Below are 72,089 nucleotides of genomic sequence, written 5' to 3'. Positions count from 1 at the left end.
TCTCCACCCCCAGCTTGTCCTCCCCCTGGTGCAGAATGAATCACTGTTCACAACTGATCATGCCCTGTGTATGAGAATTGTACATTACACCTTTTGCCTGTGATTTTGTGGTTCTTCTCATTAAAGGTGGAACGTATTTCCTCATTGCATTGGTCTGTTGCTCAAGCACATGACTGGACTTGGCTAATGGAGAGAAAGAAGCGTGTGTATGTGTATGTGAGATCTACAGTGAGACCTCAAGAAATACTGTATATTTCTGTTCATGCTTTTATACTCAGTTGATCTGGCATGAGAATGACGCAATCTAGATAGTGACTGGCCTGAGAAGAATGAGAAAGCACAACTAACTTGAACCCTCTTGCAAAGTGAAGCCAAGCTCAGCTGACCCCAATCAGCACAGAAGAACCAAAGCAGGCCTATAGATACACAAGGGAAAAATAAATGCTTGCTGTTTTAAGATGCTAAGTTTTGGGAAGGTTTGTTACACAGCATTATTGTGGCAGTTGCTGACAGATACACTTGCCACCTAAGTTATCTTTCCAAAACCGCCATTGGATTATATTAGCCACTTGATTTACGGCTTCTTGCTGCTTACGGGGCAAGTCCAAACTCTGAGTTGTGTCATTCAAGGTTCCCAGCAATCCTGCTCTAGTTTAAGTGTCAGTTTCTCTGCAAATCCTTCCCCAACTGAATTGGTTTCCCCTCCTCTGGGTTTCCAGAGCCCTCCAGTGATCTGCTGCAACAGTACTTATCATGCTGAGTATCGCTAGTATTATATCCATCTTCCTCAAAAGACCATGAACTCCAAAGTCAAGAGTCAACCAATTCATCTTTGTAGCCTCAGCAGGAACCTATGGTAAACAAACTGAATTTACTTAGCAACGATTACAGCCTGCTTGATTTTGATAGGAAACATTGATAGATCATTTGACTACAAAAGACTCAAATATTTTCTGAACACTTTCAGAAAAGTAACTTCAACTCCATCACCCCTTCCTCTAATTTTCTAGTTCAGGCGTTCAGTTTCTCGAACAATGGTCTGGGTTTCAGCAGGAGACAGATCGGGGTGCAAATATCCCCGAAGGTCATAAAGACATGTTCCAAAAGCAAGGCCCTGGTCCACTTAAATTCTCCGCCTGGGATTTCAGCCTGATCCTTGCTCTAATGTTGACCCACGGCCATTGCCCAAATAGAGGGAGCGGAAAACAGGCTGGAGTTTGATTTTCCCAATTGATGTGGTCACAGTTTTGCCCGCAATAATGTTGCTGGCTTCCCTGGGCTGTGACTGTTGCAGATGAGTCAGACGGAGCAGGGCTGCAGTAGCCCTTAGATGGATCGATGGTATCGATCCTCAAGCTCCATGTCATTTCCAGGGGATTTGCTAAAGAAGCTACTTATGTTCCTTTTTCATTTTCACCAACTCATTACCAGCTGCTGCAGCCTTCGTACGTCTCAGCAACACCTGGAGAAGTGGAACATGACCGTCCGATTTGAGTTCAGACACCTTCCTTTGAAATTCAACACAAGGCAACATGCAACCCACCAAAATCTGAGTCAAATAAGGAAGTCAGGTCACACTGGCCCACAGGGGTTTGGTACTTTTTGTTTTGTTTTAAAAAGGGCAGCCTGGCCCTACACTAAGCAATTGATCCCCTGGCTTAACTTTTAAATTAAGACCATTGTAAATTTGGGAACTTGAGAAGACATAGAGAGGACACCCATAATACTTTGCAAATGTCAAGTGCCTCTCGATGTTGGTTACTTTTCAAAGGTAGCTAGGTTACAATGTACCCTGGTAATGAAAAAACCCTGTCAGGCCCACTCCACGGGGTTTCAGTCAATATACATAATATTATTGGGCTTTGCAAGGATTAAAGGTTGTTTCTCTCACAGCCTCACAATAGGGCTATTTATTTTTTTTTCTACCCAAGGCACAAAAGAAGCCTCCCTGTTTACAGAGGAGCCCAGGACATTTTGGGGCCCCAAGGCAGTCCAGACTTCTCTTTGCATGCTTCCCCCTGCTGGTGGCTTTGTAGTTAACCTAAAAAATTCAACTCTTTTAACCTATAGACACCAGGACTGAAAAACGCCGAAACTAAACAATATTTATTAGGGATTGATATCGTCTATAAGTCATTTCTAGAGTATAAACGTTCTGGTGTTCCGCAGTTTTATTCTGAGAGTAAAAGCTTTTTGTCACTCCACCCTCTCCTCCAACCCTAATGGGCCTTTAGCAATTCCGTATGTAGTGTAGCGTGGAAGCACCCATCCTGCAGAGTGTGGTTCCCAGAATGGAGCCTAGTACAATGGAGCCTTACCGATATTTAATGACATTAGGAGGCTAGAGATAGCACATCAGAAAAATGTTGTGGTGTGTCATGACCATGCCTAAATAAGAAAAAGGAAACTCGTTTTTCATTCAGGTTCTGCTTAGCGTAATGATTAAAAGAAATTCCAGTCTTAAAAACTCATAACAAAGATGCAATGATTAGTCTGTCCAATGAAATTGTTTGAATGAGAGAAGACAGGATTATGGAGACTAATGCTGAGCTGGTTGCAGGGATGACCCAACTAACTCTTTTAAGCATCTCAACAGTGCCAGAGCTTTCTTAGAATTAGTTTGACTTACAGGCCAGAAGTGGTGGCTCACGCCTGTAATCCCATCATTTTGGGAGACCAAGGCAGCTGGATCATTTGAGGTCAGGAGTTGGAGACCAGCCTGGGCAATATGGCGAAACCCTGTGTCTACTAAAAATACAAAAATTGGCTAATCAGCTGGGTGTGGTGGCATGTGCCTGTAGTTCCAGCTACTTAGAAGGCTGAGGCAGTAGAATTGCTTAAACCTGGGAGATGGAGGTTGCAGTGAGCTGAGATTGTGCCACTGCACTCTGGCCTGGGTGACAGAGCAAGATCTTGTCTTAAAAAAATTAAAGATAAAAATAAACACATACAACATAACATTTCTCATTATAATCATTTTAAGTGTATATTTCAGTGTCATTACATATATTCACAATGCTGTACAACCATTACCATCTAATTCCAGAATGTTTTCATCACCCCAGGTGGAAACCTCATACCTATCAGCAGTCATTCTCCCACCTCCTCTTCCCCCCAGCTTCTGGCCACCACAAATCTACTCTCTGAATCTATGGATTTGTCCACTCTAGATATTTCACATAAATGGAATCCTACAATATGGAGCTCTTTGTGTCTGGCTTTTGAATTAACCCAATGTCTTCAAGGTTCATTCAAATTGAAGCACGTATCAGAACTTCATTTTTTAAATGGCTGAATAATATTCCAGTGTATGGATATATCACATTTTGTTTGTCCATTCATCTGCTGATGGACATTTAGGTTCTTAGATGTGGTTTTTGCTTCTCCTTATGGTAACCAAAATTCATAGCAACAGAATACACACCTATGCTGTTGTGGTTGTTTTTAACATGCCATGTTATTAACAGATTGTACTGTCAATCATCATTAATAAGTACCAGCATGATAGGCACTCAACCCATGCTGCTTGAGAGTTCACTTTCTTGCCTCTAGAGCTCTGGTTGGGCAGACCAGAAATAAAGAAAGGATTACATGAAATATTAAGGAATGGCGCAGGCAGGATATGAATATGTCATACTACAGAGACTCCCTACAACTGGGGCTGGGTAATACCGAGGCATGCCCAGTTGCCACTCGAATCCCTGTTGCATCTATGAGACCCTGCTGTCTGAGGGGTATTGCAATTTCCTGTCAGTATTTTGACAAATGGTTGCTGATAAGATATTCTGAAATCAAGGACTGGCTCACAAGGCAGTGAGTAGAGAGTACCGCTATGGCTACTTCTGGACTGGCCCTATCTTGCAATCAGGTTGGTGAGAGTTGAAGGCTGTCTTCTCCAGTCAGTAGGGTCCTAGGAAACTGGGCAAGATTTCTTTTGAAAAATATGTTTGGAGGCTGGATGCAGTAGCTCATACCTGTAATCTCAGCACTTTGGGAGGATGAGGCGGGTGGATCACCTGAGGTCAGGAGTTTGAGACCAGCCTGGCCAACATGGTGAAACCCCATATCTACTAAAAATACAAAATTAGCCAGGTGTGGTGGCACATGCCTGTAATCCCAGCTACTCGGGAGCCTGAGGCAGGAGAATTGCTTGATCTTGGGAGGTGGAGGTTCTAGTGAGCTGAGATCGTGCCATTGCACTCCAGCCTGGGCAACAAGTGTGAAACTCCATCTCAAAAAACAAACAAAAAACAAACAGAAAAATATGTTTGGGCATCGGGTATACACAGACATAAAGATGGCAACAACAGACATTGGGGACTACTAGAGAGGACAGGGAGGGAGTGGGGGAAGGGATTGAAAAACTAACTTTTGGGTCCTGTGCTTACTACCTGGGTGACGGATCCATTGTATCCCAAACCTCCACATCTCACAATATTTTCATGTAACAAATCTGCACATGTTCCCCTGAATCCAAAATAAAAGTTGAAATTATAAAACAATAAAATGACATTTTGACATTTAAAAAAAGAAAATATGGGGGAAAGCTAGGTGAAATATACGCCAATAAAAAAAAATAAAACAAAGAGTGTCAAGACAAGTCAAAACTATGTCAAAGGACGTTCAGTAGGTTGCAGTTTGCAGGCCTTCTCAGAGGCATTAACATTTCAATGTGCGTCCTAAAGCTCCAGTAGGCCAGACACAGAGTGCAGTATTTTCTAAAATTCTTTGACTATGGAATCCTTTCATGCTGCCGTGTTAATTGTGCAGTTTTTGTGCTATACAAAGGCATCTGGTGAAGGGGGCTAGTGGGAGCTGAAATGTATGTACCCTGCACTTTGCTTGCCAAGGCAAGGGTCTGTAGGTCTGTGTTCACCCAGAGGGGTTGCGTTCTTTGTGTGTGTGTGTGCGTGTGTGTGTGTGTGTGTGTTTAAAGTTTGTCTTCCAATAATGTCCTTCATTTTCTAATTTTCATAAGGATGCTCTATAGGATAGTGAAGTCCCTGAATCCTTTTTGGTGGAGCATGGGGGATGGATGTTTTTGGGTATGGGAGGAAAGTGTACTCAGGGACAACAGCGGTCCAGGGAATTTCTGGGCTTATCCTATATGGGGCAAGCCCTAGAGCTGGGGAGGAACACTGTTATCAATGGCAAAGGAAGCCAAAGATTGATCTCTGGGGGCATTGCACCGTGGAATTCATTAGGAATGAAGACTCTTGGGAAGCATAGCATAACCCTATTGTTATAATCAAGTCATTATATTTGAACTTGGCTTGCTGCTGACCTCCGTAGAAGACTGAACTTGAGAATGTGCTTTTCTATATATCATATTTTTTCTGCTTACAAAAGATACGTGTGCCCATTGTACAAAATTTGTAAACTGTAAAAAAATACAAAGTAGAAAATAAAAATCACTGTTAATACCTCTATTCATGGTTATAATTTTGGTGTATTTTATACATCTTCATATATAAAAATATATTTTATTGTTATAGATTATTTACACATGAGTATACATTTTATTTTTAAAAGTTGCATATCTTTTTATAGATTTTGAAACAAAATTGTGAACTCCTATCTAATCTGCAACCTCTTTAAAAAATCACATATCACATTGGGTACAGTGTACACAACTTGGGTGATGGGTACACCAAAATCTCAGAAATCACTGCTAAAAAAGTTATTCATGTAACCCAAAATGACCTGTTCCCCAAAAACTATTGAAAAAAAAGATGTATGAGAACCCCCATCCTCTCCGAATCGTATGTGAAATTGTGTTTGCATATGTACATAACATACAGTTCCTTTTTTCTGAAAATAAGATCTGTAGTTTTCATCACTTTCTCAAATGGATCATGTCCTAACTTTTGGTAGCACTGATTTGTAAACTATAAAGTACTATTCAAATAAAAAGACCCTCTATTGTACTCATTCTTTAAAAAAAATGAAAAAAATCACATATCAATATATTATATACTTTCCATATCTTTAAGTATCACTTTACAACACGGCTACGCAGTGTATTACTGTATAGACATACCATATTTTATTTAATAAAGTTAAATATTTAATTGTATTTCATTTTGTAAACTGTTGGACTTCAAGTTTATTTTAAAATTTTCCCTGTTATACATAACTCAACAATGAACTCTTTTTTCACATCTCTGTTTCTCAGAGCTTCTTACATCTTTTCTTCATACTCCTATAATACTGCTAATCCTGATGTAGTTACTTCTGGTTATAATTATTTCCCAAAGATGAGTAAGATACTAAGTGTGAATAATCTCTCCTGATATGAGCGTTATACACTAAGACAGGCAATGCAAAATTGTGAATTTAAAGTACTTAGCTTTAAAGTATTATTACTTTCCCTTATATCATAAGATTTTTTCACAGATGATATTGTCCATGTAGGAAATCTGAAAAAAATCAACAAAAAACTCCTGGAACTAATAAGTGATTATAGCAAGGTTGCAGGACACAAGCTTAATATACAACACTCAATCAGTTTCTTATATACGAGCAATGAACAACTGGAATTTGAAATTAAAAACACAATACTATTTAAATTAGCATTCCTCAAAATGAAATACCTAGGTATAAAGTTAACAAAATATGTATAGGATCTAGGTGAGGAAAACCAGAAAACTTTGATAAAAGATCAAAGAAGATCCTAATAAATGGATAGATATTTCATGTTCAGGGATACAAAGACTCAATATTGTTGAGATGTCAGCTCTTCCCAACATGATTTATAGATTCAATGTAATCTCAATCAAAATCCTAGCAGGTTATTTTGTGTGTATTGACAAACTGATTCAAAAGTTTCTATGGAGATGCCAAAGACTAAGAATAGCCAACATAATATTGAAAGAGAAGAAAAGCATTGGAGGACTGGCACTAGCCAACTTCAAGACTTACTATAAAGCTACAGCAATTAAGACAGTAAAGTATTGGCAAAAAGACAGACAAACAGATCAATGGAACAGAATAGAAAGTCCAGAAATACACCTGCATAAAAAAGTCAACTGATCTTTGAAAAAGAAGGAAAGGCCATATGATAGAGGAAAGATAGTCTTTTAAACAAATGTTGGTGGGACAAATAGATATCCAATATAAAAATGAATCTAGACATAAACCTCCTTATGCCTATCACAAAAATTAACTCAAAATGGATCACAGACCTAAATGTAAAACATAAAACTATGAAACTCCTAGATAACAACATAGGATAAAATATAGATAACCTTGGGTTTCGTGACTTTGTAGCTATAACCACAAAAACATGGTCCATGAATGAAAGAACTGACAAACTAGACTTCATAAAAATTAAAATTTTCAGCTGTGTCAAAGACATGATCAAGAGAATTAAAAGACAAGCCACAGACTAGGGGAAAATATTTGAAAACAAAATACCTGATAAAGGACTATTATCTACAATATACAAAGAACTCTTACAACTCAACAAGAATTTTAATTAGACAACAGTTTAATTAAAAAACGGGCCAAAGACCTTAACAGATACCTCACTGAAGAAGATATATACATGGTAAACAAGCATATGAGAAGATGCTCCATGTCACATGTCATCAAGAAGGTGCAAATTACACATTCATTAGAATGGCCAACATCCAAAATAATGACAACAGCAAATGAAACACTCATGAGGATATGGAGCAACAGGAACTCTCATTTACTGCTGGTGGGAATGTAAAATCGTGTAGCCTCTTTGGAAGACAGTTTAACTGTTTCTTACAAAATTAAACATACTCTTCCACGTGATCCAGCAACTACTCTCCATAGTATTGATCCAAATGAGTTGAAAAGTTATGTCTACTCAAAAACCTGCACACAGATGTTTATTGCAGGTCTATTCATAATTGCCAAAACTTGAGAGCAACCAAGATGTCCCTCAGTAGGTGAACGGCTAAATAAACTGTGGTACACCCAGACAATGGGACATTATTCAGTGCTAAAAAGAAACATACTATCAAGCCATGGTAAGACATAGGGGTAACATAAATCTATATTACTAAGTGAAAAAAGCCAGTCTGAAAAAGACTACATATTGCATGATTCTAATTACATGTCATTCTGTAAAATGCAGAACTTTGGAGACAGTAAAATGATCAGTGGTTGCTAGGGGCTAGGGAGTGGGGAGGGATGAGTAGGCAGAGCATGCATGATTTTTTGGGCAGTGAAAGTTCTCTGTATGGTACTATAATGATAGATACAAATCATTACTAATTTGTCCAAACCCATAGAATATACAACACCGAGAGCGGACCCTAAACTATGGACTTTGGGTGATACTGATGTGTCTATGTAGATTTACCAATTTTAAGAAATGTGTCATTCTGATGGGGGATTTTTTTTTGCACCCCCCATGCATTTATTAAATAGATTTTCCACAACGGTAACAAAGTACTTCAGTGGAGAAAAGGCAGACTTTTTAACAAATGGAACTGAAACAACTTCATACTGAAAAAAAGAAGAATCAAATAGATGCAATAAAAAACGATAAAGGGGATATCACCACTGATTCCACAGAAATATGAACTACCATCAGAGCATACTATAAACACCTCTATGCAAATAAAGCAGAAAAACTAGACGAAATGGATAAATTCCTGGACACGTACACCCTCTCAAGACTAAACCAGGAAGAAGCTGAATCCCTGAATAGACCAATAACAAGGTCTGAAATTGAGGCAGCAATTAATAGCCTACCAACCAAAAAAAGTCCAGGACTAGACAGGTTCACAGCCGAATTCTACCAGAGGTACAAAGAGGAACTGGTACTATTCCTTCCGGAACTATTTTCAGAAAAGGGGATTTTAATAATGGGGACACTATGCATGTGTGGAGGCACAGAGTAAATGAGAAATATTTGTACCTGCTCCTCAATTTTGCTGTGAGCCTACACTGCTCTAAAGGGTATTATGAAAAGTTGATGTAGCATCACAATGTGTGTGTAAAATAGTTGGAAATTTTTCTTTTTCAAACCAGCTATCATATTATGTGGTTATATTTCTTTGCTTGACATGGAGTTTTCCAAGGACAAGTCATGAAAAGCAGATGAGCCTCACCTGATCAAGACAAGTCAAGGAACACAAGCAAGAATTTCTCAAAGGCTGTTTCTAAGAAAGCTCCTGGCACCGTATTTCTAGAGGTTTGCAGAAACACGGCCAAAAGAGTCTGATTTATAGGAAAAAGGATTCCATTGTTTCCTGACTGATGAAATGCTGTAGTAACCATGTAAAACTCTGTTAAAAAGATGCCTCTTGGCCTGGCGTGGTGGCTCATGCGTAATCCCAGCACTTTGGGAGGCTGAGGTGGATGGATCACCTGAGGTCAGGAGTTCGAGATCAGCCTGACCAACACAGTGAAACCCATCTCTACTAAAACTACAAAATTAGCCAGGTGTGGTGGCCCATGCCTGTAATCCCAGCTACTCGGGAGGCTGAGGCAGGAGAATTGCTTGAACCCGGGAGGCGGAGGCTGCAGTGAGCCAAGATTGTGCCATTGCACTCCAGCCTGGATGACAAAAGCAAAACTCTGTCTCAAAAAGAAAAAAAAAAAAGATGCCTCTCATGTGTCTATTTCAAACACAGGTTCATGTATGGAAACCTGCATGTTTCAACCAAATGGACAAAGATAATGAGGGCATAACAGGAACTGGCACAAGGTCAAAAAGGAAAGTTGCTTGACGTAAACACAGATTACCCTCCAGGATCTTCTGCTTGGAAAAGCTGAACGGTGGAGGTGGTTCAATTGCAGAATGCTCTGATTTACAGATATCTCTTAAAGCTTAAGCTGGTTTTCCTAAACTTCAGTCACTTGACTGTCACCTTCATGATTTTGCCCTATTTCTGTACCACCTTCACTGTAATTATTTTTCTTGCAATGGACTCACAATTTTATTTAAATAGATTCAGCCTTATCCTAAGAGATAATGTCTATGAAATCATAAGATTATGTACTGGCTATATATTTTTATATATGCATAAATGTTAAAATTAAAAAAATTATTGGTGTACTGCCAAGTATTCTCTTTCCCATCAGCCTGGACGTGCACTACACACTTGGAGAAGTGCTAGTTTAAGAAATACTTTTTTGGGACAAATATGGAAAATATGACTGTCTACAGTAGAGAGTAAACATCTGAAGTTTATTTTTCTGAACAGCCTTGTAGGCCATAAATCAAGCCAGGTTTAAAAAGATTTGAGGGCCCAGTGTGGTGGCTCACACTTGTAACCCCAGCACTCTGTGAGGCCAAGGTGAGAGGACTGCTTGAGCCCAGGAATTTGGGACTGGCCTGGGCAACACAGGGAGACCCTGCAGGTATGGTGGCGGACACCTGTGGTCCCAGGTACTCCGGAAGTTAAAGTGGGAGGGTCACTTGAGCCTGGGAGGTTGAGGCTGCAGTGAGCTGTGATCACACCACTGCCTTCCAGCTTGGGTGATGGAGCAAGACCCTGTCTCAAGATAAAAAAAATATAGGCTGGGTGCCGTGGCTCACACCTGTAATCCCAGCACTTTGGGCAGCTGAGGTGGGTGGATCACAATGTCAAGAGATCAAGACCATCCTGGCCAACATGGTGAAACCCCATCTCTACTAAAAAATATAAAAACATTTAAAAAATAATAAATAAAAGAATTGAAAATATTTGAATACATGTCCAGAGGTCATATCCACTGCAAGCTGTTCAGGGAGGGGTACTGAAGATACCAACTTGGCCCTCTGATGTCATGACCCGTGAACACTGTGTCCTGCATAGCATCATCTGCACACAGGCCGAATATTGGCCCATGTGGATTTTTGTTCCCACCCAACGTCGCATTGCTTGTCTCTGGGTTCCTTAAGCAACGTCCATGTCACTGACTCACTGAACTGACAGCCACCGTCCATTCCCTTTGGAAGCCCTATTGACCAATGCCTACCGTAGTCCACGCAGTCCCAGGTAACACCCTACACTCTCGAGCACCTGAGCAGTCCTGGCCCCAGAAGCTCAGATGTGTCCTTCCTAGGAGTCAAATGTGTTTGCCCCCAAGCCTCTTTAAGGATGTTCATAAAATACATGACGTAATGAAATAAAATATAAACTGGGGACATAGGGTTACAAAAAGAGTTGCTTCTATGACAGCTAAACCAGCTCTGTGAACACACTCAGGTCAGTCACTGTAAATTGCCTTGTGGACAGGACAACTGTCACTGAAGGATCCTGCACTCATGGCCTCCCAAGTGCCTCAAAGTCTCCCTTCCTACCAAAGAAATGGAAACTGGGAACGGTAGAGAAGCAAGAGAGAGCCGGTTCCTGCAATAAGACAGGGTGAAACTCTAAGTGGACACTCATACAAACAACTTCGTCCTACATCTAAGAATTTGTGAGTGAACGTACACATGTTGTTCTAAGCTGAAATGTTTAGAGTATATGCTATTTTAAAAAGTGTGTTCCTGCTTTAGACAACATTTAAAATTAATTGGCCAACTGCGGGCTCATGAGAGGCTTCCTACGTGCTCATAGGAAAGCTGTTTTCACTGCTGGGCCTGAAATGTTAGGCGTATGCGTCTTGGCCTTGGTCTGTCTCATGAGATGGGAGCTTCCCAAAGACAGAGCCCATATTGTAGCCACCTTTGCTGAGGTGGGAGGACTGCCTGAGCCTGGGAGGTCAAGGCTGCAGTGAGTTACGACTGCACCACTGTACTCCAGCATGGGTGACAGAGGGATGGAGCCCCTGTCTCAAAAAACAAAACTAAATGAAAACCACTTTCAAGGGCCCTTAAACGTGTTGTGGGCCTGAGGCACTGAGTTACTGTACCTCATGGAGAAGTCAGCTTGGTTACATCACAGATAAAGCCAAGACTAAAGCCTGGGATTATGTGGTCTCATTTCTGATGACAATGGAATCCAGAAAACTATGGCGACAGATTAAGTGTAAATAACAGGAGAAAAGGAATCAGAAGGTTTCTTTCTCCCTTGTGTTTTTGGAAGACATCATGGCTTGGGTCCCTGCCTGTTTTCTTAGCACTACAACTCCAGAACTGATGTGGTCTCTATGGACTTGACCTCAATAGACTTCTCTTCAGGATTCTTAGCTGATAATCCTGCCTACAGATAATGAAATATTAGAGATGGTCAGTATTGGCGGAGACAACAGATCTGCTGCTCACTTAGGATTCTGCACAGAGAATATGGCCTTGTAGTCATGGATCAGTGTTCTTAGACTTGAACTCCGGTGTCTTTGTTTGCATATATTTGAATTCTTCCATGTTGACTGTACTTCCCACCTTAATCTTAAGTACTTTTATCTTATTGCCAATTAAATCAGTGTGTTTGGGATAAGGACATGCATTTGATTGAACTGTTTATTTGGCTGGGATTGGCTAGTCAGGGCGAAGCAGAGGAGGGGTCTTCTAGTAGCCTTGGCGTGACTGAGGTATGGTTTGGCCAATTAAGTATTTCATACTAGAACATTCCAAGAATGCTATAGGATAGTGAAGTAATTCATCACATATATTTAAAGTTGAATTTACCGATATTTTATGGTATTAGATATTATTTCTATTAACATTTTATGCTGAAATTACAGAATGATTCGTGAGTACTGAATTTTTGATTGCTTTTACACTTGCTGGGACACTATTAAACGTGATTTACGTTAATAGCACTGTAAGAAGATATTAACAATGAATTTCCAAAAGCACTTAGCATCTCATAATTGGAGTTAAATGACAAAAAAAATGAGGAGATAATAAAGTAAAGAGAGAAAAGGAGAGAGAAAGTTTTGACAATATTCTTTTTAACCTGTGGTTCTTAATAAGATTTTTGCAGGATTGTTTTAGGTCAGGAAAGAATCAAATCTCCTATCAGGAGAGACGACGCTGACTTATTAAAGGAGTTTTATAATACAGAATGAAGAACTGGCTCCAGGTAGAGTGCAGAACTTTCTACTTACAGAAGAGAAAATTTTCTGATTTTCAGAGTAGGGAGGAAACTTCAATTACCACCTTTTTCTTCCTTCCATGGTGACTAGAAGATAATCTAATCTTTTCAGGAAAACGAATTGATTTGGTCATAGCTGCTGGATTACAGAGAGGTAGGCTTTTAAAGGCAAAAACACTGAAGCTAGGCTGGGCGCAGTGGCTCACGTTTATAATCCCAGCACTTTGGGAGGTGGAGGCAGGCCGATTGCTTGAGCTCACAAGTTCGAGACCAGACTGGGTAACATGGCAAAACCACATATCTACTAAAAATCCCCAAATTAGCCAGGTGTGGTGGTGTGTGCCTGTAATCCCAGCTACTGGGGAGGCTGAGATTTGTTAGAACCAGGAAGGCTTAGATTGCAGTAGCTGAGACTGCACGATTGCACTCCAGCCTGAGCAACAGAGCAAGATTCTGTCTCAAAAAAAAAAAAAAGAAAAAAAAAGACATAAATGCCAAAGCTGAAGCAATACAACAATTATTATAACAAATTTTATTTAGCCTCCATTATGTATAGACTCTATACTAACCAGCTGATACATATAACTTCATTTAATCTTCACAACATCCCTATGTATTAGGTATTAATATTATCTCCATTTTAAAGCTAAGGAGAGTGAGAACCAGAGAAGACAAATGACTTTAGCAAGCAGTGCCATCAGGATTTGAAGCCAGGTAGTCTGCCTCCTATACAGCTACTCAGCCATCATGCTTTTTGGATTAACAATTAAGTTATTGGTAATCTGGTTAACATCAGAGCCACATTACCCATGGCTTTCGCAGACTGTGTGTGCTTTTACCTACAAAGGCACCCTCCCTTCGAAAAATTATTAAACTATATTTTATGACTGCCTTGGTATAGAGATAAATATTAAAATTAAAAACAATATTGATATTATGTGCTAGAACATTTTCTTCGAACTAAACGTTTACTTTTTTTTTTTTTTTTGAGATGGAGTCTCACTCTATTACCCAGGCTGGAGGGCAGTGGCGAATCTCGGCTCACTGCAACCTCCATCTCCTGGGTTCAAGGAGTTCTCTTGCTTCAGCGTCCTGAGTAGCTGGAATAACAGGCGCATGCCACCACATCCAGCTAACTTTTTGTATTTTTAGTAGAGATAGGGTTTCACCATGTTGGCCAGGATGGTCTAGATTTCCTGATCTAGTGATCCGCCTGCCTTGGCCTCCCAAAGTGCTAAAATTACAAGCGTGAGCCACTGTGCCCAGCCTAAAAGTTTACTTTTTAAATGACTTTAAAAGAAACTAAGGCCAGGCATGGTGGCTCATGCCTATAATCTCAGCACTTTGGGAGGCCTAGGTGGGCAGATCATTTGAGGTCAGGAGTTCCAGACCACCCTAGGCAACATGGTTGAAACCCCATCTCTACAAAAAAATACAAACATTAGCCAGGTGTAGTGACATGTGACTGTAGTCCCAGCTACTTGGGAGGCTGAGGTGGGAGGACTGCCTGAGCCTGGGAGGTCAAGGCTGCAGTGAGTTATGACTGCACCACTGTACTCCAGCATGGGTGACAGAGGGAGCCCCTGTCTCAAAAAACAAAACCAAGTGAAAACCACTTTCAAGGGCCCCTAAATGTTTTGTGGGCCTGAGGCACTGAGTTACTGTACCTCATGGAGAAGTCAGCCTTCGTTATATCACTGATAAAGCCAAGACCAAAGCCTGGGATTATGTGGTCTCATTTCTGATGACAATGGAATCCAGAAAACTATGGCGACAGATTAAGTGTAAATAACAGGAGAAAAGGAATCAGCAGGTTTTCTTTGCCCTTGTGTTTTCGGAAGATATCATGGCTCAGGTCCCTGCCTGCTTTTTTAGATCTACAACTCCAAACTGATGTCGTCTCTATAGATTTTACCTCAATATACTTCTCTTCAGGATTCTTAACTGATAATCTTACCTACAAGTAACAGAATATTAAAGATGGTCAGTATTGTCAGAGATAACAAGATCTGCTGCTCATCTAGAATTCTGACTTGGCCTACTGTTTGGGAAGTGATTCTCTGGAAACACAGAGAAAGCCCAACCAAGCTCCCCAGCCCTCCCTGCTCACAGCAACAAAGTGGGCTTTCTGTCTTAGACAGAAATGTGATTTATCTATTAGAATCTCCCCAATGCAGTGATGCTTTGCTTGAGCCACTGTCATTGGAGCTAAAGGACTAGAGGTCACGCTCAGAAGGTGTTGAATCTTAAGGTTTGGTCCAGACTTGAATATATTTTGAATAAAAGTCATCGGGGGGAAAATATCTACTTTTAGATTCCAAATTGCTCCTCAACTCCAACATGGATATAGGAGAAAGTCAAACGTGTAAGTATATTATAGTTTTAGGGTTAATATCTGTTTTGATATATGATAAAAGTAATCTTAATTAAGCTCTGCTTGAATTGGGTTACTTTCATGAAAGTCTTCACGGTGGCAGATACAACAGATGGAATGAGATTTATAGGTAGATGTTATCTGAAATTCCCCTCTTTTAAGGGCAGCATGGTTTAAAAGGGACTAGATATGCATACTTTTATTCAGTAAGGAAAATACTACAGAAATCCAGGATAAAATAGTTTCCTTGTAATTTTTAATTCATTTGAAATCATGTGATTCTAGTGACTTAGTTCATAAGGCTCTTTGAAGGAGGACAGAGAACCAAGTATGTAGAGTTCATTTGGAAATTGGGCATTATTTACCTTAAAAAATGATTGAGAATGTGAATCTAGGATTCTGTTAAGATTACAGCTAACAAAAGGCACAAAGTAAAGTAAAAAGGGATTCGTAACTGATAAGCAAGTGATAGATGATTGAGTGGATAGATACATGAATGGATTAATGAATAGACAGAAAAGCAGGTAGATGGATAATACAGACGAATGAATTAATAGAGACATAAATGGATAGACAAGGAGATGACAGATAATAGAAAGACATTCATAGATCAATACATGGTTAGAAAATGAGTAGCAGGATGCACACGGATGAATAGATGACTTAGAAGCAGAATAAATAGTTGATATATAAATGAATATCACTAGATGAATGGATAGATGCTAGAGATTGATGAATGCAAGGGTGAGTTTGGAATGAAATTGTAGATAGATGCAAGGGTATGACAATATTATGATTACGCCCAACTGGAATGGAATACCAATGAAGATAATGACGTTTCTCTTCACGGAACTATTTAAAATAGTTTAACTGTTTTGGGAATGTATGGACTGGAGGCAGAAAATCAGTCAGTCTCGAAGAGCCTGGAAGTTTCATAAGAAGTGTCTCAATGATATAAAAAACATGAGTGTGCCATGCTTGGCCACTTCTGAATCCTCCCTAGTGCCCCATTCTGGCCCATTTGGCCTCTTTAGAACAACGTGCAAATGGGGGACAAAAGTGACTTCAGCCTTTATGCAACCTTGGTGATACACAAAAGTCATCCTTTTTTGCCTCTTCTTAACCCTGATATTCACATGCACCTGCATCAGTAGACCTACTTGGGAAGGCCTGGTGCTGTAATTAATCCATGTCACAGGCAGATGTAAGATTGGCAGAATTTATAAGTGGGTTTGAGCTGCTGTGATGAGTAGGGGCACCTCAGCCCGTGTGATATAAATTCCTCTGCTAATTGGATTGCTAGAGCTAATCAGAAGCCAGAAAAGGAATAAAAAAATCAGTGTTCCTGCTGCCGCTGCTGCTGCTGGCTGATAAAGCAGACAGCTCTTTTCAGGACCGGAGGGCGGGGGGCGCTGGAATTGAATCCTCATGCGGAGGTCTCACTCTAGATGACTATCTCAAAGGCGACACAGCTCTTCTGTCGCCAGGCCGGGAGGAGACAGATGGGGAAATGGGAGAAAGGGTGACATGAGCCCAGAGAGATTTTATTACCAAATTGCAAAAATGGAGTGAGTGGGGAGACATGAAAGGAGCTGAGACCAAGACTGGGAGCAGGGACCACCATCCAATGACCTGAGAGAGCTGGAAGGCTTTTCTGAAATGAGGTACCACTGCCCGGGACACAGGTGCATGCCCAGCATCATGGTGGGATATGACTTCAGGAGTCTGAGGCCTCATTCCCAAAGCCAAGAGGTGCTTGCAGGAGAGAGCCATCTATATCTTGCCATTCAGCTTAACACACTCTTATGTTCACTTTCCTGAAGACGAGAGAACTGAGGGGACGATGCAAATCCCATTCAATACTAGGGCAAGTGCAATTCAGGAAGCTCACCTGAACTGCTCCAGGTGTAGGGCAAGTGAGGGAAAAAGACCAGATTTAAAACCTCTCACCTGCTGGGAAACCATCAGCGCCTAGCAGCGGAGAGGGAGCGCTCTATCTGTGTTCACTCTTTCTACGTTTTGGAAGCGGTGAGGAGGTGGTGAGGCAAGTTTGTGTGCATTGTCCTGCATATCTTTTCCACCAGGGATCAATAGTTCATTCCAGCTGAGAGCGTGAAATGTGTCTAACAGGGACCTGGGTTAGATCCTGGTGGTCCTTATCTCTACTTTGCTTGTCTAAGTCTACGCCACTTCTCCAAGAAGCAAATGTATCCCTAATATTGGGTTTCACCACGCCGAGTGCCCTTCAGTTCTCGTTAAATTCTATTCTTTGTCCCCTGTATTCTTTTCTCTCTGTGATTACCACTTCTTTGCGTATTTCTTCTGGAGCTCTCTACATAGGCTCTGCCTTGGAGGTAAATTCTTAGCCTCGATGAGTAGGCAGCAAGCCCCTCTTGCACACAACAAAGACTTCTATTTTTTTTCCTCTATCTTTTGGGCGACACGATAAAAAATAACCCTGTATTTATGCAAATTGCAAAGTAGCGTGTGATAATGAAAACAAAACAGTGCTGGCCCGCAGCCAAGACATGGCGCTGACGGGAGCTCCCCGACCATTTGGCTCTTGATTCTTCGGGGAAAGCAGCTGTAGAGAAATGAGAATACAGGACCCCCTCCTCACACGCGCACACCCTGGTTCGCACGCATTCCGGTACCCGTCACCTCGGAGCCAGCGAGACCTGGGATCCAGACACGGTTCTGCCTCCTCTGGCCGTGGAGCACTGCAGTGTCGTCCTCCACGAGCCTCCCTGCCCCTGCTCCTGATTCCCTTTCAGGAATTTACAAACATTTTCCCCAGATCAATATCCGTATTGATTATTCATTGTGAGTGAGTCGTGTGTCTTTGGTGATCCAGCTTGCAGAGGTAGCAGCCAAAGCCTGCTGCAGGGGGAAAAAAAATAACAGAAGGCGAGAGGGACCCAGCTCTTGCTGGGTCTGCGGCTGTCGGCATCACAGAAGGGAAGAGAAAAAGAGAAAAGCGCCTCAAAACCAAGCAATGGACACGGGTGGAAGAGAAAGAGGGAGCAACAGCAAGAAAAAAGCCATCGATGACCGGACGTCTGGTCCCAGGGAATCTCGATGGCTTGGAGGAAACCCCCATCTTGGGTCTGCTGTTACGTGCAGGACGCAGTGGACTTTCTCTGCTCTGGGAGCGAAAAGTGACTCACAGTTTTGGTATCTCCTACGTAAGAGCTTTGGGGGGATTCCTTGGCTTGCTGACAGGCAAGGAAGACAGCAGCAGCAGTGAGGTAAAACACGATTACTTCCAACTGCCTTGCGGAGGATGTGCAGTCGTTTGGTTTGACTTGAACAGCTTGCTGCTCTCTGATGGCACGCGGAGGGAGAATAATTAAAAAGGCCAGCATCACTTACTAAGTGAGTAAACACAGAGCCGTTGCAATCGTGCTCTCCGGCTAATGAGAAGCTGTAATTTCTTATACTTCAAGGGAAGAGGAGACAGTGATGGGTTCAGTGGAGGGTGTGTTTGCGTGGTTATCGGGGTGGGGGGCAGTGGTGGTGGTAGAGATAGATCGACTAATTGTTGGCAATGTTTAAGAAAGGGATTACTGGAAAAGACAGTGAAATGATGACAGGAAAACATCTTGGACCAGAGCCAAAAAAAAAAAAAAAAAAAAAAAAAATTCGAGGCAAATCAAGTCTGCAGCTCGGAGAAAACACCCGTCGCTCTGGTGGGAAGCTCCGACAGGAATTGCCGGATGTTCCTTAGCCAAATACGGAATATTATGTGGGCACAAGGGGACAAAATTAGGAGCCACCAGAGTCCAGAGGAAAGAACTACAGCATGCCAGGGTACACAGTGATGTCATACATTGAGAGAGAGAGAAAAAAGAAAATCCCAAAACCAGACCAGACCAAACCAAAACAATAAAAACCAACCTGTGTCCTTTCCTTTTTATGGGAGGCTTCTGCTTCAGTTTATTAAAAGCAACCCCAAATGTGCCTTCTGATAGTAGGAGCTGCTGATTCTCTGTTTGTCTCCAGAAGCTGCTGCAAGGTTACGGAAATACATCGGAAGAAGGAGGTTGAGGAAATTCAGTTTTCCATTGGTTGGGTTTCTGGCAAATGTGCCAGGCGATCGTCTGCCATTTGGACGGCCATGGGGGTGCCCGTTTGGGATTCCTCTTCTGTTGTCACCTAGCTGTGGCTTGGTGAGTCCCAAACCACCCATAAATAGAACCCTTTTAATACAGTGTTCCAAACACATGACAAAGTAGGGACCCAAAGTCATAAAATGAGCTGGGTTTTCTTTCTTTCTGGGTGTTCAGTGAACTGAGCTAAATGGTTCTCCTTCCCATGAATGGAACTGAGGCTCTTTAAGGATTTCTGGGACTGGAAGGTCACTCTTTTGAGATACCCTCCTCCTTTTCTGATGGAGGTTTTAATTTCATATTGCTTCCTTATTTAGGACTCCTCAATAGCATTCCAAGTTTCCTGAGCAAGGAGAACTAGATCTTGCAGAAGAGAGCTGCAGAGACCCAAATGAGGAGGAAATGAGCCAATTGTGGATGACTTGGGCACCTTTCCATTGCATATGTCTGGCATTCACAGAGACCCGTGTCTGCAGTGTGTGTGTGTGTGTGTGTGTGTGACAGCATCATGGGGAATGTATGCTCGCATGAGTGTGGCTCCGGGTCTATGTGTCTCTCAGAGAGGGAGGGAAAGGGAGCAACGTTGGATCAGGCGGAATGTTTGGGTATTTATGTAATTCACACAGAGAATGTTCAATGCTGCAAGGCAGACAGCCACCCATCCCTGGACTCTGTGGCTGTGGAGGGCCTGTACAGACCTGATCTGAATGTTAAATGCAGGAGATGAAATTAGCATACTAACCAAGGATGTCAACCCCTCCTCACAATCAGTAAATGGCCGTCTCCTCTCTCTAAAGCCAGCACAGCCATGCGTGCCTGCCACTTAACTGTGTCCTCTGTCAGATCCTTTTTTGTGTTTGTTTTTTTGTTTTTGTTTTTTGATGAAAGACTGGAAATTCATTAATGAGGAGGGAAGGAAGAGCTTCAAGGGGCTGTAATGAAAACAAATGATCCTCTTTAAATCTCATGACGGCCAAAGCCAGGCGGGCGGGGATTGCTTTCTGCTCTGGGGCTGGAGAATAGGAAATTCCACAGACAGCAGACCACTTGACGAGAGCCAAAGAATGCACTGCTTTGGGAATATTCCTTCTGTGTGGCACAGCCCGGCCACGACCAGTGTGTCTGTGTTAACAATGCCGAGAATGAAATTTATCTTCCTAACTGTAAAAGAGAAGTGTGGTCTACCAGATGTCTCTCCACTGGGCTCAAGGTTATCAAAGTTTCTTGACCTTGTGGGAGAAGGAAGTATCTTCTGGACTTTGTTGGCCAATTGCCTCAGCTTTTGAAGTGATATAAATTTTTTTGGGGGGCTGTGCATTAGGCCTTCCCCAAAGATAGTACTTGCTTTTATTTTAATTTCTATTTCTTTGTGTTTCTACAAAGAGTCACACAGAGAAAAAGATTTGATGTCCACTTATAGAGAATCCCATCCTAAAGCAGATGATGCTGTCTAAGAGCTGAAAATCAGGCATCCTGGCCCCAGTACTGAAGCTGGGAAATGTTTACCTACGTTTTCTTTATTTTCACCATTCTATCCTCAGAAACAAGCTTTTCTCTTTGCACTGTACTTCACTGATTCGGCTTTAAACCAGGGGCCATACACTCCAAAATCTCCAGGGCCCTGTGCACACCATACTGAAGAGGTGATGAGTAGGAGTAAAGCTTGGGACAAAATGGACCGGAGAGCCACTCAGCTCTGGTCACCTGACATTTGGGGGAACAAAAGCCCTGCCACGTGTTGCTTGATCTTCCACTGTTCCAAGAGGTGGTAGAGATTGGTATGTGTAAATACCAAATATATCAATTTTTTTTTTTTTTGAGATAGCATGTTATTCTGTTGCCCATGCTGGAATGCAGTGGCATGATCATGGCTCCCTGCAGCCTCGACCTCCTGGGTCAAGCAATCCTCCCACCTCAGCCTCCAGAGTGGCTGGAACTATAGGCATGCGCCACCACGTCTGGCAAATTTTTGTATTTTTTTGTAGCCACAGGGTTTCACCATGTTGCCCAGGCTAGTCTTGAACTCCTGGGTGCAAGCAATCTGCCCATCTAGACTTCCCAAAGTGCTGGGATTACAGACATGAGCCATTGTGCCTGGCCCAAATATATCAATCCTTTTAAAACCATCTATGGGTTAAGTAAAACATATTTGCAAAGACAGTCTTAGCCTCCAGACATGGCTTTGCCGTCTTTGTGTTAGTCTAAAGTTCCTAGCACAAGCGTTTGGGCTTTTATTCTATTTCATAAAGGGCATGGCAAACATCAAGGGAGTGTGTGTTTTGCTGGACTAGGAGGTAAACGCTCATTTAAAACAATCAAGAGAGGAAGAGAAAGGATGTCCATGTGGCCTGCTTGCCCTAAGGTCACTATCATCTTAGCAGGCATGATGTAATGCCATCTTTCTTCAAAGTAGTGATCGCTGGCCAGGCACAGTAGCTCATGCCTGTTATCCCAGCACTTTGCAAGGCCAAGGCAGGCAGATCGCTTGAGGTCAGGAGTTGGAGACCAGCCTGGCCAACAGAGGGAAACCCCATCTCTACAAAAATTTAACTGGGCATGGCGGCACGTGCCTATAATCCCAGCAACTTGGGAGCCCGAAGCATGAGAATTCCTTGAGCCTGGGAGGCAGAGGTTGCAGTCAACTGAGATCGTGCCACTGCACTCTAGCCTGGGCAACAGAGCAAGACTCCATCTTTTTTTTTCTGAGACAGAGTCTCACTCTGTCACCCAGGCTGGAGTGTGCAGTGGCACGATCTCCACTCACTCCAACCTCTGCCTCCCGGATTCAAGCAATTCTCTGCCTCAGCCCCCTGAGTAGCTGGAATTATAGGTGCCTACCACCGCACCTAGCTAATTTTTGTATTTTTAGTAGAGATGGGGTTTCACCATGTTGGCCAGGCTGGTCTTTAACTCCTGACCTCGTGATCCACCCGCCTTGGCCTCCCAAAGTGCTGGGATTACAGGTGTGTACCACTGCACCCGTCCATCTTTAAAAAAAAAATTAAGTAGTGATCTCTACAAAGGGATTTTCCCCCTGAAAGGGTCATAATTGGAAAGATGAAATATCTAGAAAGAAATGCATTCACATAAGTTTGATGCAGATCTACCTCCATTTTAAAAACAATTAGTGATTAGTGTCAGTTCAACTTTTTTTTTTTTATAATGTTCTTCTTACCTATCCACAGCACTCTTCATCTCGAGTGAGTAAGAAAAAAAGATAGAAATCCCCAGAAGAGAGAGAACCTGCCTGTAGTTTGGAAGAAGCCACACAGTGCCTGAGATAACTTCAACAGGAAAAGGCACTTCAGCAAAAGGCGAAGGCAGCAAGACGGCTCCTCTTCTCTCACAATGACACCTCACAATTGTGCAGGGCTTTCCAATTTCTACGGTGCTCTTCACACATATTACCCTGTTTAATTCTCACTACAACCAGTGATATAGGCGAGACAGACAGTCTTTAGCTGACTTTACAGACGAGGGTACTCAGGCTCACAGAGAGGGGACTTGCCTAAGGTTGAAAGCTAATAAGAGACAGTCACAGGTCTTCTGGGTCTTAATCTGGTGCCATTTTAGTATTTTTCATAGGTTCTTATAAAAAAAAATCCTCTTTAGAACCCCTGACTCAAAGCTTCCTTGATTCTTTTAAAAAAACAAAAACAAAAAACCTCTTTAGAGATAGGGTCTTACTGGGTTGTCCAGGTTGCAGTGGCAGGGAGTGGTCATGGCTCACTGCAGCCTGATTCTCCTTGGCTCAGGCAGTTCTCTCACCTCAGCCTCATAAGTAGCTGGGACTACAGGTCCGTATCACCACACCCAGCTAATTTTTTTTTTTAAGAGATGGGGTTTCGCCATGTTGTCCACACCAGTCTGAATCTCCTGTCCTCAAGCAATCCTCCTCCCTTGGCCTCCCAAAATGCTGGAATTACAGGCATGAGCCACCGTATGCAGCCTTTTTTTTTTTTTTTTTTTTTTAATAGAACAGGGTCTTGCTTTGCTGCTTGGGCTGGTACTGAACTCCTGGCCTTGAACAATCTTCCCACCTCAGCCTCCCAAAGTGCTGGGATTACGGGCGTGAGCCACTGTGATCAGCCCAGTCCTTGATTCTTGATCCATGCTCATCCCCCACTCACTTCCTCACCATGAGGCTTTTATCTCATAGCCTGTGTTATTTGTAGTTATGTGCACTTTGAAAATGCTCCCTGTATCCTGCCAGTGAGGAAGAACCGCTGCTAACTTCCACTGGCAAAGGCAGAAGCCCTCCTTAACTTCCCATTCCCCTCTATTTGTTTTTCCTTTCCTTAAAAGTCAAGTTTATTCAACAAGCTCGTCTACATTTGTACTGTTTTTACTTTTTCACCCCACTGGGCATCTCTACCCAGGACTATCTGCTTTCATTCCTACTTTCCCATTAAGACTACACTAGGTCGTTAACAACCAATTACGCTGTGCCTTCCTCCCGGCATCATTGTATTCAGTGACCACGCCCTCCTCCATGATGTATCCTCTGTCACACCTGGCATCATTCTATTCCTTCTTCACTTCTGGCTACCTCAGATTTATCTTCCTTTATTCATGCCTTAAATATTAGTGTTTCTGAAGAGGATTTCTTTGGCCATCTTCTATTATTATTATTATTTTTTTGAGATGGTGTCTCAATCTGTCGCCCAGCCTGGAGTGCAGTGACATAATCTTGGCTCACTGCAACCTCTGCCTCCCGGGTTTGAGTGATTCTTCTGCCTCAGCCTCCTAAGTAGCTGGGATTACAGGCATGCACAGCTAATTTTTGTATTTTTAGTAGAGATGGGATTTCACCATGTTGGCCATGCTGGTCTCGAACTCCTGACCTGAGGTGATCCACCTGCCTTAGCCTCCCAAAGTGCTGGGATTACAGATGTGAGCCACTGTGCCCGGCCATCTTCTGTCTTAACTGTAAACATTTTGCTTTGTGTAATGTAAAGCCTTGGATTGAATGATCATCTACAGACTGATCATCAATTACCATCTCATCCCAAACCACTCTGCTGAACTCAACCCGGGATCTCTGGCTCCCTGCTGTAACCTCCTTGGGATGGTCCAGGGTCCTCCAATTCAGGGTGCTCCAAATCATCCCCAAACCTGGCTCCCTTTACACTCTTCTCTCTCTCCCAGCTTATCTTCAAATTCTCTCAATTCTTTCCCATCTTCTCTCTAACCTCTCTCTCTTTTACTGTATTCCTCCCGCTCTTCTCTTGGTTTATTTCCCTAGGAACTGTTCTCATTATCAGACACGCCCAGCCCACAATGCATTCTCTGTTCTAATTGGCCTACAGAAAGTGCAAATTGATGATCTTGCTTGCCTCTGTGAGATCCTTCTGAGGATCCCAACTTCCTACATGGCCTTCCAGGCTGTTCATGACCTGGGTGATGCCTCTCCCTTGCCCATTCTCTTCTAACTCATCCATTTTGCATGCTCTGCTTCTAGGTCATGAAATACCCCATAACTCTTTCACGCCTCTAGGGTTCCATATGAGGTTCCTGCTTCCTGGAACATTCAACTCAGCTTCCTTCATTTGACCAACTCCTCCTCCCCTTTCAAGACTGTTACAGCAAGAAGCATCTCACCTCCCACTGAAACCTTCCATGCTGGGTGACGTCTGCTGCAAGCCCCCATTCCAGCTTCCCTCTCCCATGACATGACTTCACTTTTACAATGACCAAGTTTTCCCAATTGACCACAGGACGCACAGAGGCAGAGACTGTGCCTTTCATCTCTGTGTTCCCAGCACCCAGCACAGATCCCGACATAAACTGGATGCTTAATTAATTAACATTACAATTTTTATTCCACCATAAATAGTATTTTTCCAGCAGTAAGATTACAGGCCTCCAAAATAATCAAGCTGAGGGAAATACAGCGACCATTTCCCATAGAGAAAAAAGGACTTCCTATTGGGCAATTCTCACCTACATCAGTTTTTTGACTTCTGTCAGGCGAGAGACAAACACTGGGGTGGTCTTTAGGTGTTTGCTGATGTGGTAGAAACTTTGGAGTTAATTAGAAGCTTTGGCTGAGGCCGAACTTCCTTTGCAGAGTTCCTGGGAGGAAACACTAAATTAACAGTTAAAGGTTACTGTTAGAAAAATGGCCTGCTTCCCTACGTTATGCCTCGGAGAGTTTGTTCTTCTCTCTGCCATTTCTAAGATGTTTCCACTTTCCTTTTGACCTGGGTACATTTGCTACCCTAAGCCCAGTCATTCCAACACAGGTAAAAGCTCTTGAGGTCAGGGACTGATTCTTTGCCTATCTTCCAGCAGCAGTAGATTCTGGGGTACTCAATTAGTACCTGGTGGAGTTGAACAGCAAGAAAATATGCTCATCACAGAAGAAGGAATGGGGATGGCTTTGTAAGTTCCCATTTTCCGCAAAGCAGAAAATGGCATGAGATCAGTAGTACCAGACCTCCCTGGCAGTCCCAAAAAATATCTCAAGATATTATGAGCAATGTCTACATTTGGAAATGCACTGATTCTTGTTATTTGCAGTAGTTATGCTCTGTAAAGTTGCCACAGGCACTGAATTAGTGAATACTAAATGATCGCTCCTAGGGGAAATAGACAGTTAGGTTCCTGCAAGCCTCTGGTCACAATGCTTTCATCAATTAATCAATACATAGCCTTGTTTTATGTTTTTCTGTTTAAGAACACCTTATTATATATATATATATACACACATATAAAATATATAAAAACACTATAACTATATATATATTATATCTATATGACACTATATATATATATATATATATATATAGTCACTTCATTAACATTGAACTCATGGCCAATAACACTGTAACTCATGCCTGAATGAAGCTTAATTTACACGTGTGTTTTCTTTGTAAGGCACGTCACAGCCTTCTTGCACTTAGGAACGCTAGATAGTACTTTGGTACCATGCTTGCAGGGTCTTTTCTTTTTTACTTTCTTTCTTTTTTTGGGGGGGGGGACAGAGTCTCGCTCTGTCACCCAGGCTGGAGTGCCGTGGTGCAATTTCAGCTCACTGCAACCTTTGCCTTCTGGTTCAAGCGATTCTCCTGCCTCAGCCTCCTGAGTAGCTGGGATGACAGGCACACACCACTACGTCTGGCGAATTTTTGTATTTTTGGTAGAGATGGGGTTTCACAGTGTTCACCAGGCTGGTCTCGAACTCCTAACTTCAAGTTATCTGCCCGCCTTGGCCTCCCAAAGTCCTGGGATTACAGGTGTGAGCCACTGTGCCCAGCATTGCAGGGTATTTTAAACAACAAAATCACCAGCTAAAAGCACAACATGTGAACAACATGGCATGGTGAAAAGAACACTTGTTTACAGTATGAGAGCCAAAACAGGAAGCAGACCTTTATTTGACCTCAGCTGGGAACACGCACGTTGGGTGACTTGATGTTTTCACCTCTCTACACGTGTTGTGAATAACGAAAGTGCTGCAAGTATTGATTTTGAGGTTACAACTAAATTTCACTGAGTAGGTAAATTTGCAAATACGGAATGTGAATAATGAGGATTGACTGTGAATAATGAGGTAGTATATACCATCAGGATATACTGATGAAAGAATAGAGCTTTTGCTTATCTCCAAATAGAGAATAGGATCATCAAACTCACAGGGCAATTCTGACTTTGAAGTCCATTCTTTACATTGTACAAAATGTCTACTTTCTGTGAAAGTTCATCTGTGCTTTCTTAGAACTTTTCCTGTAAATAATTGCCACTCACCAGAAGTTGTCTAGTTGTTGGAAACGGGGTGGTGCATTTTTCTCAAAGAAACAGAACTGGTTTGCTGCCAGGAGAGGCAAAGACTAGGCAATCGATGAGACCCCACTGGACGCTGAAGAATCTCCCGCTGCCAAGCCCTCATGTTTATGATTTAAAGTTAGCCTTGGCAAAATTACAGATGACTCATGTTAGGCACTTGTGCCCACATACAGAGGATTATACATGATTGTTGTAAAAGTTATTCTTCTGAGTTAAATTTTGCCCTTTTTGAGTCATACCTTCACTGACACTTCACATGGCAAGCAGCTGCCTAGAAACTCATTTTTACTTTTTGCTTATTGAGTCCCATCTTGTTGCAAAGAATGGATACAGAATTCTAAAATGCAATGTTACCCTATTCACACTAACCAAAGGCACAGAGGTATGTGTGTTTTAGATGTCAGGAAAGGGGGTCACTCAGGCATGCAGAATGAACAGAGAGGGGAAGCATAGTGAGATTCAGACACTGAGAGTAATAAAAGGAAAGCTGGGAACTTCTTACCATGTATTAGTAAAAGTGTGTTTGGAGTTAGTTCCATCAGGACTGGAATCTCGGCTCTCTCATTTATTAGCACTGAGATCCTAAACAGTACCTCTTGGGGAACTGTTCTCTCTTGTATGAAATGGGACCATAATACCAACCTCTTGGAATAACTGTGAGGCTTGAATGAGATAACATATATCAAGTGCTGAGTTCTAAGTCCAGCAGAAAGTTGGTAATTGTTACTTTTGGTAGCATCGTCTGGATTCCTAACTAGCCATCTGACTTTCTGTGCATATTCATGGAAATATGGAAGAATGGAGTTGAAGAGACTTGCTCTAGGTCCACTTCCTTACTTTCCAGAGGAGGAAGAAGGCTGAATGGAGTCCAACCAGCACAAATATCACAAAGGTAGTTACAGCAGGATCAGGAGAACCTAGCGCCCTGAAGCCCAGTTCACAATTACACAGTAAGGTCCTGTGTACCTAGGTTTCCACTCGAGATCCTCCTTCTATAATGATTAACTGTCTGCCACCTGCACCCCCACCCCAATAGCCTGGTAACCATGGCTCCATGGGTTCGTGTCTTCTTTGGCAGAAAGACTTGGTGTTACATCAGCCAGGTAGAATTTTTTAGAGCAGGAACCAATGAATGTGATTTTTTCATGTCTCTTGACTATACATATAAATAGCTATGAACAGATAATATTCACAGCATGTTAATGTAAGACAAAGCAAAACGGATCACAGGAGCTACAGAAGGAATGCTACTTTTAAAAGGGATCAATTATTTCTTCAGTTCTCTGTAGCAATTTGCAAGACGCTCTGTTGGAAAAGTCCGCAGGGAAACACTGCTGGATATATAAACCCTAAAGCTTGTAACTGATCGTGCAATAACAGGACAAGAAAGCTGTGCTGGACAAACTGGATGATGCTGGTTAATTTCCACCAAGCCTATCTTAACAAGTTGAGTACAGGCTTAACACGGTCTGTTTCAAAGTGCCAGCAACCTTGCTGTCAGTGTGGAGGTGTGGGGAAGCGGGTAAGACGGCGCAGTCCTGGGGAAGCCCTTGCAGAAACTGGGCAGTGCCGTGGAATAATGAATCACGTGGCATTTGGGCAAGAAGTTATAACCATCAGGACGTGGCAACAGCGAGACAAATCACGAAGCGCTTAGTGGGGCCTGACTGTGAAGAGGAGGTCAGAGGCTGGAGTGTGTGGTTAAATGAGCAGGGTCTGCCACTGTGCAGTTCAGCCGGGAGAGCTGAGTGGTCCAGATGGCTACGGAAGGACCGAGATTGGAGCTAGTGGCACAGGTCAGGCTGGCCCACCTCTGCTCAGCCAAGTTGGGTTACATAAGCAGGTATGAACATTTTGAAGTGGTTATGCAGGACTGGTGGGATGGGTGGTCCTTCAACTACTTCATCAGGTAAGAGAGAAATCTTTGCTATGAATTGCTCAGGCTTCAGCAAAAAACAGCATTTCTTAGTGGGGCTTGGAAGGCTGGGAGGCAACAGGCAGATGCTATTTCTTCACGGCCGTGCCCCACTCACTCTCGATTCTTCACCCATTTTTGTCTTCGTTCTGCTCACAGCCAATCAAACTGAGGATCCACAAAGGCTGGTATCAGCTGTAACTTCATCAGAATATCCTCCTTGTGAAAGATTTGTAACTATATTTAATCTGCCAAGGTAATAGGTTTAAGTGAAACACAGCTGACATATCCAACCCACTAAGCTATTATATTTGCATTTTATATTGAACATGTCTGTAATATGCTCTTTGCTAGATGGAACTGACATTTCCATATGGTGGTAAATGCTAAATTGTGAATAGCTTTCATCACGGTTTTGCTTCAGTGATTTCACCACCTTATAGACATAGAAAAAAAATCACAACAAATACACGTAAGTATCCAACACCATTTTTGTTTTTTGTATAGTTTGTTCAGTGGCTTAATTTGGATTTATGCAAAAAATCACCTACCCAGAATCTAACTATTCAGTACTATGTTACTTAGCTGGAATTGATAATAAATGTTCTCTAGGAAGCTGGAAAAGTCACTAAAGTGACATCATGACGTTCAGAGATGGTAGAGAACACCTCAAGGGCTTGGTCTCGGTTGGATGTGAGGTCCATTTTAAGAATGGTACATTAGGCCAGGCGCAGTGGCTCATGCCTGTAATCCTAGCACTTTGGGAGGCCAAGGTGGGTGGATCACGAGGTCAGGAGTTCAAGACCAGCCTGGTCAACATGGTGAAACCCTTTCTCTACTAAAAATACAAAAATTAGTTGGGTGTGGTGGCAGGTACCTGTAATCCCAGCTACTTGGGTGGCTGAGGCAGGAGAATTGCTTGAACCTGGGAGGTGGAGGTTGCAGTGAGCCAAGATCACATCATTGCACTCCAGCCTGGGTGACAGAGCAAGACTCTGTCTCAAAACAACCAAACAAACAAAACGGTACCCTGATGGCCAGGAGCCGCTGGTGATCACTGCACCATGCTAGGCAGCTCTCCTTTCAAAGAAAGGCTGATGAAATTGGGACTTGGGATCTTAGATCTTTTTAAGTGTGGGGTTTGCAGGAAGGCTAGTTTGGCCTTTACAAGGATGGGAAGTGGCAGCATCGATTCACTGGAGGAGGTTTTTCAGGAATAGTTTTGAATGGCAGATGAAGGATTCTAGAAAGGTATTCATCCTGAGGAGAGGGTCAGACACACAGGCTTGACTTAAGAAGGACAGCATACTAATCAAAGGGGTGGGCAGATTTAGGGTACTGAATGCCTTCCACTGTGTAGAAGACAGATGATCCTTCTCTCCTCCATCCTCCAAGCCAAATCCCAGAACACAGGACTGAATCCCAGCGACAAGTGAAAGATTCAAGAATGACTTTCACTTTCACACAAAGCCTCTTCGAGAGACAGGACATCGGGGCCAGAAGGACTTTGGGACCAAGGTGACTAATCATGGCATAAGAAAAGAGATTCTTTCCCAACTATGCAGGAGTTTCCAGGCTGTGGAAGTGCCAAAGGTGAAAATGAAAAAGTGGAATTGAGGGAATTTCAACCTGAAGTAGATGCTCATGGCCATACAGGTCCCGTATCCAGCAGGATCCCTTAGTGACTGGCACCTGTGATATTACCAACTGTGGCAGCAGGGAGATGCTGGCACACAGTGATGCCACCAGCTTGAGGAAGGACAGGAGGGACTGCCTTTGCACGGACAGCAAGCAAGAGCCCTCCCAGCAGCAGTGATGGAGCAGGATGAGGCACCCTCTCAAAGAGGACTTAGAAACTGCGGGGACTGAGAGGACCGGCATGAGTACACGTGACATCCCTTCCCCAGTTCACTTCCCAGAGTCCCTGGGGGAGACTGTGAGTGGAAATGGAGGTCCTACAATGGCAGGTGGAGGTCAAAGCCACCTACATTAACAGAGCCCAACTCTATACTGCTGTGACCGAAGGTAAATTGGTGATCTCAGCAACCTATCCCTGGAAACTCTGCAAAGGGAGGATGGGTGGTCAAACTCCACTTGCATGGCCATGATAACTAGTTTAGAACTTTGCACCAGCATCTCCCCCAAAGCTCATAGCAGTCATCACATTATCCTCTCACTGTTGATTTACTCATCTGTCTCCTCTTGCAAGATGTAAGCTCCTTGAGGAAAGGATCTATATTTCATTCACCTTCATGTCCCCACTTTTCTGTGTGTGTGTGTGTGTGTGTGTGTGTGTGTGTGTGGTGTGTGTGGTGTGTGTGTGTGGTTTTTTGTTGGTTGTTGTTGTTTGTTTTTGAGACAGAGTCTCGCTCTGTTCCCAGGCTGGAGCACAGTGGCACAGTCTCGGCTTACTGCAGCCTCTGCCTCCTAGGTGTAAGTGATTCTCCTGCCTCAGCTTCCTGAGCAGCTGAGACTACAGGCGTGTGCCACCATGCCCAGCTAATTTTTTGAATTTTTAGTAAAGATGGGGTTTCAACATGTTGGCCAGGATGGTCTCGATCTCTTGACCTCGTGATCTGCCTGCCTTGGCCTCCCAAAGTGCTGAGATTACAGGTGTCAGCCACTACACTTGGCCTTTGTTTTGTTTTTTTAAGACAGTCTTGTTCTGTCACCCAGGCTGAAGGGCAGTGGTGTGATCATAATCATAGCTCACTGTAGCCTCAAACTCTTGGACTCTAGTGATCCTCCTGCCTCCCCTCCAAAAGCACTGGGATTACAGGCATAAACCACTGCATGGGGCCTATATCCCAAATTTTTAACACCGTCAGGTACACAGCAGACACTCAACCCAGGTGCATTGGATGAATAGATAAATAGATGATGAATAAGTCATAATAATGAGATGGACTCAAATGAGAGGAGGTGATGTAAAAAGCAAAGATGGTGTCCAAGGATGTTGTTCAGAAGAAGTGAGCTCCTTCTGGGGAGGCTGTCTTGGGGAGTCAGGAGGAATCTGTATGGTCCAGAGCAGGCCCCTACCTGGGACCTTCCAGAACACCCTGGAAACTCATCCGATTGTAGCCTCTAGTGTTGATCTAGGTGTCCTTGTGGTGAGCAGAGAGGGTGGCAGGGTCACACCTCAACTACTTTAAACTCTTAGTAACTGAAGAAGTGGAAGGGTAAGAGCAAGGGTCCTAGAAGGTGAGAGGAAATGACAGATGAACTTGTCCTGCCTCTTTAGGTCTGGGAACTTGCAGATGGCTGGGTTCGTGGGCTTGGACCATGATCGACTGTATTTCCACAAGATGTGGGCCTGGGGCTGCTGTGGGATGCCTGCAGAGACTATACGACAGTACAGAAGCCGTTCCCCTGCTTCCTTCTCTTAGGATGTAGTAAGGAAGCTCCACTCCTGTGAGCAGTCCCAGGGTCCCAGCCAAGTCTTCTTGGTTATGCTTCCAGTAAGGGTGGCGCTTTGGCCGGAGGAGCTTCACTAGATGAAGCTTCACATATGTGTTGATTCCAAGCCCCAGAATTGTGACCTTTTTTGGAGAGAGCTGAGGCACCATGGGCCAGGAGTAAAGCGTCCTGAACAGCAAGCCTGGCTGGCGGCATCAGGTGAGTGCTGAGGGCTGCCTTTCCCCTCCTGGCCAGGAGCTTGGGAGAATGAAGCTTGGCCAACAAAAGGCTCTTAAGTCACTTTTCTATGAGGTCTGTGCCACATCCAGGTTTGCAGCTGTGAACACAAGGCTCAGGACGAGAAGTCTGTGGGTAATAGTACCATATCTAGGCTGACTGTACCCCTCAAGAGCCAGCTGGGTCATCACCACCCATTAAACCCTGAGGTGCTGGGTGGCCAGGCTTCTGGAAGCCGTCTCTTCCGTGACTATAGCCTTGAAATGAAGGGTCTTGCCCAGCTGAACATACCTCTTGATTAATCTCTATTGGCTGTTAGACTATATTTACTTAAAAAAGGAGAGAGCCATGACAACACAATTCCCTTCCAAATGCTCGTATCTTAAAGCAAGTCTACATATTCTTTAGATACGATGTGCTTAAAATAAGCAGCAATTTAAGGTACAGTTTTTCGCTTTTAAAACTTGCAACTGATTTCGGTTCCTAGATAATGAAGTCATATACAAACAGTAATTTTAAAATGATTCCTTCATTCTTTGACTGGTTGAGAAACTGAGGGTCGTAGAAGTTTCATAATGTAATATTTAGTGTCCTCAGAGGAAGTGATGTCCCTTTAAGCTCCTTGATGTACGTGTATATTTGCTTCAAGGTTTTCATGCACTAAGTGCCAGTGTGTATGTGTATGTATGTGTGCATGTGACATGTCTGTGTGTGTGTATACTGTGTACATGTGTCTGTGTGTCTGCCTGAATGTGGAGTATGTGTGTACACTGTATATATACTGTGTCTGTGTGTATGTGTATGTATGTGTGTGCATGTGACATGTCTGTGTGTGTGTATACTGTGTATATGTGTCTGTGTGTCTGCCTGAATGTGGAGTATGTGTGTACACTGCATATATACTGTGTCTGTGTGTATGTGTGTGTATACTGTGTATATACTGTGGCTGTGTGTATATGTGTGTGTGTATACTGTGTAATGTGTCTGTATGTTTATGTGCCTGAGTGTGTGAGTGTGTATATTGTACATATGATGGGTCTGTGTGTATATGTGCATATGTGTATGTTATACTGTGTATATGTGTCTGTGTCTATGTGCCTGTATGTGAGGTATATGTGTATGTGTGTGTGTACTGTGTATATGATATGTTTGTGTGTATATGGGTCTGTATGTGGAGTGTGTGTGTGTATATACTGTGTATATGTGTCTGTATGTATATGTGTGTGTACTGTATATAAAATGTGTGTATATGTTCATGTGTGTGTATACTGTGTGTGTGTCTGTATGTATATGTGTGTGTACTGTGTATAAAATGTGTGTGTATATGTTCATGTGTGTGTATACTGTGTGTGTGTCTGTATGTATATGTGTGTGTACTGTATATAAAATGTGTGCATATGTTCATGTGTGTGTATACTGTGTATATGTCTGTATGTATATGTGTGTGTACTGTGTATACAATGTGTCTGTGTGTATATGTTTGTGTGTGTGAATACTGTGTATATATGTCTGTGCATCTATGTGCCTGTATGTGGAGTGTAAGTGTATGTGAATATGTGTATGCTGTGTATATAATGTGTCTGTAGGTGTGCATATATATTGTGCATATGTGTCTATGTGCACATATGTGTATATGTACTGTGTATAAAATGTATCTGTGTGTATATGTGCATGTGTATATATGTCCTGTGTATAATGTGTCTGTGTGTCTATATACCTGAATGTGGAGAATGTTATGTGTGTGTGTGTGTGTGTGTGTGTGTGTGTGTGTGTTGTGGATCAATGCAGGCTATACTGGGTGTCTCCACTACGTGCTGAGTATACACTAGAATGGAACCTCTGCTTTTCTGGACCACATGAGTGATGTCAAAGATGTTGCATTTTATCCTTATATTGAAGTTTTTTTTTTAATTGAAAAACATATTTTTATTCCAAAAGTCTGAGTAGGATGGTACTTTAAAAACAATTCAAGTAATTTAAATTTAAGACCCTGAAAAAAAAGTCCAGTCTATGGTCCAAATCTAGTCTCTGGCTCAGGGTCCAAGGCACTTTCATTAGATTGAGAATTGGATACATTTTCATTCACTTTAAGCTTTTGTTGCTCAGTGTTTTGTTCTTCAGAGACAACCTAACAAGTGTCAATGGTCACGCTGGCCTCAATAATACACCCCCTTTCCTTGAATAATATATTTCAGCTCCATCGTTGCCCCTTAAAGATGGCCTTGTACTTGAAGACACATTGTCAGTGGATGTATGGGGAATGCTGATAATTCCCCTATATGTTTTTGCCTCTACAGTTAGTAATTTGAAGAAAAAGTCCCTAACTTACTTTCTTTGAAGCCATTTGCAAAAAGAGACTATCAAAATAATTCTCTAATTTTTTTCTTGCTATTATTAAAGGAGATTGTATTACTCTTTTTTTCACATTGATGCTAATAAAGATATACCCAAGACTGGGAAATTTATAAAGAAAAAGAGGTTTAATGGACTCACAGTTCCAAATGGCTGGAGGAGGCCTCACAATCATGGCAGAAGGTGAAAGTCACGTTTTATGTGGCAGCAGGCAAGAAAGAATGAGAGCCAAGTGAAAGGTGAAGCCCCTCATAATACCATCAGATCTTGTGAGACTTAATCACGACCACGAGAACAGGATCGGGGAAAGTGCCCCCATGATTCAATCATCTCCCACCAGGTCCCTCCCACAACACATGGGAATTAAGGGAGCTACAATTCAAGAAGAGATTTGGGTGCAGATACAGCCAAACCATATTAGAGATTTTGTCCCAATATACTAAGATTTCTTTATATTTTAAAAATTCATTAGTGAAAATTCTACTGTGGTTTCTTCAGTAAGTAGTACTGACATATAAGCAAGAAAAGAAAACCCAGAAAACTCAAAGAAAAATGGGCAAATGACTTGAACAGGCACTTCACAGACACGCAAACTTCAAATGACCAATTGGTGCAATTAAGGAAATGCAAACTAAAATCACAATGAGGAACCACTCCCACACCCACCAACTAGGCAAACCTTGAAGTCTGACAATAGCAAGTGTCAACATGGATGTAAAGGATGATAGGAACTTCCTACATGGTTGGTGCTAGCTGGCTCATACTTCAGTGTTGTTTATGTAATGCAGAAGGTACTTTTCAAGTGATTTTGAAACCAGGTCCTTATTTTTCTTTTCTTTCAATGAAGGCAGGTGTGCTTTCCCCACAAGTCTATCATCTGGTTGCACTGATAGCTGCTTACCCTTTCAGGTATGATAGTATGCTTTCATCAACAGTAATGTATCACTTGAGTACTAATACATACAATAGCTACATATCATGATACAATATACCAAGCATGGTGCTTATACACAGTAGATGCTCAACGAACACTAAGTTGTCATAAACCTGCCTGTCATAGAATAAAACATTCTTGAAAGATGTTACTAATTGCTAAATACTCTAGCTGTTCAGTTTTTGTGTGTGTGTATTTTTTGTTATAACATTTATATATATAACATAAAATTTGCTATTCTATCCATTTTTAAGTGTAAAAGCCAGTGGCATCAATTATATTCACAATGAATAACTATCTCGTCGTCCAGTGCCAAACCTCATTTCAATATCTGAATTTGTTAGATTCAGCTTTTATATTTAAAATTTCTTTTTTCCCCTCCTTCGATATAGCCCTTTCTTTTTCCTACATTTCATCTTTTACTGTCTTTGCCAGCTCCTGGTCTCATTTACAATCTGGGTCACGTGTATTGTTATTTGTTTGGGTGACCAGAGATCTCTGTGTCAAAAGACTTTCTTTTCTCCCTCAATTTGGCTTACAGTTGTCCAGTAGCAGAAGCTGCTAAACTATGGGCAGTTAAAACTCAGAAAAGTGTCCATTCTTACTAGGAATAATGTAGACTCTTTGTTTCAAAATCCTCTGAGTTTCCTCACAGATAATCCAAAGTATCAAAATGACTAGCCCAGTCTTAGTGGGGGTACTACAGATGCTAACTCACCAATTGTGTGCAATGTCTGTTAGTCTCTCTTGCTAAACAGTGAATCATTAAGCTGTGGATAATGTCACACTGCAAGTGTGATAAAACAGTCACAATGATGACAATGACAACAGCTAACACAGAGCACTGTTGGGGCCAAGCATGGCTCTAAATCTATCATATATATTACCTTATTTGATCATCATGATAATCCCATGGCATATGCACAACTATTAGCCTGTTTTATAGATAAAGAAACTGAGGCTCAGAGAAGTAAAGTGTGTGTCCAAGGTGACAGCGTCTGAATCCAGGCAGGATAATCCCAGTGCCTTGGTCTTAGTCACTACACCAGGACCCCAGTTGAAAAATAAAACCCAGAAGCATGCTCTATTTTCACATTCTTTCTGAAGGCTGGACAGGCCAAGTGAAAAACAGACAGATTAGGTTAGGAACAAGAGCAAAACATGCACGCGCGCACACACACACACACACACATGCACACTTCTTTAAGTCTTTGGGGGTCAGTGAGGGGTAGGGAGGGAGCCTGGGGAATTAGCCAGTCAGTAATAACCGCTCAAACAAAAACATTTTGAAAAAAAATGGCAGTTTAGCTGGGAAGAGACTAGTTTTAGCTGCCGGGCAGGAAGGAGTTGAATATACAACGCAGGACTACCGAAGGATTTCAACCCAAAGGGACATCATGGAAGCTATGCTTTCAGGAAAATAAAACTGTGATCCATGAGTAAGAGGGCCTGGAAGAAGACAGGACTAAGGTGGAAAGGCCGATGTAGAGGGGTCTACAGGAATGTGCAGGGCAGGCAGTGAGGGCTGGAGCTGGGGCAGTGGCCTGGGGACAGAGAAGCTGGGAGGGACCCTGTAGAGGCACAAGGGGTAGAGCAGTGGGTATGAAAGTCAAGTTGACTGCAAGATTTTAACCTGATTGGCTAACAGGATGGGCACAAGGGGTAGAGCAGTGGGTATGGAGGAAAAAAGGAGCCAGAGAAAGTTTAGTGGAGGATAAAGGGGCCAGTGTTCACAGACCAAGGGGCAGAATCCAGTGGAGCAGACAGAAAGAAAATGCATGAGAGAGAAAGGAAAACCAAGGCAACCAGTGTATGCTAGCGGAAGCCACCAAGAGTCCCAAGAGAGGGAGGCTTGGAGAGAATGACCTTCTTTTCTCCAGCAGAGAAAGCAGAGCAAGAAAGCAGTTCTGGAAGCAGAGTTGACTGACAACCTCCAGTAGTCTTCGCACCTTTGGATTCACTCAGCATTCATTGCAGGTCATGCTGCTCCCAGGCTGTTCCAGGCAATGACTGAGCATGGCGGAGTGCTAGAACCGCACCATTCCATCCCTAGCCCCATGCGACTCCTCCAGCAGGCAACGTGTTTGCTCAAGGACTCCTCATTGGCCTGGCTGAGATGTACAGAAAGCAGGAGAGGATCAAGAAACCTACGGATACGGAGCAGGGAGATGAGGAATACTTAGGGAGTTCACAAGGGAAGCCTATGTTCAGAAAACAGCAAGAGTGTGGGTGTAATAAAAGGAGAACAGGGTTGCAATAAACATTGTGAGAAATGAAATCAACAGGAGAGAGAAAGCGAAATACACCAAGGAACACTGAGGACCACCTGATCTTGGGCAACACTCGCCCATGGTGCATCCGTTAGATTGCTTCTGTGATTTTCTTTCTAATGCACCGGGTAGGCAAGGAGCAGAGACAGAAGAAGCAGAGAGAGAATATCACCCTGATTTGGGAGATTGATTATGAGGCCAACAGAGGGAGAAGGAGTCAAGGTCTCTTAAGTTCAGGTTAGAAATGCAACAGGACTAAGAGAAAAAAGATTGCCTGGTAATAGTGGCCTTGGAGGTATCCAGCTCAAATCTCCAAAATAATCTGCTCTGGAAGCAGGGCGATCTGCAGCCTGCAGTTGTCTCTACACCTTTGGATCCATCCAGCATTCATTCCAGGACAGGCTGCTCCCAGGCTGTTCCAGGTAATGACTGAGAACAGTGAGGGTATCAGAACTGTGGTATTCCATTCCCAACCCCGTGGGACTCCTCCAAAAGGCAATGGTTGCTTGGGGACTTTTCAATGACCCAGCTGAGATATTTTCTCTGAATTACATACATGTGGTCTGAGGCACTTCTTACCTGATCCTTCCTTCCCTCTCTCCTTTCACAGGTATTGGAACTGCCTAGCAGGTTGAAGCTCTCCTTGCCCACTCCAGCTACCTCTCACTTTATGCTTCACAGGAATTTCCCACAATACAACTCTTGCATGTCTAATTGTTTTGGCTTTTGCTTGTTGGAGCTTCTGAACTGATACAAATGGAAGTGGTAATTACTCATGGAGAGTTTGGTAACTGCAAAGTGTAGGCAGTGAGGTGTGACTACAAAGATGTGATGCTGACAGGAAATAATCAAGGAATTCTTTTTTGAAATAATGATAGATTCACAAGAAGTTGGAAAAATAGTACAGAATCCCCTATACCCTTCACCCAGCTTCCTCCAATGGCAGCATCTTATATATTAAAACTAAGAAACTGACATCAATATAATATTCTCAACAAGTTTATATGGTTTTATGCAATCAGTTTCTCATATTTTTGTCTCATAGATATATTGATCTCATCTTCATTGCAAAAAGTCACTTAAGTAATAGTTTATTTCTAAGTAAACCAGTTCTATAACCACAAGGTTTGTAAGACATAAATAAAGCTTCAGGTGGAAGGGGAAATAGAAAATGAGAGATGTCCATTGGGGAAAGAGCTCTCCATCCACCTGTCCATCCATCCACTCATTCATCCATCCATCCATCCATCCAACTGTCCATCATCCATCCATTCATCCATCCATCTATCCAATCATTCATGCATGCATGCATCCATCCATCCATCCATCCATGTTTGCTAAGCCTTCCCCAGGTGTCAGGAACCATGCACTTTCTATTGCACTGAGATACTGACATCAAATGGTAGCAGCGGCTATTGTACTTCTGTTTGGGTTCAGATGCAATGAGGAACCAGTGTGTCTAGCTGTTTTGAGGGCAAAGAATATCCAGATCATTCCTGTGATTGTTTCCACACTGGCAGTAATTCAACTGATAGCAACCTTATGCTCAACAGCTAGGATCATGCCTTTTTATGAGTCATTGTAAAGTGCCAAGTGCATTGACATATACTTCATAAATGCTAAATAATAACAAGTCAGTGAACCTAGAAGTATTGGATTCAGTATTCGAGACATTAAATCCAAGTTATGCTGTTCTAGAAGCAAGGCAAACAAATAAATCAACCCCAAATCAAATAAAGCCCACATCCATCCCCAGCCAGCGGTGGGTATTGTATGGAATGCTCTTTATGGGTGAGTGGTTATCTCATGAAGGGGCACTTGTTAGTATTTTACCTGACAGATCACACACAATGCCTTGCCTGTGATTTGGGAGAAGAGTTTTATATCCAGCCCACGGTAGACAACAGCAATACTATATTCTTAAGGCTCCAATTCCCTTTCTTTGATGCCAGAAAATAATGTCTGCTGAAGCCCTGGAGAAGGGTAACAGTCACCCACTGAGCAATTAGACTGATCCTGGCGGGAAGTCTCTGTAGGCAGTACTGGGAGACACTGTTTGTATTTCAAAGCCAGGATTTAGTTTTCCTTTAAGATCTAAGTCTTTTTAGGGGTCCCTGCGATTCCTTGAGGGTTTAGGCACACAATCTACAAAGCCTGAAACGCCACATAATCCTGTATTGGCAACTGAATTGGATACAGCATGGTTTGAGTGGTTTTCTGATTCACAGCCCAGAGCTCTGACCATGGCCTGGTGCTGTCTGATATAGGGTCTCTGGGCATGGCCGCTTCTGTCTAGGAGTCTGCCATCTTGGTTGCACACGTGTACATGATTTACTGGGACTCACATTCCCTTAGTCATTTCACAGTCATGACACCCTTAGGAGCAAAACCCAACCGTCCTTAGCAAAAGACCGACAGCAAAGCTCATTGAAAATTAAGAGGCAATGATCATGACATCTAAGGGAGTGACACAGACTGGCAAGATCACATTTGAACATCGTCTAGGAGGAGATGCCATTCTTCAGGGGACACTTCCGAAAAAATTTTACTCTCATTCAATTGCAGTCAAGGGAAGCAGAGCCAAGGAGTCCACACACCAGACACCTAGATCTGCCAATGAATTATTAAGCAGAGGACTGCAGAGCCAGGAATCAAAAGGTAGTACAGCCATCAGGTGCTGACCTTGCTATGTTTTCTACAACTATAAGATGATTCCAGCCAGTTTCACACGGTGCAGGCCTAGCTCATTACATCTGATAGAAGTGATCGTACATGTGAACAATATGATGTTTTCAATGGTTAGGATGGTGGTTCTCAAACATTACTGAGCATCCCAGTCACCCAGAGAGTTCATAAAACAGCAGATTTCTGTTCGACAACCTCAGAGATTCTGACTTGGTATATCTGGGATGAGGATGTTTTTAGCAGTGATGGGAGCAGATGGCCTGTCCACCATGCTTTTGGAATGTGCACTGCTTTTGGAAACCATCGCTTTAAATCAGTGTTTCTCAATCTGATGGGCTATGATGGGATCTCAGTGATGTGAGCACATGGCCTGTCCACCATGCTTTTGGAAATCATTGCTTTAAATCAGTGTTTCGCAATCTTCACAAGCATTCAATTTAAAGAGTTTAGGGAAACACTTTCAAAATAATCCAGTTTAAATTTCTCATTTTGCAGATGAAAAAACTGAGGTGTCAAGTAACTTTCTCAAGGTCACTCAGACAGTTACAAGTACAAACTTAGGATGACAAGTAACATTTAATCATAATGCCCTTTGTACCATTTCCTTTGGCGAATCTTCTCTCCATCAAGACCTGTTGAACATGTACACACGTAAGTAGAAACTAGAATGCATCTGGATCATAATCCAAACGTATTATAATGATACTATCTAAATTATAATGTCATTATAATGATGTGGGTGATTTTTATATTCATTGAAACAACTGGTGAGAACTTCAGTGTTGCAAAAACAAACACTAGAAAAAATGAATTCAGAAAGAAACAACACCTACCTTCCCCAAATTGACGGTGAAGGTGAGGAGAGCAAGGACTCAAGGCTGTCCTCTTAACAAGCACGACATTGAGGTTCCCGAAACCAGAGTCTATGATAGAACACAAAGTAAATAGATTCAACAAAGTGTTGATACTGTATCGAAAGAAAAGTACATGCTTTCCACAGGCTGTTCTAGACTCAAACCAGATTGAAGTGTCATCAACATGGTCATTATCACCAGGTCAATACCTCACTTGACTTTTTGTCACCATTGTCAGTTTAAGCTGAAGAGTTCTAGGTCTCAGCAAATTCCAGATGTGTCATGACAAGGGCCATTGGAAAATTAGCCCATGGACTCGACTCCTAATTATTATAATAGAAGACCCCCTCAGCTATGGGTTATGAAGCTCTGAGAACTTTTGACTCATTTTTTGGTTCCTCTTTTAGAAGAGAGTGAAAACTGGATACCCCCTCATTTCAAATGCATAGGAAGTCAGAGAAGGCAATCCAAGAAGAGTGACTAAATCTTCATGATTTCAGAGTTTATATTTGTACTCATTAATCAGTTAACTGATTGACGCTTTAATTCATTCAAGAATGATTTATGAAAACTTTTCATGTGCTAGGCAGTTGTTCTACTCAGTGAGATGCTAGGTTTTACCCAATGTGAAACAGATTGGCTGAAAGAGGGAAAATATCCATCATTAGTTGTTAATTCTAAATAATTTAGTGGAAAGGCCAAGGTCTAACAACCTTACAGGTTGGTTATACGGGCAAGGGCGCTTAAGTGGGAGTCAAGTGACCCAGGTCAAGTTCTAGGAGGCCTTGGGCTACAGGAAGGTTTCTCAACCTCAATAGTATTGATATTTGGGACTGAGTAAATCTTTCTGGGGTGTGCAGGCTGTCCTGTGCATTGTAAAATGTTTGGCAGTATTCCTGCCCTCTACCCACTAGATGCCAATAGCATCTGTCCACCCTCCAGTTATGACAACCAAATGTGTCTCCAGATTTTGCCATATGTCCCTGATTAAGAATCACTGGAGTCTAGTAGTAACTACTATTTTTGAGCACCTCTTAGGGGCATTGCACCAGGGCTTAATACACATCTTCACATTCAGTCTCAACACCAGCTTTTCAAAGCGAGCATTCTTATTTCTCTTCAAAACATGGTGAAACTAAAGTCCAGAGGTGCTAAAGGAATCATCCAATATTACACAACTGGAGAGCACTGGAAAAGACTTGAGTCCAGAGTTATTTGACTTCAAGGCTTATGTTCATTGTTCCCTATTATTTTGCTATGACATCGTTTAAGCATTTGGAAAGGTACAGAGAATACCCTAATAAAGATCTGTGTACTTAGAACTCCATTTTCACCACTGCTAATGTTTTCTCCCATTGCTTTATGCTTTTGGACAATAAAACAGTATAAATGGAGATGGATCTTTCTGGTAGACTTTCTCAATCCTTTCCCTCTCACTTTCTTCCCCCAAATCACCATCCAACTGAGGTCGTTGTCCTGTCCTTCCTGGGAAAGATTTTGTATCTTCTTACATGTACATGAGTAGTCTCATAAATGATATACAGCACTTGAAGAAAAGTACATAAAGGTACAAAATCTTGTACAATCGGGTTCCTTTACTCAACATTAACTTTTTGAGTTTTTACCATGTTGGAGCTACAGTTTCAGTTCTTTTATTTCAATTGTATTGGAATAAATAGACCATGATGGCTTGAGCCATCCCCATTTTGCTGGACACTTAGGTTGTCTCCTGTTTTTCACTGCTACAAGTCACAGTGCAGGGAACATGGCTGTGCACGTGTGTGTGTGTGTACACACATGTGAGCGTTTCCCTAGAAAGACAGCTAGAGGTGGGATTTCTGGGTTGCAGGATGTGCATATCTTTGACTTTATTAGATATTGCTAAATTGCTCTCCAAAATGATTGTACTAAATTACACTCCCTCCAACACATTGTAAGAGTGTTCATTTCTTCACATCCCTGCCAACGTTCAGTATTTTCAAACTTTATAATGTTTGCCAGTCTGATTGGGGTGAAATAGCATATAATTATTGTTTCAAAAGCCTATGTTCTTAACCACTACTCTTACTGTCTACACTCCTGAAGCTTCAGTTATGTAAAATGGAGAAAATACCTTTGCCGATTTCTTGAAGTAGTAATAAATTCTCCTGGTGTAATATGCGAATGCATTTTATAAACATGAAGTGCCACTTTTGTTCATTGCTGGCAGTGGGAGAGAAAATGTGCAGTTTCTATAGCAGGCAATTTGATGAACTCTATCAAAATTTCAAATGTACACGTATTTTCTTCTAACTTAAAAAACAATTTCAAAATTATAGAAAAGTTGCAAAAACAGTGAAGAGAATTTCTATAGACCTAGACTGTCTAAACGTTAGCATTTTAATCACATTTGAATTATAATTATATTTATGTGCACGTGTATTACATGTACACACGCATTATTTTTTCAGTGACGGTAACTCTGACAATTTTCTGCAAACATTCTGCTATATAACCATGGAAAAGTTGTCAAAATCAAGATATTAACACTGCTATACTACTATTACCTAATTTATATATCTTATTCAAATGTTATACCATTGTCCTTAATCATAAAAGAAAATATTTTTCTTCCTTCCCCAGAACCTAATCTAAGATCATTTGTTGTCCTTAGTCGTCAAGTCTCTTTAATTTCATTTCAGATGGAATAATTCTTTGGTCCTTTTTTGTCTTTCAGGACCTCGACATTTTGGAAGAGCACTGGTCAGTTGTTTTGAAGAAAATCCCTCATTTTAGGTTTGGCTGGTGCTTCCCCGTGATCAGATCCAGGGTATGCATTTTTGACAAAAATAACGTGGAAGTCTCGCTGTGTGCACCATATGTCAGTTCGCCCCCATAAGGGTGATGCTATTTCGATTGCTTGGTTAGGGTGGTGTCTGCCAGGTTTTTATTGTTCTTTTTGTAATTGGTAAGTATCTTTTAGGGAGATATTTTGAGACATTGGAAATATCCTATTTATATCAGCATGGACTCATGGATTTAATGAGTTACACTGTGTTACTATCAATATTTATTTTGATGCCCAAGTTGTTCCATGCTTGGCCAGTGGGGGCCCCTTCATTCTTGCTCCTGATGTGTATCTTTTGACATGTCCCTATTTTTCCATGAGCATTTCCTTACTTTCTGGCACAATAAGATGTCCCAGGTTCATCTTCTGTCTTCCTAGCTCCTGTCCTGGAATGGGCCATTTTCCAAGAGCTTTTGCTCCTTGAAGTGAGAATAATATTTAGAAACCAAAATCTGGGTGCTAGGCATGTTCTTTGTTGGTACACCTAATTTTTTTTTTTTTTTTTTTTTTTAGATGGAGTTTCGCTCTTGTTGCCCAGGCTGGAGTGCAATGGCACCGTCTCGGCTCACTCCAACCTCCATCTCCCAGGTTCAAACGATTCTCCTGCCTCAGCCTCCTGAGTAGCTGGGATTACAGGCACCCACCACCATGCTCAGCTAATTTTTATATTTTTAGTAGAGACAGAGTTTCACCATGTTGGTCAGGCTGGTCTTGAACTCCTGACCTCGGGTGATCCACCCACCTTGGCCTCCCAAAATGCTGGAATTACAGGTGTGAGCCATCCCCCATCGCCAGCCTATGCACCTTTTAACCTAGCAATTTACTTTCAGGAATTCTTGCAGCAGATGAACCCACACACTTGTTAAAGGATTTATGTGCAAGGTTATTAATTGCAGCATTATATAGGATAGCAAAAGATTAGACATAACCTAAAGATCTATTAATAGGAGAGTGGCTAAATAAATTATTTGAATCCATACAATGAAATTCTATGTATGCATAAAAGATTAACAAATTACTTTCAAAAGATATTGCAAAATTAAAAAAATCAAAATATACAACCGTGTGTCTAGCGTGTTACCATTACGCACTACTAACAGGAGTTAAATATATACAGTTACATGTATATGTGTATATGCTTGCTGATTAATGCATAAAATATCTCTGGAAAAATGCACAGGAAACCAAAAACATTGATTGTGGGGAAGAGAATTGGGTAGCATGGGAACAGACAGAAGACAACCTTCACTACTAACTTTGTTGTGCCATTTAAATTTGGGGGCATATGAAGTATTAAAAATAAAATACTATAAAACATAAAATAAATATAGCATTAATAAAGCATTATTTTAACCTAAGGTATTCACTGCTAGCTCAAATATCAGAAAGGGAATTCTGTTTTCTGGGAAAATTGGCTAGCTAAAAGTGTAACTCCAATTTGGTACTACTCCTTTGTTATAAATATAAACATTCCTATGATTCTTTTTATTTATTTATTATTTTTTTGAGGTGGAGTTTCACTCTTGTTGCCCAGGCTGGAGTGCAATGGCGTGATCTCGCCTCACGGCAACCTCTGCCTCCGGGTTCAAGTGATTCTCCTGCCTCAGCGTCCGGAGTAGCTGGGATTACAGGCATGCGCCACCACACCTGGCTAATTTTGTATTTTTAGTAGAGATGGGGTTTCTCCATGTTGGTCAGACCGGTCTCGAATTCCTGACCTCAGGTAATCCATACGCCTCAGCCTCTGAAAATGCTGGACTACAGGCGTGAACCATCGTGCTGGTCCTGTGATTCTTTCATGACTTAACTTCTCCATCTGTAATATGGTATAATAATATCACTAACACATATACCAGAGAAAATGAAACTGAGGCAGTAGCAGTAAGAGAAGCAGTCTAAAAACACAAAGTGCCAGGCTACTGTGGCTCTTAATAGTGCTACATTTTGACATTTAAGTGAATTTAATCAATATTTGTGAATGAAAGAATGAACGAATGGATAAAGTGATAGGAGGAGGAAGATGGGAGAAGAATTATATTGAATTGCTTGAGTTTCAAGAAAACCATTTTAAAAGCACAGGAATAAATTTAAGGAGCAGACTTAAGGTAGATAGATCGTGTTAATGCATTGTGTTATCCAATACTTCACTGAAGAATTGTGATACTCCAGGGAAGCGACACAGCCTAGCAGCTGATGCCACGGGTTTTAGAATCAGGAAACTTACATTCATAGTCTTACATTCATACACACTAGCTGTGTGACCTAGAGTAAATTATTTAACCTCTATCTGCCTCAGTTTCTTCCAGACCTAGAAGGGATCTCAGAGATGATCTAATCTGTGTCTCTTATTTTCCAGATGATAAGACAAGATAAAAAGGGGCTTGAGGAGCCTAAGTGGTTGCCCAAAGTGGCATCACCAACCTATTTGGCCCCAGAACATAGGAGGTAGATTGCACACAGGCACAAATTCCTTGCAGCTCCTCTCATCAAGAAAGAGAGTCTTTACCCCTTTAATGTGGTAAAAACGAAGGTGTGTGAGAGCCCAGCCTGGACTGTAAGGGGTCTTTGAGCTTCCTTCTGCTTCTCTCACTCTTGGAATGCTGCTGTCATGTGAAAACACTGGGGTTAGCCTGTGGGAGGATGAGAGACCACGTGGAGGAGAGACAAGAATCCTCAGCAGAAGCCCTCCGATGCCAATCGGCTGGCTGACTGCCAGATATGTGACTGAGGGGCCCGAGAGCACTCAGCCCCAACCAAGCCACCAGCAGGCTACAGAAACCAGCTGAGTTGATTCAGACTAGAAGAGCTGCCCTAGCCATCCAGCCATCCCAGCCACCCCAAGGAACCATGAGATAAATCAATAAAATGCTTGTTGTTTTAAGTTTGGTGTGTTTGTTACACAGCAAGAACTAACTGTTAACAAACCCAAAGATAGCCTCTTTTCAATGAAACTATATTTACAATCATTTCCAGGAGGTCCCTTTTTTTTTTTTTTAGAGACAGTCTCACTCTGTCACCCAGGTTAGAGTGCAGTCAGTCACTATAGTCTCAACCTCTTGGGTTCAAATGACTCTCCCACCTCAGCCTCCTAAGAAGCTAGGACTACAGGCACATGCCACCAAGCTTGGCTAACTTATTTTATTTTTTTACAGATGGGGGTCTCAATATGCTGCTCAGACTGATGTTGAACTCCTAGTCTCAAGTGATCCTCCTGCCTCAGCATCCCAAACTGCTGGGATTACAGGCATGAGCCACTGTGAGCAGCCTCTAGAAAGTCTTGGGTGACCAATTCTCCACCTAGATTGACGATCTCTCCCCACCCACACGTTGCCTGGTCCATGTCCCTCTCCTCCCAGAAGCAGCTTCTGTTTCTGCCTGGGATCCTATGAAGGGAGGGATAAATTTAATGACCTCCAGAGTTACAGACCATAGTCCTTCTGCAGCATCAGCAAGAGAGACTGGTACAGGACCCAGAGGGCTGCTAGTTGCAGGAGTCCTCCTGCCCACCTCTTATTTCACAGACTCTAGACCACTGTTACTGGGTACGCCAATTACACTATTGTTAAATTATTCAAGATTAGAAGGAAAGGTGCTTACCTGGCACTGGCTGGAAGGTGCTAGGCAGAAGGGAAAGAACATCCTATAAATATAAAAGCACTGATGGCCGGGCATGGTGGCTCATGACTGTAATCCCAGCACTATGGGGGAGGCCCAGGAGGGCAGATCCGTTGAGATCAGGCGTTCGAGACCAGCCTGGCCAACATGGTGAAACCCTGTCCCTACTAAAAATACATAAATCAGCCAGTGTAGTGGCAGGTGCCTGTGGTCTCAGCTACTTGGGAGACTGAGGCATAAGAATAGCTTGAACCTGGGAGGCAGGGGCTGCAGTGAGCTGAGATCGTGCCACTGCACTCCAGCCTGGGCAACAGAGCAAAAGCAACACTCTCTTAGAAAAAAAAAAAGAAAAAAAAAAGAGCCTGGGAGTAAGTTCCTTGAGTGACAGGATTCCAAGTGTTCACTCCCCTCTTCTTTTCATCCCTCATTTCCCTTTTCCTTGGCTTCCATTAATATTTTCTTTCCTGTTCCCTCAAGGTATTCATATCCATTTCTAGAAATAAATGAAGGGTTTCCTGGTTTCCATTAAACTTAATGCCCATATCCTCTACTCATTCCCCTTCCTTCCAACCTTAGGAATCTTTTCATTTTTCTCTTTGACAACTTTCCCCCTAACTGCCCTCATATAGGAGATACTAGAAATGCCAGGCTTCTGACGAAAGCCCCAAGATTCTCCCAGTCAGAACCTTACGAGGCTCTGCTACTCTATTGTTACCAAGAGGTCAAGGACACATGGACAAAGGAACATCTGGCTTTTTTTTTTTTTTTTTAGTTTTTTATTTCTACAGATTTTTGGGGAACAGGTGATATTTGGTTACATGGTAAGTTCTTCAGTGGTGATTTGTGAGACTTCAGTGCACCCATCACCCAAGCAGTATACACTGAACTCAATTTGTAGTCTCCCCTCGCCCCCTTCCAACCTTTCCTCCGGAGTCCCCAAAGTCCACTGTATCATTCTTATGCATGCGCCTCCTCATAGCTTAGCTCCCACTTATGAGTGAGAACATACAATCCTTGATTTTCCATTCCTGAGTTACTTAACTTAGAATGATAATCTCTAATTCCCATACAGTTGCTGTGAAAGCCATTAATTCATTCCTTTTTATGGCTGAGTAGTATTCCATCACATATATGTGTGTGTGTATGTGTGTGTGTATGTGTGTGTGTGTGTGTGTGAGTGTGTATACTTATATAACAGTTTCTTTATCTACTTGTTGATTAATGGGCATTTGGGCTGCTTCCATATTTTTGCAATTGTGAAATGTGCTGCTATAAACATGCATGCACAAGTTCTTTTACATACAGTGACATCTAGGGAACACCTGAGTTTGGAGACACGGGTAGAATTGTTTGGGGATCTGGAAATCCTGGGGCGGAGCAGCAGTCATGAGGAGGAGCCAAGCTGGTGGGAGGAAGCCAGCGGGAGTCAGCTTTGCTGCGGTTTCCTCCTCGCCAGGGCTAGTTTCTATGCTGCCTAAGTTGGTGCTGGACACAGTTCTCAGAATCTCATCACCCTTGAACTCTAAAGTGGTGTTTTTTGTGCTGTTGTTTTTTGTTTCAATGCTAAGTTTCTACCCAGGCCTCTTGGAATAAGCTGAGGTGCACAGACCACGCAGGTTGGAGCAAAGTGGTTTCACCCATTCCCATCCACCTGTCGGGTATTTGGTATTTTTGAGAAATGCTTTAGAAGAGGAACGAGGAAATCTCTGTGTCATCACCTGGAAATTCTAGTCCATGACCTCAACAGCCCTCCTAGAATTTCCCTGGTCAGTTTTCTGTCCTAAATGCAAATCATCTACATTAACAGAAGGTTCTGGGCATTTGCATAAAAACGGCTGCAGCTACTCACAGCGTTCTATTTGGTGATAGAGGAAAGCAGTTGGGGCTCTATTCTATAGGGGCATTACGGTATGCTGGTCAAAGCAGAAAGCGTCCGGAAAGGAAAAGCAAGCATTCCCAAGGACAGTACGGTAAATGCAAACAGCTACCAGGCATGGGTACCATCTGAGCGACTTCATCTTCCAGCAGGAATTTCCCAAACCTGATCACTTTCTCCACTGCTAACAGAGAGTAGAGGAAACATGGCAATGGGGCAGAGCATTTCAAAAACAAACCATTTACTCTTTACAGCAAAGGGACTGAAGTTTTTCAGGAAAAAGATCTAGCTGCTCTCTCATTCATCAAAATGTGGCAGGGCAGTGATTACAAATGCAGATGTAACCTTTAGGTCCTGTAGGCAAAGACAGTGCTCACCACCTGCACCTAGTGGGCAGTTGAGGCTGGGTTCTTTTCTCATTTCTAGTATTTTAATAAATGTGTGGTCACAAATTCTGCATTCATTGGTGGGTGGGTAAGGAAAGTTACTGCTATACATTTTAAATAATCAATATTAGTATTTTGTTTCTATTGAGCATAGTTTATATTATTTCTATTTAGTATCAGTTTCTAAAGCAAACTTACATACAAGATAATATCTATACTTCCCTTTTGAGATTCAAGAACTAAATGAAGAGCTAGGAGGTACCAGGCTAATTCTAGGTATTAGCACCTAGAATTTTTATAATGCATCTGTGAAGAAGTAATATTCATCCACATGTCCCCATTTTGCAGACGTGAAGACAGATTCCAAGCACGTAAGGGTCTTGGCCGTGATTACTTGGTGATATGGTTTGGCTATGTCCCACCGCCGCAATCTCATCTTGAATTGTACATGTCGTAGGAGGGACCTGGTGGGAGGTAACTGAATCATGGGAGTGGGGCTTTCCCATGATGTTCTCATGACAGTGATTAAGTCTCAGGAGATCTGATGGTTTTATAAGGGGACATTTCCTTGCACACGCTCCCTTGCCTGCTGCCATGTGAGATATGCCTTTCGCCTTCTGCCATTATTGTGAGGCCTCCCTAGACACGTGGAAGTGTGAGTCTATTAAACTTCTTTTTCCTTATAAATTACCCAGTCTCGGGTATGCCTTTATCAGCAGCGTGAAAACAGACTAATATGCTTGGGTAATGCAAGGCGGAAAGGAGATTTGAACCTAGATATACTGACTCCAATCCCGGTATACATTCAGGATACCCTTGTAGTCAAGTGCATGGTGATAAAAAAGCACAAGCATGACCCGTGGTTTGATTATACTTTGGTGAGAGCCTCAGGGCTGTGGTGTCATTGAAGAGGGAAAAATATCTATGGCAGATACATTCGACTGGGATTAGGAGAAGGGCAGAAGGAAAAGGGGGTTTTCTGCTGCATCTTTCTGCTGCATCAAGCACTTCTCCGAATTACCATCTCTCCCTTGGGTCTGTGGAATACACATTTCCTTTGTAACTTCATCTTGGGTCTGGGGCACAGGGTCTTGGGGGCCATCTTTCCCAAATAGGAAACAAGGCCTCAACATGACCACCCTCAACTATGATGGTACAGCTAGATTTCAGCGGGGAGAGTACTCTGACTGGGTTTGGAGAAGTGGAATTCGGGCATATGGAGTAGTCCCTGGTGATGACTGATCAGGCTCAGATCTGTATTTATACAGCATCCCCATCTTACAAATGTGACATGTACTAAATCATGGGGCATTTTTATAAAAAAGGGACAAGCCTCGATGACATCGGGTGGTGGCTTCCTTGCTATGGGACGCCTTTCCCTTTTGAACCCTGACCAGCTGCCATGAAACCTTTGTGTTCTGTGACCCCTCTGCCTGCCAAAGCCCTCCATGGGCAGCTTGGTCTAGCCTGGGGTAGTAGCGTTGAGAGGTGGCTGGGCTAGACCTTGAGGGGACACTGGGTTAGACCGGTTTACTCCAGTAGATTCTCAAAGATCCAGCATTGCTGTTTCCATTCATCTTTAAGTTGTTACACAAATTTTCATTAAGTGAACTTCTTCCTCATGCCTATTTTATTCCCCCCCCCCCGGGGGGGGGTTTGATTTTTAATTAAAGGAGAAGTAATTAAGGACCCCAGGAAGTTTATTTTTTCAATTTGTGATGTCCCCTCATCATTGCCTCTCAATGTATCTGTTGGTAAAAATGGAAAGTGGTATTAGGGCTATTATTAACCCCCATGGCTATACCTGGAAGATTTCAGAAGATTTGATTTACCCGTATTTCCTTCTCTGTACGGCTATGGTGATGAGTGGGAAGTCAAGAAGAAACACAAGGGAGGATGTGAATAAATCCATTTTTTCCACAATAAGTGACTGAAATCATACTCTTCTTCCTTTTCTTCCTAGACTTCGCTTGGGTAAGAAGTGTGGTGGTATGAGTTGAACTTGGCCTCCTACTGGCTTTGCTTGAGCACAATTATTCCCATATGGAGTAGGAAATTCTCCACTGCAGAGTTCTGGAGGAGATGCTTTAGAACGTGGTGCACGATTCCCCTCATACTCCACATGCATCTAAAGACCAGAACAGAATGCTGAGTGCATTGCAGGGGAGGGACAAGGGTGTGTGGTTGCCCAGTTACCCACCAAGAATCACGTCCCTGGACCCTACCCACAGGAGACTGACATTTAGACAAACTCGTTCTCAGCCACCAGCGCCGCGCCCGACGCAGGGCATGGCTCTGAATGGCTCTGGCATCTGTTTTGTCTTGCCTCAAGCCCACACACTGGGACTTGCTTGTTTTCATCCAATAGCAATTAGCACCGTGGTAAATGCCTTGTGCTCTGTGCTAATTCAGAAGAATAAGCCTGTCGCAACTCTGCCAAGAATTACAGCTAATCACAGAGGGCTGGGGCACACCTGCCCTTTCATTAGCCTTTTGTTTTAAAATGAGGGGTTGGTGCAACCCGAAACACTGCATTCTCCCCTTGGTTGGGGATAACCATGGAGATGCCAGGGGACCTAAAGTGCATCCTGGTGGCCATCCCTGGCATCTGTAGGATGGTGCTTCCTACAAAGGGGCACAGTGAGCAACAGGGAACCCAAGCAGCTATTTACTGTGGGCAACTGCAGACAGGGTGGGCCCCGGGGATACTCCAGAGGCGCAGAAGCTTGGTCTACAGCAGCGCTCATCACTGGAGACGGCTCAGAAGCCACCGCAGACGTAACCCTTGTGAATAAAGACCTGGGCTGGCTCCACTTTTAAGATGGAAAGCTCTTGGTTATTTTTTTCTTTTAGCCTCATCATCTAACCTAGTACCTGTGCTTTTTCTAAGAATACACCCTTTGTCCTAATTTGGCATTGATCATTTATTGATTTTTTTGTGCTTTTTGTTTTAAAGTTAGGTTTGAAAAATAATTTATACTCAGGAAAATTCTCCCCTTTAAAGTGTATGGGTCTATGAGTTTTGACAAATGTCAACAGGCACATCACCACCGCCACCACCGTGGAGCCATCGATGGTTCTACTGTCCGTGAAAATTCTTTCTTGTTCTTTTCCTGTCAGTTACCCTTCCGTGCCCGCAGCCCAGGAATCTACTGATCTAATTTTTGTCGATATTACTCTGCTTTTTCCACAATGCCATATAAATGGAATAATTCAGTATTTTTTTGTCAGTGGCTTCTTACACTTAGCATAATGCTTTTGAGATCCATCCATGTTGCCTGGTGTATCAGCGGTTTGTTGTTTTATTGTTAAGTGGTATTTCATGGCAAGGATGTACTGTAGTTTATTTTCCAGCAAATGGACATCTGGGCTGTTTCCAACTTTTAGTTATTATTAACGATCTGCCATGAATATTTATGCACATCTTTGTGAGGGTATATGTTTTTATTTCTTTTGGGTAGATACCTAGGAGTGGGATTGCTTGGTCCTTCATCATATATTTAACTTTATAAGAAACTGCCCAGATATTTTTCTTTTATTTTTTTTGAGACAGGGTCTCATTCTGTCACCCAGGCTGGAGTGCACTGGTGTGATTTCAGCTCACTGCAATCCCCACCTCCCAGGTTCCAGCTATTATCCTGCCTCAGCCTCTGGAGTAGCTGGGATTATAGGTGCACCACCATGTCTGGCTAATTTTTGTATTTTTAGTAGAGACGGGGTTTCACCATGTTGGCCAGGCTGGTCTCGAACCCCTGACCTCAGGTGATCCACTCACCTTAGCCTCCCAAAGTGCTGAGATTACAGGCATGAGCCACTGCACTTGGCCTGCCCATATGTTTTTAAACTTGCATTGCCATCAGCAACATAAGCAAGCTAAAATTGCTCTTCCTTGTTAACACTTGGTATTGCAAGTTTTGACAAGTTTAGTCATTCTAATAAGGAATCTAGAAGTATCTAATAGTGATTTTAGATTGCATTTTTCCTAAGGACTAATGATACTGAGATTCTTTTCATGTTATAATTTATTTAAAAAAATCACTTTAAATCTACTCTGCTCCAGTTCACGTTGAAGACAGTTCTCAAGAAACTTATTTTAGTGGGAATTTGTCAAATCTCTCCCACGTGCTTAAAAATGTGCAACCCAGGAAAGGGAAAACATAGCAATGACCATCGACGTGCCTAGAGAACAGGGACTGCTTTACTTAACTTTTCTCTCATGCTGAGCTCATCTCCGGGGACGAACTGAGTCTTTCCACCTCCCCAACTCCCAGCTCAGGGTCAAACACAACAGCAGGTGCTTCAATAAATATTTGATGATTGATGGAAGCAATATGGTGGCTCTTGTTCCCAGTGGACAAGACTAGGGTATGTGCCTGTGTAGTGGGAGGTGTTAGAGAGGGCTGATTGACCACTTAGTTAAAAGATCTGCGCAGTGGAAGGCACTCGGTATATGGAGGTCAGCAGTCCTCTATCAGGCTGCTCATGAGAACCAGGGAAAGAGTTTAAGAAGAGGTGGATTTACCTTGATGCTAATGAGACTCAAGCTTCAAGGCCTCACTTGCATGGTACCCACTGGGTGCTGGGAGGTCGTAGGCATTCTAGAGTGTTGTAGGCGTGGAGGGAAAGAATCTAGGTTGCAATCAGAACACTCAAAAACATTTCTAAACCAAGGGACCTGCCTGGGTAATATGTCTGATTTCTTCCCTCATTTTAAAGCAATACTAGGCATGGAAATTTTTTTTATTGGTGATTTCGTTTTGTTCTGTTTTTCATTAAGAAATTCTCACAAAATCTGGATCTGCTCCTGCTGGGTGTCACCCCAGAGGTTGTGATTTAATGTGTCTGGGGTGTGGCAATTTTTAGAGCTTGGTGTTGAGTGGAATGTGCCGCAGGGTTGAGCCACATGGTTACAGTGTCCACTAATGACCAGGTGTAGGCTACAAGCCACCAGGAAAGACCCTGACATGTGTGAGCTCTTGCCACTTTCAGCATCAGCCCTTCCACCAAATGGGCCCTTTTTGTTCTTGTTTTGAGACCCTCCTATGTCAATGTGTCCTATAGGCCATCTCCTTATGACACTCGCTGGTCACAGCCCCTGCTCACTCCTCCCCAGTGGCTTTTCCCGAGTCACTGGTGAAAGCCCAGGCTACTCCAGAGGGGCAGCATAGCAAGCTGCTTAGAGTTTGGGACAGATGCTCAAGTCCATGCTGCAGTCCTGCTTCTGAGTCAGAGGGAACTGGATCAGAATCCCACCTCTGCCACTGACCAGCTTTGTGCCCCTAGACATGTTCCTTAACCTCCCTGTGCCTCAGTTTCTTCATCTGTAAAATGGGGGTGATAATAGGACAGCAGCATAGCTTTCAAATGAAGATGAAATGAGAGGATGGTAAAAGTCCCTGCTGCAGGCCAGGAGCATGGCAGGTGCCTGACAAAGGAGGAATTCCACCCCGGCTGATTGACAACTGCCTGTCTTCTGGTCCACCCTATGCCATGCTTCCTCCCCTGCATGGAGCTGCCTTCGTTCTGAGACAACGCTGTGTCTCCACTGGCCACACTGCTGATGGGGCGTTTTCTCATCACCTGCTTCTCTTCTCAGTTAGATGCTGGGTCTTAGAGGGAAGAGACAAGGCTTTTTACATCCTTCCTTGTATAGCGGTGGTTCTAAGACAACAGTAGGATCATCCACAAAATAATAAGTGAACACTGTTTTGAATGTCTGTGTTTCAGAGAAGCAACCCATACCTCAGGGAGGCTGTATATCCATCTAAGGTCACACAGCCTATGGGATAACATTCATCCATGTCTAAGTTTTCAGCCATCTGAGGCAAAAATGAGAAAAAGAAGGTAGAGATAGCTGTATTCATTTAGAGAACTGGCTTTTATTTGGAGATTCTATCACCCCTATTTTCCTTTTTTTAATTTTAAATCCTTTTTCATGAATGGCAAGGTAGTGATAGTAGGTTGTGGCTTTTTTTTTTCTTCTTTTTTTGAGATGGATTCTTACTCTGTCACCAGGCTGGAGTACAGTGGCGTGATCTCGGCTCACTGCAACCTCCACCTCCAGGTTCAAGTGATTCTCCTGCCTCAGCCTCCCCAGTAGCTGGGACTACAGGTGTGTGCCACCACGCCCAGCTAACTTTTGTATTTTTAGTAGAGACAGGGTTTCATCATGTTGGCCAGGATGGTGTCAATCTCTTGACCTCATGATCTGTCTGCCTCTGCCTCCCAAAGCGCTGGGATTACAGGTGTGAGCCACTGTGCCCAGCCTGCAGTAGATATTTTTAAATGACTTCACATTGCAAAATAAATTATTGAGTATCCTGTATTTTTCTCTCCCAGTTTTTTTCTGGTAACACGTTATTGGTCTTTGAAGTAAAAAAAAATCTGAGACCTGTTAGTCTAAAAAACAGCTGTATATAAAATGATGCTCAATCTGTATTGGCTAAATCGATAAACACGACACTTTACATTAACTTCTGATGCAAACTTGCTGCCAGCAGGAGGAAGGAAGAGAAAATCTTTCAGTTCCTAATTTAATTTCTTCCACCATTATTTATCGAGCAACTAATCTGTGCCAAGCACTGTGCTAGCGTCTACGGACACAAAACAAATAAAACACAGCCACTGCCCTCAAAGGACCTGGCATCGTTCCCAACAGTTAGGTTGGGAGAAGTAAAAAGAAACTTTCCTGCTAGAATAACCAATCAATATTTCAACAGAAATATCAATAGTGTCAAAACAGTCAATCAATATCAATATTTGTTAAGGATGTCTTTAATGCAATTTTGTTTTTTGACACAGGGTCTTATTCTGTTGTCCAGGATGGAGCACCACCGTAGTGGTGACAGGGTTCATTGCAGCCTTAACCTCCTGGGTTCAAGCGATCCTCCTGCCTTAGCCTCCTGTACAGCTGGGACTACAGGCATGTGCCATCACACCTGGCCAATTTTTAATTTTTTTTGTAGAGATGGGATCTCCCTACGTTTCCTGGGCTCAAGTGATCCTCCTGCCTCAGTCTTCCAAAGTGCTGGGATAACGTGTGTGAGCCACTGTGCCCAGCCAAGGGTGTCTTTTGACCCTTAGAAGAAAAATACCACTAGACAGGGCACAACATTTCTATCTCTCTACCAGCCTGTCAGCCCTTAATGAGGCTAAACTGATAAGGGTATTTTAACCCTCATTTGGTAACATTCCTGGGGTTCACCTGTTACAAGGAGGGAGTGCAGAGAGCAATAAGATTTCTAACAAAAAAGCATTAGATATAAGGGCTACGGATCATTTGAAAAACATTTATGAAAATATAAATATTAAAATATAAAGAATGAACCATAAACCTAGTATCTAAATAATTCCTGTTGGATATTAAAATAAAAAGCATTTTATCATGTAGCTAGAAAATTCAACTTAAAAATAGGATGGCATAAAATAAAAATGAGTTCTGACTCCTCTCAGTAGGCCATCTCCATGTATCTGTTCAGATGTATTTTCCATGCATATACCATCAAAATTTGTATATAAAACACACATAATACAATATACATAAGCCGTCCATTTTTTCATTTTTGTACGCAAAGGACTCATACTGAACCACACTCTTCTCCACTGCTTTTTACTTGCAAACACATCGCAGAGATGTTTCTGTATCCGTTTTTTAAGATCTATCCCCCTTTTTAAAGGATATATAGTATCCTATCAGAGGATATTCCATACTTTTTTTTTAAACCAATCTCCCATTTCCCAAATATTTAATGTCTTTTGTTTAGAAATAATGCCTTCATGAGTGTCTCTGTATAGATATTCTGGTGTACTTTTGAGGCATACCTGCAAATTCCTACAGGGGGAATGCTGCTTCAAAGAATATATGTATTTAAATTTGTAGGCCAGGCGCGGTGGCTCATGCCTTTAATCCCAGCACTTTGGGAAGCCAAGGTGGGCAGATCACTTGAGGTTAGGAGTTCAAGACCATGCTGGCCAACATGGTAACACCCCATCTCTACTAAAAATGCAAAAAATAAGCCAGGTGTAGTGGTGGGTGCCTGTAATCCCAGCCACTTGGGAGGCTGGGGCAGGAGAATCGCTCGAACCCAGAAGGCAGAGGTTGCAGTGAGCTGAGATCACGCCATTGCACTCCAGCCTGGGAGACTCAGTGAAACTCTTTATCAGAAAAAAAAAAAAAAATTGGTAATGGTTGTTACCACATTGCCTTGCAAAAAGTTGCACAGATTTGTATTCCAGTGAAGAATGGTGGTATAATTCTTTGCCAGGGATTTGTGCTATCAAACTTTTCCATTTTTGCCAATTTGACAGTTGACTTTTGATATGACATCGATGTTTCACATTGCTTATTTTTGCACTTGCTTGTTCGGCTTTTCTTTATTGGCTTGTATATAGTCACACTTACTGACCTTTTCCTTTGCGGCTTCTGGTCTTCATCTTTGTTTTAGAAAGTGTGACCACTTCGGTATACTGAGTTCACTTACGTTCTCCTTCTATAACGTTTATGCTTTTGTTGCTTTAAAGTCTTTGATCCATTTGAAATTTATTCGCTTTTGTTGATGTCACTTTATTTCTTCCCAAATGTTTAGCCAGGTGTTCCACACTATTTATTAATGAATTCAGCTATTCTTTCCTGACTTGATACACTATTTTTATGATTAAGTCTATTTCTGAATTCTACCCAACTCTCTAATTCTTTACCAATACCAAATTGCTTTAATTATTGTTGCTTCTTAATGTGTTGTGATAATCTGATAGGCACAACTTACCGTATTACTCTTCCCGACCTCTTCCCTGAAGCTTCCTTGCTGTATCTATGTCACAATAATTACCAGCATTATTTTCTGAATTTTCTCTATCAAAAGGAAATGACTCTTGGAATGCTGTAAATATTCTGTATGACATTTGCTGTATATTTTTGATAGATACCCTTTAATTGGTCCATGAAACTGTAGTTTCCTATAAAGCTATAGCTACAGGCAGTAAGCAAGCAGGACTTTTGTCTTTAATTTTTTCTCTCTTTTAAAACTTGCTTTAGCCTCTATATTCAAGCACAGCGATGTACGGAGCTGCTAATTTCCCGCCTTTGCCAAGCGCATTTAGTCTATTTCACCATGCAGGAGCCGGATTCCAGGTTGCCACTGCCTGTTTCTGGACAGAGAGTCTGAGAGGTCTCGGGCTTTAGTCTCACTTGTTGCTTTGCATTTATGTTCCATTTCTGGTCCATGGGGAAATCTACAATGCTTTTGAGTCCAGTTACATATTTACCTTTCTCTTCTTCTATTTTACATGTTAGAACAGAAGGAGTGAGTCAATGTGTGAATTTACCATGCCCTCCTGATAGGAAATCTGTGTGTGTGTGTATTTCCCTCTTAGGGTTATAAAAGGAGATTCTCAGAATCTAGAAGCATAATTATCCCTTGACAAAGCTTCAGTGGTCATGACTGCTGGGGCTCAGGGACAAGATCACATGGTCACGTTTCACTAGGGTTTTTTTTGGAGGTTTGTTTTTACATCTAGAAACTCCAATATGTTCAAATCTCCATGCATAATCAAGACTTCCCCTCAGAGATATTCTGAGTTCAATTCCAGACTACCTCAATAAAGTGAGTAGCATAATAAAGTGAGTCACACCATTTTTTTTTGTTTTGGTTTTCCACTGCATAGAAAGGTTATGTTTATACCACACTGTTGTCTATTGAGTGTGCAACAGCATTATGTTTAAAAGTCTAATTTAAAATACTTTATTGCTAACAAATGCTGACACTGAGTCGTGAAGGGAGCACATGCTGTGGGAAAAATGGTGCCAATACACTTACTTGATGTAGGGTTGCCACAAATCTTCAATTGGTAAAAAATGCAGTATATGGGTTGGGCACGGTGGCTCACGCCTGTAATCCCAGCCCTTTAGGAGGCCGAGGCGGGCGGATCACCTGAGGTCGGGAGTTCGAGACCAGCCTGCCTAACATGGCAAAACCCCATTTCTACTAAAAACATAAAAAAATTAGCTGGGCGTGGTGGTGCACACATGTCATCTCAGCTACTTGGGAGGCTGAGGCAGGGGAATCGCTTGAATCCAGGAGGCAGAGGTTGCAGTGAGCCGAGATTGTGCCATTGCACTCTGGCACGGGCAACAAGAGTGAAACTTCGACTCAAAAAAACAAAACAAAACAAAACAAAAAACCAGTATATGTGAAGTGCAGTAAAGTAAACCACAATAAAAGAAGGTCTCCTGTATATATTTTTCCTCAGCCATACAGTGAGACTTTTGGGCTGTAGTCCATAGGCAGTATCCTTTGCTGCACACCTAACTCTAAAGTTAGGAGCAGTCAAGATTGATGGTTGGGGATAGGGAAGGATGATATCAGTAACTTATTATATGATGACACGTCCATGCCCCATTTTAAAAACTCTTATCATTTTTCCTACACAGCAGATTGTGTAATATGAATTCTCTGACCTAGTTGGTTGTGCTGTTTGATTTAGAAAGTCAGGCATTGGAAGGGCTGTATTTCTTTCCCTTTTTTTTTTTTTTTTTTTTTTGAGACAGAGTTTTACTCTTATCACCCAGGCTGGAGTGCAATGGCATGATCTTGGCTCACTGCAACCTCCACCTCCCTGGTTCAAGCGATTCTCCTGCCTCAGCCTCCTGAGGGATTACAGGTGTACACCACCAGACTGGCTAATTTTTGGTATTTTTACTAGAGATGGGGTTTCACCATTTTGCCCAGGCTGGTCTCGAACTCTTGGCCTCAAGTGCTCCACCCACTCTGGCCTCCCAAAGTGCTGGGATTACAGGTGTGAGTCCCGGTGCCCAGCCCCAGTAGCTGTATTTCCTCCGGTATTGTTACTTACATGGTACAGGTTTGCATAAAGTTGAAAACAATAAAATGTAAAAAGAATTATACTCCATTTCTTTGGTTCTGTTAAAAAATTTTCTTTTTTTTTTTAGTGTATGGATTTAAAGTATACAAAACGATGTTTTGATATATAGAGTGAAATGGTGTTTTGGGATCTTAAATATGAAATCTTGTCATATTTCTGTTGTGGTTATTTTCTTATTTTTTCAAAGGTAGAAATGCTTTCATATTCTCACAGGGGAACCACTTAAGGCAAATATCAAGTTTTCCATGAATGTGGGAAATCCTCGATTACATGAGCGGAAAGGATGTTTGGGATGAGAAAAACGTTCCATTACATGGGCTAAGTCAAGGCCATTTCAGAAACCATAATGCCCTTAAAACTATCCTCTGCCATGTTCCTTTCTACCTTGAAAGGTTTGGGAGGAATTCCTTCCCGTTAGAACAGGTCAGACATGGACAAGATACCACATTTTTCTAAAGGAGACTCTATAGAAACGGAGAAACTGGTTAATCTACATAATGCAGTTTTGGGTATCCTGAGTAATTTTCATTAAACGTACTGGCAAGATCCTTAAGATGAGTGATTATGCCTCACACTTTAAAAAACGTTCTCCAAAGGACTTGCTAAGGGCTTGACAAACACTTGCTAAGTTGACTTACAAAACACGGTTGGCACAATCTCAGTATTTTAATCATGACAAATCTCGGGGCTGACAAACTGCACGTTGATGTCCTTGTTTTCTATCTAATGAAAATATTTAATTTTCGGAATGAACTGAAAGTCACCCCTGGTTTACTTAACGCCAACCTTGCCTCAGATGACAGATCGTTCCCAAGGGCAGCACTGTGTCTCCGGAAGCCCAGAGCGGGGCCAGGCTCTCTGGTTTTCAGTTCTGGGTATCGTCTCATTTGTCTTTCTTTCTGGGTAGATGAAATCTTTATTAAAATCCAAAAGTATGATAGCGTTTCTCCTCAGGGGCTACCATTTATAGAGGAGAATAACTCCCCAAACTGTAGATGAACTGAATTCTCATGACTTTGCCCGCTTTGGAGATGTCACCCAATGCAAGCATTTCTGTCTGTAGGTCACCAATGTACCTAATAAAGCTGGGGAAGTCCTTGCTGAAGCTTTTCTGATTCACACATGTTTGAATTCATCTGCCTTCCTTGGTGGAAAGGGAAAGCCTCTGCATTCGTCCATTCTCACACTGCTATAAAGAAATATTTGGGACTGAGTAATTTTTAAAGAAAAGAGGCTTAGCTAGCTCACGGTTCTGCCGCCTGTAGAGGAAGTATGGTGGTTTTGGCTTCTGCAGAAGGCTCAGGAAGCTTCCAGTCATGGTAGAAGGCAAACGGGGAGCAAGGTGTCTTACAAAGCAGTAGCAGGAGTGAGAGAGAGAGAGGGAGGGGAGGTGCTACACACCTTTAAACAAGAAGATCTCAGGCCGAGCACCGTGGCTCATGCCTGTAATTCCTGCACTTTGGGAGGCCGAGGTGGGCAAATCAAGAGGTCAGGAGTTCGAGACCAGCCTGGCCAACACGATGGAACCTCTGTCTCTACTAAAAATATAAAAAATTAGCTTGGATGTAGTGGCAGGTGCCTGTAATTTACTCCCAGTTACTCAGGAGGCTGAGGCAGGAGAATCGCTTGAACCCGGGAGGCGGAGATTGCAGTGAGCCGAGATTGTGCCACTGCACTCCAGTCTGGGCGACAGAGTTGAGACTCCATAAAAACAAAAATAAAAACAAACAAACAAACAAACAAAAACAAGATCTCATGAGAATTCACTTCCTACCACAATGACATTACCAAGGGGAATATCTGCCCTCCTGATCCAGACACCTCCCCCCAGGCCCTACCTCCAACACTGGGGATTACAATTTGACATGAAATTCAGTGAGGACACAAATCTAAACCACTCTGGTTATTTACATTTTTGTGTCCCAAAGGAAACATTTTGGGGTACTTTATTCTTTTCCATTAATATGGTAAATAATCATTTAAACCCAAGGAAGAGGTTCCTCAAACTAAATAATTATAAAAACATGGATCTTGCCATTCTCCTAGGTTACAATAGAGTTTCTGTTACTGTTGTAGCAAATCTCTTGTTAAGCAACCTTCTCATTAGAGTCTCAGACAGTCAAAAGAATGAGTTAATCCCGGTGCATGTTTTTTGGTAACTTGTTTGTAATGATGGAGGAAGAAAGTTGTGATTGCTTGCTTGCTTGCAGGACGGCGTCAAAAAACGTTCTCCTGTCTCCTGTTCTTTTCTCCTACTAACTGGGGGCATCCCCATACTTCTCAGTTAAATGTAATACAACTTCCTTACAGTCTTAAACTCCCTGTCTATCCATTCTTTCTGTAATCTTTATAAATTATGATGCTAATCATCTTACAGATTTTTCTTGCTCACCTCAGAGTTAATTCATTTTGCATAAATTTTAAGCTAGGACAGAAGTTTTGGCCCCAAGGAACGCGATAAAGGTATTGATTTTTCCCTCCAAGGAGTTTTCAGAAAACTGAGTCCCAGATAGTAATCAGGTTGTTATCAAATGTCCCAAAGGTGAAAATATCTGTCATAAAGAAAATACCCATAAATTACTGGGCATTTTGTCCTATGAGGGGTCAGAAGCACACAATGTATTTACATTTTATGATATATTAGAGATCTGAAAGTGACATACTATTTTATGGTTATAAAGAAAAAAAGAATGAGCTCATATTCAATGGAACATTGTATCTTTTATATTGAGAAAATAATTTGAAGACAAAGGTAATGAGGAACCCAGTGGAAATTGCTAGTAGGCTTTCTAAGGTGTCCGTACTGAGTGATTCTTTTGTCTGTACATTTCTCATGTCTTATATGTCATTGTAAAGGCAATCAGGTCTTTTCATTCGCACGGTTTTGGATCTTTTCAACAACAGTATTATTCTTTGTACTTAGAAGCTTGGCAGGCACTGAAACCCATCTCTCAAGCAGAACAAGCTCAAGTCATGAGGACAGATAGCTGCAGCTTGAAGGAGGTTGCATGAAATATTAACCCTGCTTCTCTCAGAACAGAGTCCTGCAACTGAGCCAATGAAGCAATCACTAGCTCCACAAATAAGACACTGCAACAAATTAAGAAGTACCTAAGATGCTCTTGTAGTCTGTAATAACAACTATGCATGATAGAAAGGCTTGTGAAAAACAGATACGTAGACCAATGGAACAGAATAGAGAGCCCAGAAATAAACCCATGTATAGATGGTCAACTAAATTTTAACAAGGGTACCAAGAATACACAATGGGAAAGTGACAGTTTCTTCAATAAATGATGTTGGGGAAACTGGATATATACATGCAAAAGAATGAAATTGGACTCCTGTTATACACCATACTAAAAAATAACTCAAAATGGATTAAAGACTTAAATGTAAGACCTGATACCACAAAACTATTAGAAGGGAACATAGGGGAAAAGATCCTTGGTATTGAATATAACACCAAAAATGCAGGCAACAAAAGCAGAAATAAACAAGTGGGACTCCATCAAACTAAAACGCCTCTGCACAGTAAAGGAAACAATCAATAAAACGAAAAGCTGACCTACGGAATGGGAGAAAATATTTGCAAACCATGTATCTGGTAAAAGTTTAATATCCAAAATACATTAAAAACTCATACAACTGGCCGGGCGCGGTGGCTCACGCCTGTAATCCCAGCACTTCGGGAGGCCGAGGCGGGTGGATCACGAGGTCAAGAGATCGAGACCATCCTGGTCAACAAGGCGAAACCCCGTCTCTACTAAAAATACAAAAAATTAGCTGGGCACGGTGGCGCGTGCCTGTAATCCCAGCTACTCAGGAGACTGAGGCAGGAGAATTGCCTGAACCCAGGAGGCGGAGGTTGCGGTGAGCCAAGATCGCGCCATTGCACTCCAGCCTGGGTAACAAGAGTGAAACTCTGTCTCAAAAAAACAAAAAAACAAAAAAAACTCATACAACTGAATAGCAAAAAAAAAACTGCACAGATGACCTGACTGAAAAATGGGCAAAGGACCCAAATAGACATTTCTCCAAAAAAAGACATGCAAATGACCAATAGACACAGGAAAAGGTGTTTACCATCACTAATCATCAGGGAAATGCAAATCAAAACCACGATGAGATATCATCTCATGCTAGTTAGGAGGGCTCATTTTTTTTTTAAAAAAAGGTAAGTGTTGGTGATTATGTGGAAAAAAGGAAAACCTTACATATTATTAGTAGGACTGTAAATTGGCACAGCCATTACAGAAAATAGTATAGAGGTTTCTCCAAAAATTGAACACAGAACTGCTACGTGGTCCAGCAATCCCACTACTGGGTATATACGCATAGGAACTGAAATCAGTATCCTGGAGAGATGTTTGCACTTTCATGTTCATTACAGCATTCTCAATAGCTAAGATACAGAAATAACCCAAATGTCAACTGATAGATGAATGGATGAAGAAACTGTGGTGTATATACACAATGGAATACTAGTCAGCCCTAAAAAAGGAGGGAAACCCTGCCATTTGTGACAACATGGATGAACCCAGAGGACATTATGTTAAGTGAAATAAGCCAGACACAGATAGACAAATACTGTATGATAAGACTTATATGTGAAATCTAAAAGAGTGAAACTCACAGAAGCAGAGAGTAGCCTGTTGGTTGCAGGGGCTGGGGGAAGGGGAAGACTGGGAAGTGATGGTTACAGGGTACAGAGTTTCAGCCAAGTGCCTACAGCTAAGACTATAGCCAGCAATACTTTGCCTAGTGCCTACAGCTAACAATACTGTATTGGGTACTTAAAATTGCTAAGAGGGTAGATCTTTGTTAAGTTATCTTAACAAAACAAACAACAACAACAATTATAATAAAGGGGGAAACTTTGAGAGGTGACAGATATGTTTATAACCTTGATGGTGGTGAGCATTTCATGGATGTTTTTTGATCCCCAAACTGATCAAGATGTATATATTAAATATGTGAAGTTTTTATATGCCAATCATACCTCAATTAAGTGGTTTAAGAAAAACAAACAAACAAAAAGACTTGTGGAGCACACGAATCAGAGAATATAAATATCATCGGGGTTGCAGAGGTGGCATACCTGATTACTCGGCCTCATTTGGGGCCAGACATGGAGAAGCCGACTTTAGGGACAATCAAATGAGAATTTATTGAGCCTTGCAGCACAAAGCTACCTTAAAGGAATCCAAGATGCCAAAATGACACATAATATGAAAATAAGAATTGCAATTCTAAAGAAAACTTCTGAAGTCTGCAGATTGTGTATGTGCGTTTCTATGTGTCTTTTATTTTTCCAGATATTTGCTTGTGAAATTAACAAACTTTTCCCTTTGTATTTTTCCCCATTCCACAGCTGCATTTCTTTTTCGCAGTCCTGAGTAGCCTTTACCCCCTTGTCCATCAGTAAACATTGGTTTGGCAAAGCCAAGAGGTTATCTGATCTTTATCCTGGAAGATATTTTATCAGTATGCTGGGGAGTTGCATTTTCTGTCTGGAAATCTAAGCAATTTTTCTTCGTTTTCAAGGTTAAAATTTTTAACCAGAATATAGCTTAAGGTTAGTATTTCTCTACAAGTCTATTATTAACTTGCTTTTTATCTGTAATACTGTTATCTCTTTATTTTTAGGGAATTCTTTTGGCTATTCTGTCTTTGATGAATTTTTCATTAGTGGGTTCTCTACTTCAGGAACATCAATTGTCTTTATATTGATCACTTTTTTTTTTTTTTGAGACGGAGTTTCGCTCTTGTTACTCAGGCTGGGGTGCAATGGTGCAATCTCGGCTCACCACAACCTCCACCTCCTGGGTTCAAGCAATTCCCCTGCCTCAGCCTCCTGAGTAGCTGGAACTACAGGCACGCACCACCATGCCCAGCTAATTTTTGTATTTTAGTAGAGACAGGGTTTCACCATGTTGGCCAGGATGGTCTCAATCTCTTGACCTCATGATCCACGCGCCTCGACCTTCCAATATATTGATCACTTTTTGATCGTCTTCCATACTGACTATATTTTCTCTTATTGCTTTGTCTTTTGTTCTCCGCACTCACTACGATTAAATTAAGCCTTTTCTTTATATCACAATTTTAGTTTAGCTAACTGTATTTTCAGTCTTTGCTATTCTAATTTATCACTTCTATGGTGATGTTGTTTCGGCCTGCAGTTTCCTAACTCTGCATTCTTTCTTTTCTTCTTGTTTCATTGTTTTGTAATCTTCGATTTCCTTTAAAATATACAATTTATTTCATTCTTTACCAACACGATGCAGTTGCATTAAATTGTCTTCCTTACCTTATGTTTTCACAGATTAAGTCCTTCATTAGTCATTTTTGTGTTCAGTTTTATTCATTCAATATTGAGTTGTTGAGTATCTACTATATGTCAGGCACTATTCTTAATGTTAGAGAAAGCTCTGTTAGGGAAACCACATTCCTGCCCTCATGGATATTACATCTCAGACAGAGAAGTCAAACAACAAATACCTAAGTCTATAACAAAACATCAAGATGGTCGGTATTTTGGGTTTGTGAACTCCCAGCTAACTGCTCAACTCTCAGCTTCTCAATTGCCACTGCCTTGCAAAAGCAGCCACAGATAATATGTAAACTAATGAGCATGGCTGTGTTCCAATAAAACTTTACTGACACCTGCTTTCAGGCAGCTGTTTACATTTTCCGACATTATTCTCATCCTCTTTTTGATATTGTTTTCTGAGGTCACTGGCCTTACTGATACTACGGCAATGAGGTATAAGGTCCTGGGCAGGACAGTGATGAGAAAAGAGGATGATGACCATCCCCAAGGACATGTGTTGAGCCCTTTCCTTCACTTATGATTATTTCAAGACCAAGGGGAAGGCGCCATTTTAGTCTCTCCTGGTCATGACTCATTTCTAGTTGTCTGTATAAAAGAACGTGAAGGTTGGAATCTGATACTGGCTTCAGCTGGCAACTAACTGGGTGACTACCAACTAATGAGGACTCACAGAATAAGAAAACATGGGCATCCACCAGTGAAATTTCCCCAGTGGAGTGAGAGGTCACAGGCACGTTGTAATGACACCTGCTGACTTAGTATTTCTTCTATTGCCTGATTTCGTCTATGAACATGGTACACATAAACATTTAAGTACCAGCTTATTTTCCTAGGCCACAAACGTTCTTGAAAAATACATTTTAAAATTCTTATTACCAGCCTGGGCGACATAGTGAGACTTGTCTCTACCAAAAGTGAAAGAAAAAAATGAGCCAGGAATAGTGGCGCACACCTGCAGTCCCAGCCACTCCAGGGGCAGAGGCAAGAGGGCTCACTTGAGGCCAGGAGTTCAAATTTGCAGTGAGCTATGATCATGCCACTGCACTCCAGCCTGGGCAACAGGGTGAGACCCTATCTCAAAAAAGCCCTCTTATTTAAAAAAAAAAAAAACCCACAGTTTTTATTCATTGCAGAAACAGATGCATATAGGCAAAGAGAAGAAAATAAATATGATCCTGAATCATCTATCCCAAAATGATCAATGTTAACATATCTAGATATATTCTTCCAAATACAAATCTATATAAAATACTAATATATGTGAAATGTATTATTATATACTAAAACATTAACGTTAAAAATTTTATGTTTATGTTTAAAAAATTTAATGTTTCTCTATAAAAAACATTAAAATTAAAAATTAAAATGGACTCATATTGACTATGCAGCGCTTTGCAGTCTTCCATAAGTAATACTTGATATCAATAACACATGTAACAGAATATGAAATACTCTGAAATTGGCCTGCTTTATAAACTGCTTTTTGCACTTACTAACATACCATGGAACCTTTTATAAGTCTTTTTTTCTTCAATGGGTGTGTAGTATTCTACTGCACAGACGTATGATAACTTATTTATAGAATCTCTCCTTCTTGGGAATTTACTTTGCTTCTATTTTTTCAGTATTATGACCAACATTGAAATGAATATCCTTTCAACTCAATATAGGCATATATTCTCTTTTTTTCCAGGGTGCTTTCTTTTTGTTTTTAAGACAGGGTCTCTCTGTGTTGCTCAGGCTGGAGAGCACTGGTGTGATCAGCTCACTTAAACGCCTGTGCTCAAGTGTTCCTCCTGACTCAGCCTCCCAAGTAGCTGAGACTACAGGCATGCACCACCACACCTGGCTAATGCTTTTAAAAATTTTTCTTTTTGTAGAGATGGGGTCTCCCTTTGTTACCCAGGTATGCACTCTGTACTAGAATTCTTCTATAAATATTCTTTACCTTGTTTGGGAGCTGGTCTCATTCTTGTGTTGAAAACTTGGTTGCAATACTTGAGAAATGCGGGTTCTCTATGCTAGTTTTGGTTGGGTGGGAGGAGAGGTAGGCAACTCTGGATTGGGAGTAGGATATCGATGCTCTGTGAGGCAGTACCCACAGGCCAGGAGCCCACATAACTACTTGAAGAGATTAAGGGATCCGGTAGAGGGTAATTGTGTGAGTCAGAAATCCCATTGTGGCCATTACTACCTAACACCAGGAGAGCGCCATTAAACCATTAAATACTAAAAGTGGGCATGAAAAAAAATCCAAAGGGTGTCGTCAGCTGACAAAGGGCACAAAATTCATACTCTGGGTTGACATTTAGCCCTTAACACACCATGACAGCATGAGGCTCCGTGGGGCGCGTCAGGGCGAGGCATCCGACGAAACTCTCCCCCTCTTGCCATCTGTGGCTCTGCCTCATGTAATAATATTACAGAAACCTCTACGTGAAGACCATAAAATGCATATTTTTTGACATATGAAGCCTTGGCTGGTCAAGTCCATCAGGGAAATATATCCTGAGATGGGTGGAGCGTTCACATCTTACTCATATTTACACTTTTAATTTAAGCCCCCTGTTATTTCTCTGAGAGTCTAGGATACAGCAGACCCTGGGGAAATAAGTATTGTAAAGTTGGCAGGTAGAAGGGCTTTTTGGCTGTTGTTTTTCAAACATATTACACATATTTTTACATTATTAAAAACACACACACCCGCACACCACCATTTCCCCAGAAGCCTCTCCGGCTGACTAGTGTCAAGCCTGGTGATTTATAAGATTGTTTGCATATATTATATTTTAAAACACATATTGCTTTTGTAAAACGTGTATTTATTATACATTTTGGAATTCATAATATTCTCAGAAAAGCAGCCTCTGCCTTGCTGGATCTGAGACAGTCTGTCATGTAAACACATTTCTGGAAGGGACTTCATACAAATGCTTTAGACGGGGCCAATCAATTTTTCCCTCTGTAGCTCTCATGGTGTCTCTCTCTCTCTTTCTCTCTCTCTCTGTCTCTCTCTCTCTCCTTCACCCATGCCCCTCTCTCCCTCCTCCTGCATGTTACACCCCTACAAATAAATAATAAAAATAGTAATGGAACAACAGCCCCAGAGGAAAGCTCTTTTAGGAATAAATTTGATTTTCAAAGCTGCACAAAAATCATCAAGCAAAGTAACCTTGTGAAAAGCAACAATTCAGAACCCTACAGATTGGGCTGCCCCAAATTAGGGAAATGGCTCTGTGAACCCCTGTCAAGTGTGTTCTTCAAATACCCCAAGCTGTGACCTTAAGTACAAGAGTTGATCTGAAATCGAATAGTATGGTTGGTGTAGACGAAGAGTGTTTCAGACCCTGATCGCCTTGGTAAGGCTGTGTGGGTCAGTGTGTGGCTGTGTGGGTATGTGAGTCAGTGTGTGGGTGTGTGGGTCGGTGTGTGACTGTGTGGTTGTCTGGCTGTGTGGGTATGTGAGTCAGTGTGTGGCTGTGTGGGTTAGTGTGTGGCTGTGTGGGTATGTGGGTTGGCATGTGGCTGTGTGGATTAGTGCATGGCTGTATGGGTCAGTGTGTGACTGGTGGGTGTGTGGGTTGGTGTGTGGCTGCATGGGTGTGTGGGTGGGTGTGTTGCTGCATGGGTGTGTGGCTGTGTGAGTGTGTGGGTTGGTGAGTGGCTGTGTGGGTTGGTGTGGGTGTGCAGCTGTGTGGGTGTGTGGGTCAGTGTGTGGCTGTGTGGGCCTGTGTGTAGGTGTGTGGGTCAGTGTGTGGCTGTGTGGGTCGGTGTGTGGGTGTGGGGGTCAGTGTGTGGCTGTGTGAGTGCATGGGTCGGTATGTGGCTGTGTGGGTCGGTGTGTGGGTGTGGGAGTCGGTGTGCAGCTGTGTGGGTGTAAGCCAGCAGCGGGCACATGAAAATCCAGGAAAACAAACATCTGCATTCACCAGGAGCCCCCTCTGAGCCGCCTTGCTGTCCTCTCCCTTCCTCCCTCTCACAGGATGGAGAGCGTCCCGAGCATCTGGGCCAGCAGAGATGGACTGCCTGTGCCCCCATTAATGCTCTGACCCTGCACATTTGCTCTTAGCTGTTCAATCTCAGCGGGGAACCAAGGGGGAGGGTGGGGGTCTGGCTCTTTGTCAGCCTCTCCTGCTTGTCACCCCATGGAGGGAGGGAGGGAGCAAAGGGGGACTTTGGGGGCTGGGGATGGAAAGGTGGGAAGGAGAAGGAAAAGGGATCTTTGAGAGCAGCTAGAATTATTTCCCAAATACAAGCCTGGCCAGGGGACTGCAGGCTCCCAGTCCCAGACAGAAGCTGGACTCTG

General features: G+C 42.2%; 1 long non-coding RNA gene across 1 annotated transcript; it reads left to right on the top strand.

Moving 5' to 3' along the window:
• Positions 1-37,299: 37,299 nt before the first annotated feature.
• LOC105706881 (uncharacterized) lies at positions 37,300-47,553 on the top strand. Its single transcript, XR_010344878.1, has 5 exons — positions 37,300-38,744; positions 38,933-39,087; positions 40,888-41,658; positions 44,578-44,670; positions 47,045-47,553. It is a non-coding gene; the product is annotated as an uncharacterized LOC105706881 (long non-coding RNA).
• The last annotated feature ends 24,536 nt before the right edge of the window (positions 47,554-72,089 follow it).

Source organism: Aotus nancymaae, unplaced genomic scaffold, assembly GCF_030222135.1.
Source record: "Aotus nancymaae isolate 86718 unplaced genomic scaffold, 86718_ANA_hifiasm-v0.15.2.pri h1tg000030l, whole genome shotgun sequence".
NCBI lineage: Eukaryota > Metazoa > Chordata > Mammalia > Primates > Aotidae > Aotus > Aotus nancymaae.
The sequence above is the reverse complement of the archived record's forward strand: the minus strand, read 5'-3'. Positions and strand labels throughout refer to the sequence as shown.